This window comes from Cyclopterus lumpus, chromosome 13 (genome assembly GCF_009769545.1).
Source record: "Cyclopterus lumpus isolate fCycLum1 chromosome 13, fCycLum1.pri, whole genome shotgun sequence".
Classification (NCBI taxonomy): domain Eukaryota; kingdom Metazoa; phylum Chordata; class Actinopteri; order Perciformes; family Cyclopteridae; genus Cyclopterus; species Cyclopterus lumpus.
In genome coordinates, this window is record NC_046978.1 from 4,001,681 (window position 1) to 4,073,769 (window position 72,089).

A 72,089-nucleotide genomic window follows, 5' to 3' on the forward strand; every position below is an offset into this window, starting at 1 on the left:
ATATACTGCAGGACGTTTTGATTTCCCTGGATGTAAATACTTTTTTGATAAATGTATTTCATGTATTTATTTTGATTATATGTAGATTCTTTGATTTATATGTTGTAAAATATCTCTGACACATTAATATTCCACAAGTAGTCAGAGACTTGCACAGTGCTATAGCAGTTAAGACATTGAGCCTTTTGATTGAATTATGTGACCAAGCTAATTAAATGCATATTTTATCTCCAAATGACCCTATTATATTATCTGTAGGTACCCTTTGATTATAGCTGGTTCAATTAATTTGTGTATGTAAATACTGTGCTTCTAACCAGGCCAGCCATTACACAAGCTATCTAAAGCTACTGCATAACATTCTAAGTAGCTATTGATTTTCTGTTGGGACAATTGCTGATGTGATGTATTGTACGATTTACTTTTATTCTTGAGGCTTAGTTTACTAGATTAATGAATGTGTTGTAGCTCCTATGGTATAACTGCTATCTTTCACTGCTGGTGACACTTTGTTTCTTCGTGGCATGAAGTACAATGTAACTAATTGGATTTGTTTGTGTCGTGATAGGGCTGCACGGTGGTGTAGTGGCTAGCACTGTCGCCTCACAGCAAGAGGGCCGCGGGTTCGATTCCCAGTCGGAGCGGTCCTTCTGTGTGGAGTTTGCATGTTCTCCCCGTGGCAGCGTGGGTTCTCTCCGGGCTCTCCGGCTTCCTCCCACAGTCCAAAGACATGCTGCAGGTTAATTGATCTCTAAATTGCCCATAGGTGTGAATGTGAGAGTGAATGGTTGTATGTCCCTACATGTGCCCTCGATGGACTGGCGGCCTGTCCAGGGTGTCCCCTGCCTTCGCCCTATGTCAGCTGGGATAGGCTCCAGCACCCCCGCGACCCTAATGAGGATAAGCGGTATTGAAAATGGATGGATGGATGGATGTGTCGTGATATGCCAGAACATGACTAGTTTCCTATAAATAGGAAGGAAAAAACTGTATAGCTGAACTCACATGCACACTCAAATAGTGTTAAGCTTGCACTCTTAGAGATGGAGGACACATCATAATCAGTTAAATATGGGGATAAAGATAAACATTTTGAGACAGTTTCCACTGTCATGTCAGTCTCGGGAAGTCACAGAAATTGTTGGTACACAACTTATTGTGAAGTGGGAAAGAAGTGGAGGGAGGGTGTTTACGAAGCCAAATTAACTTTTACAACACCTTTAGTCTAACTCTTATTTATGAAATCTCATTGTTTTCTCATTGGTTATCCCTACCACTGACTCTTTTCACAGTTGCTACCAACTGGCTGACTGCGGCCTTCAACCTCGATTGGAAATGCATTTAGCTCAACTTTTCTCTCTTGTGTGCACCTTAATATGAATAATGGTCTTTTACTTGAAAATAGAAGTATGATGTTATAATAGAAACAGAAATGTTACCCGTTATACATTATTTGATTGTAATGATTAAAGATCCAAGTCAGAGATTCAGATCATGAATTAAATTCAAAGTCAATAATGATCATTAATTCCTCATGAGAGACATAACAACACTTGTGAAAAAACTGTTTTGTTCTCAGTAGAGGAATTACTATATACACAAACATTATTTGCCATATCATATTACTATATTGATGCACTTTGATATGTCATTTTGATTGGAGATTGTATAGGCAAATCAACATTGCTAAGAGTTTTGTGTGCATTTCTTTTACGATAATAAATGAGCTTGAATTTTCTCTAATCCAATGAAACATTTTCCCTCAACATTCGATCGCAGAGGCTCAATATAACTGTCACGCCATGAATGCATACATTATATTAAACCAGTATTAACGAGCTATCAATCTCAAACCTCCGAGTACGAAGAGTATTGATTTGTTGCCACTGAGGGAAAATAAAGGATCAGAGCAGCTGTTCTATTTGGGGACGGTGTTTATTTGCAGTGAATGATAATGGCCTGCTCATGGTTAAGTGTGAAATTTGACTGCAACAGCTGTGTCACCTATGAGAGGACGTGTGAATTGGATTGCTTCTTGTCGTCCAGTCTGGCCTGGCCTGCTCTACGCTTAATATGATTGACTGCTCCACTGTCTGTTGACTAATGTAATTGTCCGGAGCTATGTTGGTGAGGACGTGATCAGTGTAATTGGCAGTGGTTCCTCCTTGGTCACGGTAGGATCAAGTCACCTCCTGGGTGCAGACGGTCACAGCAGGCTCGAGGTGGAGCTGCTGGGTGAAGCGGCCAACCGCCAAGCTGAGAATGACCAGAACCACGTCCATCACGGACCGGTCTGAAAATCAAGCGGAGAAATCATCTGACATGACGAGGATATCGATTTGTCTATGCACTATCCTTGTGGAGAAAAACTGAAAATGATCCATCCACCTTGAATTAATTACAAATGTCTTTGATAGTTCTTCCTTCTGTTTTACGAGGATTTCCAATGTTGTAAAATCCGCCCTTTCAAAAACATTTTCAAAATTATTACACTTAGTTTGACATTTTTACCCAAAAGGAAAACGCATTCGAAAAAACTTAAAACTCTGGGTTCAAGACATTGTACTCTTTCTCAATAGAAATATAATTACCACCTCCTGTTTGTATGCTGTCATGTTGCAGTTAACATCCATGTCTGTTTAAAATATCGTGACGTCATCATTTTATGTTTTCGAAATTTTGTGAATTTTTTGAAGGTATTTGAAGAAATTTGTTTAATGTCCTGAGATATCGCGTAAACGAGAAAGGGACGGACATAAGGTCAAAGTGACCTTCACCTTTGACCTTTGACCACCTAAATCTAATTAGTTAATAATTTAGTGCGAGTGGATGTTTGTGCCAAATGTAAAGAAATTCTTGCATTCCTGAGATGTGACATTCACGAGAATGGAAGGAGGGACAACCTGATAATATAATGCCTCCATAACATAATGTCTCCATAACATAATGTCTCCATAACATGATGTCTCCATAACATGATGCCTCCATAACATAATGTCTCCATAACATAATGCCTCCATAACATAATGTCTCCATAACATAATGTCAACATAATGTCTCCATAACATAATGTCTCCATTACATAATACCTCCATAACATAATGTCTCCATAACATAATGTCAACATACTGTCTCCATAACATAATGCCTCCATAACATAATGTCTCCATAACATAATGCCTCCATAACATAATGTCTCCATAACATAATGTCAACATAATGTCTCCATAACATAATGTCTCCATTACATAATACCTCCATAACATAATGTCTCCATAACATAATGTATCCATAACATAATGTCTCCATAACATAATGCCAACATAATGTCTCCATAACATAATGTCAACATAACATAATGCCTCCATAACATAATACCTCCATAACATAATGCCTCCATAACATAATGTCAACATAATGTCTCCATAACATAATGTCAACATAACATAATGCCTCCATAACATAATGCCTCCATAACATAATGTCAACATAATGTCTCCATAACATACTGTCTCCATAACATAATACCTCCATAACATAATGCCTCCATAACATAATGTCAACATAATGTCTCCATAACATAATGTCAACATAACATAATACCTCCATAACATAATACCTCCATAACATAATGCCTCCATAACATAATGTCAACATAATGTCTCCATAACATAATGTCAACATAACATAATGTCTCCATAACATAATATCTCCATAACATAATGCCTCCATAACATAATACCTCCATAACATAATGTCTCCATAACATAATATCTCCATAACATAATGCCTCCATAACATAATACCTCCATAACATAATGTCTCCATAACATAATATCTCCATAACATAATGCCTCCATAACATAATACCTCCATAACATAATGTCTCCATAACATAATATCTCCATAACATAATGCCTCCATAACATAATACCTCCATAACATAATGCCTCCATAACATAATACCTCCATAACATAATGTCTCCATAACATAATATCTCCATAACATACTGTCTCAATAACATAATGCCTCCATAACATAATGCCTCCATAACATAATGCCTCCATAACATACTGTCTCCATAACATAATGCCTCCATAACATACTGTCTCCATAACATACTGTCTCCATAACATAATGTCTCCATAACATACTGTCTCCATAACATACTGTCTCAATAACATAATGCCTCCATAACATACTGTCTCCATAACATAATGTCTCCATAACATACTGTCTCCATAACATACTGTCTCAATAACATAATGCCTCCATAACATAATGCCTCCATAACATAATGCCTCCATAACATAATGCCTCCATAACATACTGTCTCAATAACATAATGCCTCCATAACATAATGCCTCCATAACATAATGCCTTCAGTCACGTCTGTCACCAGCACGGAGAAATAAAAATGTGTTTAAAAGGGAGAATTCTACCGTGCTGTGAGTCCTTGTGAAAAAAGAGTATCCACTTTTTTTGACTAAGCACCTGGACAGAAAAGTAGCTTTTTCATTGTAAAATCATGGAGATCCATGTATATTTGCACACAAAGAGCCTCCTTCCTGTATGTCTCATCTTCTCACATATTAAATCAATGGCACGGTCATTGCTCATTTCCTATCTGGCAGGTTACAGTTATCTCAGATTGTTTTTGTTTTAAGGCACAGCTAATAATAACCTATCTTCTCTGGGAAGGTAGAATTCTTCACCAAAGGATATGCGATTCTTGAGATTAGTAACAATAGCCTCTGGACCCTCACAGGGAAATGCACTTCTCTGCTGAAAGCACAGCAATACAAAAGAGAAATGTGTAACACGTGAGTATGAAAAATGATAGCTAACAGGTAATTCATTTATTTTGAAGAACGATGGTGTTCCTGTTTATCATCAAAAATAATGGCAGAAATAGTCATTTGAATAGTACAGGTCCACACCGATGAATGTCTAAAAAAGTGTTCCTGTGGTATTTGTTATATAGATAAAAGGGCAAGAGCAGAAACATTATTTCATATAGAGATCTGGAAATAGGATTTTAGCTAGTTCAAACATGGTAATAGATATATATTGTAACGCTTTTTTCAGTAAAAATATGCAGCCTGACATCAAGTGCCAAAAAAGAAACACCAATTTGAGGAATGAGTAAAAAAAATAATAATTAATGACACACGGGAAAAGAAGATTAAAGTTATACATGTGTTGCAGTCTTGTTGGAGCAATGCATCAAAAACACTGCAAACACCTCTTATAAATTCAAATTGACCATTATTCACACTGCAGAAAAGATCATTTTGCAATACTAGAAAACATGAGGAGACACTCGAAACAATCAGCATGAGAGCTGTAGAGCTCTCGAAAGGCAGACATCTAAATGAATCTCCAGAGTTTATCCTCTGTTTCACTTCTGCCCTCTAACACGGACTCGCCAGGTGATTTCCTTTTTCCCATTAACTCAGATACCTCGTTCGCAGTACAGCAGGTGACTGCAAGCTGTGACCTTATCTGACCCTCAGAGTGCATGACATGATGTTATAGGCAGCGTGTCTTTGGCTGTCAGCCTCCATCTCAATCAGTACATCTCACGTTTGTCACATGTAGAAATTGCTTCTACGGCAGGATATGTAAATCACGTTCTTTTTCACTTCTAATTCAGGGAACTTAATGTGTATTCAACCTTGTTTCCATTTCCTCTCGCTTTGCTCACCTTGGTCTCCCTCCCTGCTCCTCTCCCGGACCATTTGCATCAGCGTGTTCGCTCCTCGTCTGTCTCCTTGTTTTCACAGTGTCACACCCCACGTATCTAAATTTAAATCACTCTCAGCCGCTCATTCTCTCATCCTCTCGCATTCATTACACCGTGCACCACTGCAGCCTTACCCTTTCACAGTCAGAGCGGCTCCTCAAGCAGACACTGAGAGCACAGTGTAGTTACACTACTGAGTAATGAATCAGTTGGAAGAGACTGATGGTGAAGCTGGCACTGGGTAGCGAGGCACTGGGCAGCAGGATGATCCCCGCTGCCTCTGCTAACCTGAGGCACCAACACAAACACACAGTAGAACCTGAGTCCCTTTTGCAGACAAAGAAATAGTGAAATGTCGAAGCAAAATAGCAAAACATGTGAAGCTGCCACAAGCCAATACATCTGTATTGATCAATAACCATGAAAGTAGAAAAAAAAACAGCATGCCAGCTTTTTATTGAATAGAGATGAAAGCTTATGAGAAAAGAAATCATATTAGGTAAAGGTCAGCTTTCACTTAATGTCACTGTCGGATTAGTTTCATTACTCATGCTGCATAATGTGAATATGTTATGTATTTATATTCAACATTATTATCTACAATTTGTTCACCAGTATGCCGATGGCTAGTTTACTTTTATGATTTCGGGATGGCATAGAATGTTTTACTATGTTCTCCCCATTCCACCTCAGAAACATATTAAAAAGATGTGTCCCAGGTATTGACACTTTTTACCAAGTGTTCTGTTCAGCTACACAGTAAAAGCCTATTCAGTTTTGACATATTTTAGATGCATTTGCTGCCTCTGTAAGTGTACAGGAGCACACAGAATTTATATCTACATAAGTGATGCTGGCTAACAGAGATAACAACATCAACCTTCAGCAGTCTTCTGTTTACTGAGCAGAGAATATTCAGCTCTCAAAAATGAACTTGCAAGTCCCTGGTTTGAATTACGATGACACTTATTTTCTAGTAAACATGTTTGTAAGAAATGGCAGTCTTGACAGGTTCAGTAAAGACTATTACAAAGGATTGACAATGTGCATTGTTCATGGATGAATCACTATTATATGTTTATGAAAAAACTAAAATCTAGTTTTTACCATTTATTTTGAAAAGCAGCTATTTCTGCAACATAAGGCAGCATATGAAATAAAAACGGATGAAAGGCTGCCCATACATCAGGAAATAGAGTAAATTCCCCACTGTGAACATCCCGTGTGTACTGCCTCTGCTTGTCTATATTTACTTTGTATACATATATTTTTTCCATGTATTGTTTTTCCTGAAGTATTTTTTACCTTGAAATGAAAACAGATAAATAAACAGAAATAAATACATTCCCAGTCACCGTTTTTACAATTTTCAAATCGTTCCTGTGTATCTGGAGTAAAGGCAGCAGGTGGGTAAGGCCGGCCAGGCTGGATGGTTGGGGAAAGGACCTCAAGGTTCATCTGACTGCTGTTTGTTTTCATGTTGATAACTACTCTGAGGTTTGCCACGGCAGGCACAGCATCACCAGGCTCCAAAGCTCTCCCCAGGTTCAGTCTCATGTCTGCTGTGTAGTTCCCAGTGCCAGGTCATCTGAAACTTCTTGTCCACAATAGATTCAAACATTGCAATTTGCAAAAGGAAACTTTGTTATGTGCTGTTTGTCCATTCACCTGACTTTTAAACTAAAGAACCATATAGGCGCATTGCTAATCACTCACGTGATTAGAGACCTGAAACTTGCTTAATGCTGTGTCGTGTGTCAAAGTTGAAAACTCTCCTTCAACAAGATGCATTTTAAGGACGCTCTGACATCTAGCTGCCAAATAGCATCTTATTCAATCAAAAGAATACTCCACAGTCTACATCATATGCACAGTGGTGCTTTGAGCTAAATACAAATGTCAGCATGCTAACACGCTCACAGTGACGATGCCAACACACTGATGGTGTGCACGTGTAATGTTTACCATATTCTACATCTTAGTTTTGTGTGTTACCATGCTAACATTCGCTAAATAGCACTCCACGGCGGCACTTTTGGGGAAGCTGTGTCCCAGGAGATAGAAGGTTGGCTGTTCGATTGCCAGCTGCTCCTGTCTGCATGTTGAAGTGTCCTTGAGCCAAACACTGAACCTAAATTGACCTGTGGATGCTTTAAAGAAGCCCGCTGCTCTTAATGCTTAGGATTAAATAGGTGAATAAATAAATAATATACAAAATGAATGCATTTGTTGTGGCAGTTGACAGTTAATGGCAATTATTGTGTTAAAAAAAAGGGATGTAACTAAATAACTAAATAAAAAATGTAAATAAAATCAACTTTTCATCAACAATTTATAATTATTTTAGGAACCTTGCAGGAATGATATTTAACATTTAACATTAAACATTTTTAATAATCTCACGTAGCCCTGCAGTACTCCAAAGTACCCCAAGGGGTACTATTACCCAATATTGAGATCCACTGCCATAACTCGCGCTGGCAATGCTTTTAAGCAGCAACTTCCAAATATTGGATTTAGGAGTGACCATCAGGAAGCGTTTTGGGAACTGTGACTGCAAAAAACTGCATTACCATGTGACAATATTAATTTAGGAAACATATAAAGCAATTTGCTGTGATGGATTATCTACTTAATAACATAACTCATGCACAACCACGACCAGTAGGCCTATAGTTATTTGATTTGTTTAGCCATGATTAACAGATAATAGTAGAATGATAGGTTTACACAATGAGATTTCCCAGAGAGGTACAGATGAGGTGAGGTCCTTCTCCTGTCTTCGAGTCCTGGCAAGTCTGACTCTGGCTCTGGCAGTAATGGCCTGCTCCCAGACTTGTGTACTGCTGTTTCTCATTTAGCCACAGCACACGCTGACCTGGTGGCATTTCGTGCCTCAAATATCTCAGCTTTGGCTGCTCCTCTATTTAATTGTGTTTTTATCTTTTTTTCAGTGAGCAGTAGTCTTTACAGTGGCCTGCGTAGTAGTTGCTTCAGGTTCAGATAAAGTGACCTCTGTTGCAACAGCCTCCTTAGCTTTAGAGGTCTGTCTGTGAGAGTGCCTTTGTGTTGTTTTCTCTACAAACTGAGCCTGCTCAAATTCCCCATGTGTCTCCAAATGATCAGTTTCAACAAGTACTCTTGTTCTTGTTGAAGTTTCTTGAAATTGAAGTCTTGGCATTATTTGTTGTGGTGTCATCCACAGTGGCTTGGTCATGATCACATGTACCAGTGGCTGTTGAAAACGTTACATCGTCGAGGTTGGTGGGATGTGATGGAGCCTTTCCGGGTACAGGACCGTCAGTGCAACCGTCTTCTGGTTTTGTTTCAGGAGTGTGTGTTTCATCAAATCGATGTCCTCCTGTGTTTCCGGCCTATGTTTTATAAATTTTCCCTTGAGCGATATGATCAATCTCATCTGCTCCAATTGTTGTTGCATTTGTCTTGGCTGACTTAACGCAGCCAATTGTCCTACAGCTGGTTTTATTACTTATTATTTCTGTAAGCAAGATTCACTTGACTAATTGAGGTCTCATATTGGTCTGCTCTGTCAAGTGTTTGAACTGTTGGAGTCATCTCATGAAGCGGATGGATCCGTGAAGACTGGGCGGAGATGGGGAGGTGGAGGGGTGCCTAACAGCAGCATGAATGAACTGAAGGTAGAGAGACAGTCATATTTAAAACAGACAGCACCAAGATGATTGGCTAGTCGTGTCATTGTTTCTGTGTGCTTATTGGATAGAGGGGATCAGATGATCTGCGCAGCTGGTGTCATGATTGACGGTGCAGAACGATGACAGCAAGTAAACAATGAGTGAGCATGCGTGAGGAATGATTGGCAGACATGAGGAATAGATGGCGGGCTTGAGGGGTTTGGTCTTCCTGTCTGAACTTGCGCTAGAGCTAAATTTGTGTCATGTGCCTCTCCAGCACTGTGGGCAGATTTTAACAAACCTTCCTCTGCCCCGGGTCATTGATAGGTTGTGTTATTGTGATCATACCAAGTGCGGCACGCTGGTTTTGTTCGATCGCTTGTCCAAATAGTTCATGCTCAGACTGCTCTGTTTCTGTTGTGTTTCTTCTCTTCACAGCCGGGGGTTGTTTGCCAGTAGTGGCAGTTGCAGAAGGCTCTCTCACTGACAAAGGCTCAATATGACTATTGGACTGTTCCATACTCTCTGCTTGTGCAGCCTGAGATGACTTTTCAATAACAACTTACACACTCTCAGTAGTAGTCAGCGCCGATTGAGCTTTTGTGGAGACACTAGGGCCGTTGGCACTAGCAGATGGTGCCAGAGACATACAATCATTGGTTTTAGTGGTTGAATTCAGTAGTAACATTCATTATCGGTTCAGCAATCTGCTGTGTTGATATATTGGGCACCTTAAGGTCACTTCCAAAAATGAATGTGTGGAACAGGGGGAGCGCCACGCGGCGAGGACAGATCGTGTTGCTTTTCAGTTGTTGCTGCATGATGCTCCAAATCAGAAATAGCATTGTTAGTCACACCGCTAGATATCATTTGGGGCATTTTGTGCAGACTCTCTGACTCAACAAGCGCAGTGGTGCTAGTTTGATCATTTGTGTCAAGCACAGGTACAGCAAAATCATTTGTAACAGGCCCAAAATCCTAATTTAATGCCTTGTGGGTGGTCTGAATTGCAGACATGACGGGCTGAGCGCTTGTATCATTAGAAGCTCCTAACGGGGAGAGATGATTGTTCTCGAGGGTTGTCTTCACTGTGTTGTTTGCATCATAAGTGCCTTCTATGAACAGGTCGTCGTGGTTGTTCTCATTAGTTCCTCAGTCTGTAATAAAGACAAAGAATTCCTCATCGTTACTAGTATGGTGATTACTCCTGCCAAAGTTTTGTTCTATAAAACACTTGTTTTGTTCCGTTCATTTTTGCTCTCTGTCATTTGCTTTGTGACTACATGTGAATGTTTTACTCCCGAGGTCACCATCTTTTGCATGCTGTCCTCAGTTTGATCTGTCTCCTCAGCACGGCCACTTCCACTATTTGCATATTTAGCACTGGCGTTGGCCCTCAATATTATTATTTTTTTTTTTAGACTGATCTTGTTAGCACTATCAGGCCACGGGGGTCAGGTAAACTGTCATCTACAAACACCATGCGATTTGGCAGCGGTGACATACTGCTGAGAGGAAATTGATCGTTCTTTGCTTTGGGGCTCATCGATGTCATTAGGGTCTGCACAGATCTCTGCTCGTTATCATCAACAGGAGCTGAATGGGCTGTCTGCTCTGGCAGTTTAAATGAGCATGGCTGGCCTGAGGTCATGTCAAAGGAGGAGGAGGCGGGCTGACTTGTCTGAGGGGCAGGTTGCACTTGGTGAGACTGGATGCAGCTGTGGGTGGCCTGGTAATCATAGTCCATCTGTTGGGTCGGAGCCAGATTCACTGAAGTAGATGTATTTACTTTTTCAATCATGTAAGAAGTAAAAGGGTCCTTGTCACTGGAATCAATTATAGATGCTGGTATAATGTGGTCTGCTTGCTCTCTCTCATTCGTAGTCTGGAAAAATGAATTTGTCTTCGAAACCAACGTACTAAATTTATGCATATGATCTGAGATGCTGTAAATAATTGAAACACTGAGAGTATTAACTACAAAGTGTAGCTGTGCTCTGTGCCATTGGAGGGTTAGTGAGTGACAGCTTATTACTTGTACAGGGTGAGCTGATTTAGTTGCACTGCTGCGCAGGACATAAGTTGTCTTCCATGTATCTCGCTTGTATTTCCTTCAGATTGTGGACTTTGAGTGAATCTCTCCGAAAGATTGCAATGTTGGAGCCACATGGTTATAACAGCCTCTTCTGAGTAATTTTTGATTGAGTTTATACAAGTCTGCTCATTGTAACTCTCTGAAAATGAATTTCTTGATTGCGTTGTTAGAGTGAGCGTGGACATGTCATCTTCGAAGTCCTTTCTTGATTTGGAAAGAAACAACTTCCCAGGCTCAACTACTTTTCTTGTTAAGGTTGGAGTTTGTGGTTCTTCCATAACAGGTTCCTTCGCGGGCCCTGAAGATTCAACATAATACTGTTTAACAATGCTGTTTAAACGGTTACATGGTGCCATAATTCTTCAGTACAAAGTCAATATGGGTTCTCTCATTGTAAAGCTTAGTTTGGCTCAACACAGAGATTAAAGAATCAACTCTTGCTGTCAGAGAGTAAGGCTGAAGGATGCGATTGCGCTATGAGCTTCAATCAACCCCATATTGTCAGTTGGAGGTGATGCAGCGTTGTTGTGGGGAGCTTTAGTGATGTCTGACGAATTGCTGATGCCGAAAGGTTGGTTCTATACAAATACAAGTTTGCTGAGAGACTGTGGGATGCATTTTTTTTATGCTTACCGAAATATATCAGTTTTGACTGTGGGTGCCCATTGCTTATCTTCTTTCCAAGCGTCTCTTGTTTCCTCATAGTATACTTTGGTGAGCGATAAAGCGCTGTGGTTGCTGAAATCTGTCTCCCGGTGGGTAAAGTTTCACTATGATAGGTGCGCCCCATCTCAGCTAGAGGCCGTGTCTGAGACGCAACCGTTCCTGTATCTGAATGAAAAGATTCAAAATGCTTTGACTATGATTTACAGTTATATTTAGGGATAAAGGGGGAAATTTATCCTTGGTAACCAGTTTTTCCCTTACTCCAGAACCAAAATGCTTGGTAATGTTTAGCCACTGATGTCTTTGTTCAGCATTTATTGTTGTTCTCCCACTAACTGTTGATGTAAACTGGGTAATGAGGTTGTAAATTGACTGAAATCTAAAGCCAGCCCCTCTACACTAAGCCAGTCTGAGGAGCCATCCGGTGACCGAGCCACAGATTTCTCCATGGACAGCGCTCTTCGATCTTTTTGGCAGGTCAAACACAAGTTTGTCAGCGTGTTTCCATTCACTGAATCTTCTGCTGTATCACTTCGGAAGATGGATTGCACTGCACCGAACGGATACTCATTTCTTCCCAGGTTTGATATCCCCTTATCACCCTTCCCTTGAGATCGTGTGTTATCATTGTCATTACGCAGCACAGCCAGGTTATCAATTACATGAGGATGAGATGCAGATAGGATTGGAACTCCGTCAGCAGATGTGTGAGTAATAGAGTCGGTGTTTCTCTGACTCCTGTTATCAAGCAGTGTGAAGCCAAAGAGAGGCTTTCACTGCCTCTACAAACGAATAAGCCTCCGGCTCAGAGTTGCCATTCATCACTGATTCAAATGCAGTTTCAAATGGAAGAGAAAACAATCTTGTTATAATTAGAAATCATCGGGGTTTCTGATTCAGTGTGAATCCTCATAGCTGATTATCTCTTGTATAATTATCTCTTGTTGATTTGAGAAAGTTTTGCCCATTGCTGGAATCAATACCGCTCGTTAAGGCAATTATAACCGATGCTTTTGGGATTCGTGTTCTCTCATACAATGGTATTGGCCTGGTGTCAAACAAGACCAACTCGGCAGTCACTAACACTGCAGTGTGCTGTTCTGTATTCTCCGTAGGTATTGCTTCTGTGCCATGACCAATTGCATTTTCCTTTTTCAAAAGCAGACAGTTTTGTCTTTTGTTTGTTCTGTGTGGTAACCTTGGAAATATTCATTTTCTGCCCGGACTACAAAGAAAAAAACAATGTGTCACTCAAATGTCTTCCTCAGAAGTGTCCTTCTTAAAAGAAACAATTTTACACAGAACTAAATTGGGATTCAATAGTATTGTAGATCATTGCTGAACGTGTACAATATTTGAGTTCACACAAATAAATTGGATGTTAAAATGTAGCATTATTTAAGACATTAACATTTATTCACATTATACACCCAGGAATTTACAAGGGTTGAACATTATATTTGCTCCAACACATTAACAATACTTCATATACATTGATATTCAACTCATTTAAGAGTCCTTACACAAACTACTAACTCAAATTTGAAGAGATCGGATGTGTTTCTCACTGTTTTGATGATTGAAGGGAGCAGTCTTGCCTTCACTTAACGTGTGCTCACTCAGTGACTGTGGACACTTGGAAATAGTGTGAGCTTGAGCATCAGGATGCTCTCTAATTAGATGGTATTTTTAGATGTCTGCATCTGCATCAAGCATTAAAGCAACAGTACAAACAGTATTGTCTGCTGGTAGACAGAAGGAGTAACAATAAGATGAACAATAGTGGTTATTGGGATGAACAATAGGGTTTATTGGGTCTATCTGTAACACCTTGCATATCATGCATCCCCAAAATAAAGAAACAAAGAAAATTATAGCAGGGATTTTGCAAATATTTCCTGTAATGTCATTTACAGATTGAATGCGAGCCGTACGGATTGTTTAGATTCAGACCTCCACGGGGTACCTTTAATCATTTAAACCCTGTTGTGGCTGATGTAAAGTCGATGGAAAAAAGTTATTAATGTCGACACCCCTGAGTATGTGACTGATGGCTAATATATCAAATGTTTTTACTGTTTATTGTGGCACTAACGTTAGCCAGCTTTCTAATTAAATGACTTGGAGTATGTGATTTCACGTCTCATCATGTCTGTTATACATTTAGATGATGACAACACAAGATATTCGAAAACATAGAAGAAATTATTGAAGACAGTGTGGGAGGCAACCAATTACATAAACACTGCTGTGTGCTCTAAGTGTTTTCTGCAGGATGTACTGATATGACAAAGTGGTAGTAGTAATTCTTAAAGTTTTAAGTTTAAAAATGTCAAATGTTGCTGTATACTCATATTTTCATGCAAATGAAAATAAGAGAATTCAAAATGTTCCTCAGTATTTTGTGTCACTTTTAGTAGTTACATTACCAAACTAAATTAATACTGTACTCTACCTAAAAACAAATAAACACAAACAATGAACCTGTAAGAAGGACAAATCCTAGTGTGAAACTATAAAACCGTCTCATTGTCTTGTTTACAATCACTCATGTCGCAGTAAATAAGTGTTCTTTTTACTGTTTAATCCAGCTAGTAGAATATATCAGTCCTCTGCAGTTCATTTATACATGTACAGGTACTACGTAGTCACAGATCTGTCACAATTTACCTCTCAATTTAATGTATTAATGTATGGGATAACTACAATATTAATGAACTTTATCGAAATAGAGAAAGTCAGGAGATCTCGAAAAGTCAGTCGGATTCATCTTCTGAGGACCATGAATGTCTCACCAACATTGTGTGCCAATCCATCCTGTAGACGTTGAGAACATTTTACTGAATAAATGAAAACTGTGATGTGCTAATGGTACTAGATATAAAAGTCATGAGGATTCACCCGCTGGGCAAAAATAGATATTATATGGAAAATATTTATTTATTCATGGACAAAGTGGAGGAGTGACCAACAGAATGGAATTGCCTCTCCAACTTTAACACCTCGAAAAACTGTGTACTTGACTTTTTAAGATGTAATAACGTGTGGGGCTGTAACTGTCAAGTGTTGTCAAGATGTTTGATGCCATCCTTTTCCACAGAGCTATCTAATCACAGTGTTGTGAATAATTGCACACACTCACAAAACACACACAAATTCACCTACAACCCAAAGCAAAAATCATTGGAGTACAACTTGTCTCTCCTAGTTCAAATCTGCGTCACAGTGGGTGTGTAAACATTACAGAGTTATAGCTCTGACCTTCTCATAGTGGCTAGACCTAATATTCAAGTCGCGAGAGCAGCACTGCTGTGCAGTGATGTTGTAGCACAGCAAGAAATGTCCCACAGTAAATTCAGCCCTTTCTGTGAGTCTACAAGCAATCATATCTCAAAGACGTGCACAGCAGACCCCAGACTCAGTCTCACTGTAAACAGTCTTCAAAATGCATGGTGGTGGGTGTGGATAAGGGGCACAGTTTGGAAAACCGTGTCTCCCTGAAGAATCCCAACACAGATAACAAAGACGTTTTTTGTTAAATCAGTAAAGACAAAGAAAAGCACCTTTCCTGGAAAATAAAACCAAAAATAAACAAACCGACCACACAGCTAAAGAACAAAAAGATAAGAGCTTTAAACCAAAGGCTGATGCAAAGTAAAATTATCCTTTAAAGACACACAATTATATTAGGACTTGTGATTATGGTTCCATAGAGGTATAGCTGAGATCTGCCAGTAATACTAGCTGTTCGGTACTCCATAATTTGCATTTAACATACTTCATGGTAAATAAGCGCTAGACCTTCAAGATGGATGAACCCTATGTAAAGCCTTAAACCTTAAGCTTGTGTCTCACTTCAAATCCCATCAGTATGGTAATGCTGCCTGATCAATAGCCATTCTTCAGAAATTACATGTGTTACTGCACATGGACCTCCATCCACTAATAGTGATGGTAATCAACCACACACATTCACATTGCATGAAAAATAACAACGCACAATAAGGTTGCTAAAGTGTATAGCCTTGTTTATGAAGCAATTAGGAGCAGAATCGAATTCTAATAAAATAGATCTTTGGATATTCTCTAGACATAAAAATGATATATAGTGATTGGAATAGCAATTAAAAATACTTAGAGAGAAGAGAAAGAGGAATTATATGACTACAAAAAACGATGGTTTTCTTCATGTGGTTATATGTATAAACCCAAACAGACTACAGAGGAGAACAAGACTGATGACAAGCAAGGAGAGTAAAAATGTGCTATGGCGTCCATGTGGTGAGCTTCATACAGGAGTGCAGGATCTCAAAGCCATGAAGTTCTCGAAGTTTGTTCTTATGTCTGGAATTGAAGAAAGCAGTTTATTAAAAGAAAACACAGTGGCAGTGTGTTCAGTGGGGTGGCATTCAATTGAAAATCCTCAACACAGTCACCGCAGAGCTTTGTAGCCTGAAGGTACAGTAAAAGAAAATCCTAAAAACAAAGAGACATGTTTGTTGCTGCCTTCTTCCATTATTCAGGACAGTACAACACAACAATTATACTCACAAAATCAGAATGGTGCTGCACTATGGAAGATGGCCTAGAGCAGTAAAACATCATTGAGTAGAAATAAATGAACACTTGAATTTTACACTGGAGTGCAAATAAAACCCTTTCCCAATAAAAACAATACAAATAAATATTGAACTTAAGGTCAGTGGAGCTATTATAAACGTGTAGGTAATGTAGACGTGTAACTTTTGTGTATATATGTAGTTGTATTTAGCATAAGATGTTTAGTAGCGCTGGCCCAAATACCAAAAGGCCAAAGGGTATACAGTGTATTCAGAAAGCATTCAAACCCGTTCACTTCTTTCACAATTTGTTGATGTATGTTTCAGCCTTTGTAAAAATCACTCAAATTTATATTTTTTGAGTATTCAGACAAGAGACATACAATGAGAGTATAACTCATTTGCTGTGGTCAGTTAGTAAAAAATTAAATGTCACACAGAACTATCGACTATGAGATAATGTTAAGGCTAATACTTTGCATTAGTGTAGTTAGTCCCACATTAGTTAGAAAATGTATATATATTTTTGTATGTATATTTATACTGATTTTGTAATGCAAATACAAATATATTCAATATTTGAATATAGTTCAGGCCAGCCTGGGACAGAAGTCTGACACTTGCCGAATGCGTGACAAACTCTTTTAACCAGAGCCATAACATTGCATTATCTCATTTCAGTGTCTGCCAGTGCTCCTTCAGGCTAGTTTCTAGAATGTAATCAGCAGCATGTGGTTTAGAGAAAGAGGTGAGAGGGCACCTGGGCTCGGATCGACACAGCTTCCCCAGAGCAATCGCTGCATTTTGCTGCACAGATGTCCTCTTCGCGTCTCCTGCTGCATGGCGCAGCAGGAGCAGCACAATATCAGTGCCGAGCAGGGTGCTGCCAATTCCCTCCAATTCAAGGCAGTGGGCCAAGCACAGGGCTGCATTTCCTGACACCATCTCATCACGGCTGGAAGCCAGCAAATGACACAAAATAGACAGTTCTGTGTAGAATGAAAAATAAATAGCGAATAAGCAAGGAATAGCAATTTTAAATGTATCAACATACACATATGCAATGCCATGAAAATCAACAGATATACTGCACACACATATGCAAATGAATGTACACACGCACACACACTTTGTTTGCATATTAGGTCAACCCTAAAATATTATTCAGAAACTAATGAGCGAGTTTGTAAAAGTAATGCTAACATGTCAATCATGTCTCACTTTTATCAGACTTCACCAGCTCCTCCCGTGCCAATTGACTGGCAGCAGTGCACACTGTCAGAGTCTTAATGGCATACTTGGTAGCAGTCTGCCCGGTTCCCTGGGTAGGCAGACACAGAAATAGCATTGATGATTGGGAAATAGAATCATTCCACAAGTCAAATACAAATAATTGTTGATGTATTAAAAAATACTTGGTAATGTGTACAGTTAGTTATGCACCTTCAATATCAAGCGCATGGTCCGGATCGCACCCCCCTCAACAACATGCTGAACGGCCTCAGGGGACTGAGGGAGGACAGTGCTCAGCACACCTGTGGCTCTCTGGAGGACAAGACGAATGTTGGCATTAGAAGTGGAGATAACAGAAGAAAGAGAAAAGTAGAAGAAGAAAGAAAGATGGGGAAAAGGAGCAGATAAATAGACAGGATAGCAAGAGAAAACTGAAGAGGGAGAATGAAAGTTAGCAGAAAGAAACCTAAAACATTTCTACTGGACACAAAGAGAATTTGATGGTGTTGAAATAGAGTAGGAAAAGAGAAACCTAAGACGTGAAATCAGTAGGTGTTATGGAGTGTGTTTACAGCAAAAAAGGACAGAAAGTCAATTGTATGAAGGTGAGTGAGTTGCACCTAGTGAACCTTTCAAGGACAAGATGATAAAAAGATAAGACGAGAAGAATAACTACAACAAATAATTAAAGGTCACACATGGGTGCTTGCTTTGTCTTGCAGGAGGGAACTGTTGAGTCACAACATCTATTTACTGTGCTGTGTGAATGCACTACATCCTTAATTTTACGTTATACTAATATGTTAGTATGCGATTTTGAAAAAAGCACTCAAGAAAGCTCATTTACAAAAGTTCAAACAAGACATCGCAGCAGCAGTAATTGGGGCTTTAGTGCTTTGGTTTAAACGTTATGATGCTTTAAAGATGTAAGAGAAATAAAGACAGGACAAGAAAAGACAAGAGCAGAGAAAAACATTGAATCTTGGTTCAAGGATGTCGGCAGGTGACAATGAAGAAAAGGTTCCTGCCATGCAGTGAGAGAGCACTAAAACAAAATAAGGAGACAGATGGGTGGAAGTGTGGGACTCTGAGGGCATTGCATAGGCAGTGTGAAACTGCTGTAACAGCCATTATCACAGACAACAGCACCTGGAGCTGGAGTTTTAATCAACTGTAATGACGCATAGGATCCTTGGAACATTGTGCATTGTTGTTACCACCTTGTGTGGTACATTGCCAGTGAGGCTACAAGCAACAGAAAAAGCCTGTTACTCAAGAAAAATGTCTTTTATTGTTGATGAGTTAACTGAAATGATGGTTGTATGCCTTATAGTTTGTATGGAAATGTAAAAACCAACAAGAGAAAAATGCCATCAATCATCATCAAGTACTTATAATTTTCAAACCTTTCTTGGTCCAACACACAGTATTAAAGCCACAAATGAAAACCAAATGGGAGTTATGATACAGAGAAGCAACAACATACAGTGTATATTATGTGTTGGTGTTTTAAACCCTCTGGAATACTGAAGTGTAGTAAATAGTTTCACTCACAGTTATCACTCCTCCATCACTATCCCTCAGAAGACCCAGGCAGCAGTTGCAGAGTGAAACAGCATGCTCCTACGTGGCGAAACCAATTCTTACATTTATTTCACCTCTGAATAGATGGCATCACACCATGGGTCACACACGTGCTCCCTCTTCTTCCCTTGTACCATAGCGTTTTATATGTTTTACAATACAGAATATTTTAAAGTCTCATGTAGTGAATGTTCTGTCAAAACATTTCATTATACCAAGGTGCCCACCAAACTGAATGACAATTCAGCTCAACCTTATCTAAGACACAGTATCAGTTGGTACATTTCCCACTATTAACTAAGACAGAAGTTTATTTTGACATTCATAACATACCCATGCCTAACTGAAAGTAATTATCATACATCACCTTACTTACCTGAATGATTGGGGATGTGATAGCTGAAAGGTTGATGATCAAACCAAGCATTGGGTAAATTAGCTCCTTGTATTCACAAGCACTGCACTGCCTCTACAATGATAGCAAACAGATTATACACTGAATAAAATGCATGCATTGAGTTTAAAAAACAGCTTAACATTTTTAGAATATTTATATCTATACTATAATTATGTCATTCAGACTAAACTTTTGTGTTGTATTTCTTTAGGTGCTGATATCTGAACTGAACTCAATGAACAAATGATTGTATTTTTCTATGCAAAGAGACCAGTCTGTAATGATACTGACAATGGCGACCACAAAAGTCTTCCAACATTCTGGATCATGAGCCAAACTGTGGCAGATGACGTCATCTCGAGCCAGACAGCCAATCGCCGATATCAGCGATGCAAGGACATGCCGATTGGTCTTGCTGATATTTCTCTGACAAAAGGAAGAAAACAGGTGTGCACATTTGCTCACGAACACACACATACACACACTTATAGATATTCAGTGTGTAGTGTATATTAATATGAAACTTTGTATCTACATATCTTACCAGTAATTTTGTAAATGGCACAATGACGGAGTTTGTCAACACGTCCCTTAACTGAATGCAAAATCTGTAAGAAAATAGGAAAATGTTTCTACTGTACATGTAATATAGACATACTATGTATATGGGTATGTATGTATAAACATACACAATGGTTCAGCTATTAAACAGAAGTCCAACGCAAAACATCATGCTCATTGTTGTGTTCCAATATTGATACTTGGGTGAGGAAGAAGTAAGTTTAAATAATTTACAGCCCAGCATGAATCAAGTAGGTGGAATTCCACCAGATGTTCCTGCAACAACTACTGCGGTATTGAGAAGAGTGAATACAACCAGTGCTGTAAAGCGTCATCAAACAGACTTTTCAAAGTAAAAAAACAAGTCATAGGCTCAAAGTTGTCGTGGAATACATTTCTTCGCAGCGGCTGAGTGACAGCAAGGTACAGCAGTGTGTATACTATAGTTCTGTGAGCTGTTAAACACACACCGTCCAAAACAATAACAGTGTGCAAACTGATTTCCCTCCGACTGTCTCTGGCAGCAGAGGAGCGGCTGTCGGTCGCCGATGCAGTCAGCTGTGTCATCACTAGTGATCGCTAAGAGTGGTGAGTGTGGGGTCAATGGCAGTATAAAACCCCTAATCAAAGGTGTTTTTTTAAGAAAGTGTGAGTCACCGTGACCAAGAGAGGTTCTTAAGCATGCAGCCATAACTGGACACACAAAATATTATAATGTTTGCTGCAGCAGAATGCGAGATTAGCCGTGAACAGACACAGAGGTGCACACTCACTCAGTCACAGACGCAGAGACTCTCACATTTACACACACGACCAAACACATAACCTCTCTCCAGGCTTACACCTGGCAGAGATAAATATGCTGTACATTACAATAGTGTTATATAAAACCAAATGTACACATGTATATACATACTGTAAATGGTTTGGAAGATTTGAAATCAATATGGGACTTGGAACAGTTGTGTATTATTTTATACTCCAATATTATCCTTAAGCTGAGGGTCAACACTGAAGAGAAAACTCCTGTAGGATATAACACGTTTTTGTTGAGTAATTCTCTTTGAGCTATAGACAGGGGAAACTGATCTCCCCATTCTACTGCTTGACACATCGACTTATTTCCCGCTGTGTTGGAGAGCCCGAGTTGTCCTTTCATGTCTTGTTTTCAGGAGGAGCCAGAGATATAAATAAAGAGGTTGAAAACTGCCTTTTACCTTCAAGTGACATTAACACTTGGAGAGCACATGTTGGATTATTAAAGATGCCACACTTTCCATTTCCCCTACCGACATGATGGCGATGGATTTTAAAGTACTTTAAATATATATGGAAGTGATGTATACGTTGATAATAGATTGCCTGCCATAGAGTATCTGAAAATATGTATTTCCTTGTTCAGAGATAAACATGTATCATTTCCGCGGGTGTGAGGAGAGTAAGGTGTGTGTTTGTGTCTCAGTAATACTTGTTTTCTGCTGCAAAGTTCTGCAGAATGTCCACTGCTGTGTTCTGCTGCTGCTGCTCTGGCTTTGAGATGCACGCCATGAGGTTCTTCACTAACCTTTGGATCCAGATTAAGAATAGAGAGCGATAAAGAAAAAGAGAGGAAAAAAAGAAGAGAGAGAGAGGGATACAAAGAAAAATATATCAGTACAATAATAAGGACAAAGACAAGCGATACAATTGTTAATTCTTCCAAATTTTCTGAAAATTCAATTAGCTGCAGCTCAGATATTAACAGACCTTCATATGATAAGAAAGCACTTAGGCTACCCAGTGTAATTATTAAAACTATGTACTAAAGTGTGTTTTTACTCGATGTGATCGCTCTCATCAGTTGCACCTAATGACAACAAAAAGGAATATCTTACATTGGCACATTCAGGTTGTCGATGGCCAAATGTCTTCCATGTGGCATCCGTGAGTACACACATAGTAATGCCAGGCATTCTTTGTGCACTGCTACATGCTCTGATGTTATCAAGTGAACAATGGACTGTCTGTTGAGTGGGAATGTCATCAACATTTTCTGGTTTTCATCTGGAAGCAAAATGAGAACATGGTATCTACTCAGAATGAGCTCACTGGACACAGTTCCCTGTTATGTTCCCAAACAACAACAGCCTGGTCTGTACACAATGACGTGAATATTAGGTTGCTATACTTGTGTTGGTACTGAAGAAATGCTTTTTTATATATGGAATTCACACGCACGCACACAAACTGTGTAACATGAGCATAAAAGTTGGCACTAGCGCTTGATGTGAGAAAGCCCACATAGCATGTGTGATTCAAAGTCAAATTAAGCTTTGACAAAAGAAGCGGTGCAGTAAGGCCACAATGCATAATAATAGAGGATTATAGTAGTATCCCAATGTTTTCTTTCTTTTCTCTTTTTCTTTGTAACTCAATGAGAGCAATTTGCTCCAAATTAACAGCATACCGTTTCCACAACAAATAACCCTCCATAATTTTAGAGCAGACGCACACAACTCCTGGCTGTCTGGATCCTTTGTTTCCTGCAACAGACAACTACAGAGAAAATAAAATGCAGTGATATTAGCATAGTTCTCTTCTAATTAACATAATACAAATCAAATTGAAATAATGCTGTCAAAGAATAAAAATGTTACATATATGCAAGTATGCCAATACAAATGTATCTCAACACAACACAGAGGGTGAAATGAAAATGAAAACTACAACAACAGAAGTGAAGCTTTAGCGTAAGTTCAATCGGAAGACCACACTCTTGCAAGCCCGCGATTTATTCCTCACATGTCTGCCAATCCCTTCTCACACATGCTCACTCATTATTTACTTGCGTTCATTGTTTGAGGCTGTCAATCATGACACCAGCTGTTTAGATCAGCTGTTCTCCTCCATCCAATAAGCACAACAAAACAATGACATTGTTAGCCAATCATCTTGCTGCTGTCTCTTTTAAATAAGACTGTCTCTCTACCTTCAGTTCATTCATGCTGCTGTTAGGCACCCCTCCACCTCCCCATCTCCGCCCAGTCTCCACGGATCCATCAGCTTCATCCACTCATCATTCCATCAGCTCATCAGCCACCACCAGGTCTGGACTCCACGGGGGGATCTATCTCATTGCTGATCGGGGCAGTCGGCCCTCAATTACAAATCTCCCTGCAGAGTCCAAGCGCCAAAGACTCTGAGACTTTATCATTACATATCATCTGTTAACAATAAACAATTATCCTTTCTTCATCTGACTGGTCTCTCCTGAATGAACTATATATGTGACACAAGTCCAATATCTACTTTATGGTAACATATTTGTTAATTATACCAGACACAGGTAGCAATTAAACGCAATCCACAAGACCAAGATGCCCTTTAATTTTATTATGGCTATTAAGCAATCTTAGTGCACTAGCAAGGCTCTGTTTTTATATACCAAAGGGCACTCGACTATCGAAAGTTAACGAATGAAGACAATGTCTTTCAGTGAGCTATATAAAGAGTCCAATGTGCATGAAAGGGTTTTGTGAGCATATCATGAGTATGTATTGCATGATTTGTTATTCTAATATCTATAACATGTTAATTATGTTTTGGTTTTCAGAGTGTTGTTAGGCGGAGAGCAATGCTCTCTTTTTCGGGAACACCCTGATCACATTCACACCAACTACACATTCACGCCTGGTAACTGTTCACTAACCACACGCTGCAGCTCCAATGGAGCAGCTGGGGTTGAAGTCCTTACTCAAGGGCACCTCAGGGGTGGGAATGATGAATAATGGTCATTTCCTCACCCAGATTTATCCTAATGGTCCAGGGAATTGAACTAATGGCCATCCAGCTTCTCTAACCTATAGGCCACCACTGCCCACACGGTGCACCTTGAATTTAAACTTTTCATCGTTTTGGACCCTTTGCTATATTTTTCTTTAGCTCTTAATACAAATGTTGGCTTTTCTAATTTGTAGAAGGCAACAATGCAATAGACTTCTTTGGCTCACCATTTTTGCATTTGGCTCACAGCAGTATCCTTATTGGCTATTTTCATGAGGTTCAGACTGAACTTTTGTTGCACTCTGTGTTTTAAATTGAATAATGACCGTGCTAACAATGGACAACATGGAACGTGTTAGTTAGACAAGAGAATGTAATGATAACCTTACTGATCTGACATGAGAGAGTCAAACCTCTTTCAGGGACATAACACAGGAACCTTTCTCATCTCAGCACTTTCCTCTTTAGGCTATCGCACAAACAACCAGAGAGAGAGAGAGAGAGAGAGAGAGAGAGAGAGAGACGGACGGACGGAGAATGATCTCTCTAGTTTAGGCCATCATTGTGTTTGTCTTCCCCTTTCTTTGGGTCCATCTGTCAAAGCTCCACTGAGGGCTGACAGCTGCCTCTCCCGCTGGTCTCCTTACCTTCTCACCGTGTCATTGCTGCTGATGACACTAAAGCCATTGTTCAGTCGGAAAAGGGTCTGGGCTGTACCTGTTAAAAGAGAACAGTCAAGAAGGCAGAAAACTGCATATCATTTTTGTTTAGCTTGCATTGTTCACAGTCAAGGGCACGAGATTAAAGAATATATCAAATATGTTGAGAAAGGAAGGAACATTGAAGAATGGTGTACTTTCCACCTATAATGAGGTGGGTATAAAGGAAGTAGAGCAGGGCACTGAGGGAACACTTTTAGGAGACAGACAGTAATGTCAGCCCTTTTGAGATCCTTTCAGATGTGAGTTATGTAAATGTTGCCCTTTTCCATTGAATGGCACTGTGGGACAGGCATTATATCATTTAACTCTAAATGAAGAAAAAAGAGTGATTGGATAAGGAATGTTTACCATTCTTTAGTGGACAGCCAGTGCAAAGAATATGGATTATTACAAGTAGTAATACAAGTTAAAACACAATCACAGAGTTAGCAATGAATTAACAACAAAGTGGGTTGTAGGTATGGTTTACTGAGCTTCAAGCTTCCCTCGATCAATCCTATTAGTCTTGACTGTGTTCAAAGTACCTGAACGTATACAAGGACTGTATAAGAGCAGCAATGCGGTGCAGCATGTCAGAACTCTTTTTCTACAGCTTCTGAGCTGAAATATAACAAAATTAATTGGGCCATTGACCTTGACGTACTAGCTCAAGAGTAATATCAAGAGTTTCAAAGTAATTTCTTGGGTCAAAAACATTTCCAAAAATATCAGCAGCTGACGGAGGAGGGGTAAACAACCTGGTGGAGAGCAGCTGCAGCCCGTCTACAATTGCCCCTTTTCATACAGAAGAAGACTTGATAAACAAATATTGAGCAACATCTTGTGCACCACAAACACAAGATCACAATTCTGTCAGGGCACATTCCTGCTTATCCTGTTTGGTTTCATTCATCTGAATGCTCACTGTACTCATTCTAAGCTAAAGCTCGACATGATTTCCTTAATCATGTTGCAGTATGGGATTTCCTATATCTTGTTTTTTGTGCTACTTTGATGAACAGTTGTGGTGTGGACTAATACTCTTTTTCAACTAAGTTTAATACAGTATTTATTATTTATCAGGGAGGTTGCTAGAAAATGAAATATACAATATATAAGCTTTGATAACCCCTAGCATACTCCAGGGCCACTGTTCATCTATAGGCCCTCAGGCTAGCCTGTCATAAATCTACAAAGCCAACAGGCACTAGCTACACACTCTAAATTTGACAGGATTGAGTGCAGGTAATGCCACTGAAGTTCTGGAATGGACACCTGCTATCACAAGTGGTTCATTAAATTGCACCTAAGACAGCCCCAGAAGGCTGAATAGTGTTAGCTGTCACCCCATAAAAATCCCCCTCTTTATCTGCTCAAAAACACAAAATATAACAAACAATGCCTCCACAGCCCATCACGAAAACCTATTACAATGGCTTAAAGTTAATTATTCATAACAACATCACTTAACTGATGGAACAGCTAATGCTGCTGGCTCGAAACAGCCCACTCAGCAGTTCAGCAAGCAAATTACATCATCATGTACAGTATATGCCGTATAATTCTGCTAATGGTGATGATCAGTGACAGATCACGAATCAAATCACACCAACATTGGGGATTTCTCTCCTCTCCAGGTATTGACAAATAGACAACTTGTTTTTTGAGCTGATTATGGTATACAATCATTACTAATTTTGTTCAGTACAGCTATTTCTATGCAGCTGTTAGTGTCACATTGTCTATGTATACCTATCATCTGCACAGTTGCCAACCACACCAGGCAGCACTGAGTTGTTGCTCTTTTATTGTGGCTTTATATTCTATATTGAAAATTTGCTCACTGAGACAAGCAAATGGAGCATGAAGATTAATCAGTGACGGACAGCTTTAGGTCTCCCCTCTCTTCCACTGTCTTAAAACTAGACATGAAACAATCAATTTTGCAGCCCTGCTTGACCTGATATAATGCCCTAAAATGCTCGCTGTGAGTTCTTAAAGGAATACCGTACCCCCAAAATTACTATTTGTATAGTCATCATTACTTATCCTGTGGTACTACCTTTGTTGATTGAAAAAACGAAGAAAGGTCCTGATGAATTCAAGTAAATGGGGTAAACAGCAAAACTATATCAAACTCTCAAACAACTCGAGCAGTATACTCTCCACTAAACCTAACTATTTAAAACAGTTTAAGTTTGTGCAGGTAATTTACTCATCTGGATACGCATGGGAAGTGTGCCTGCCTATTTTTGTTTGGGAAGTAGTGAAAACTTTTTCTACAGGAATTCAAGATAACATGGGGTGAGTTATTGATATACAAATAGTAATTTTGGGGGTGAAGTATTCCTTTTTAGTACTGTCTGCATAACCTTCCGTAACATTTAAAGGCTAAATATTGTTCTGACCATTCTAGCCACTAAACTGAAAAAGTCCATTAAGCAGATCAGTGAAGCAGGTTAAAGTTAAAGATATTAAAGGAGAAAGAAAATTGTGCAACATTTCTCCCCAAAGAACACTCACAATCAGTAACTGCTTGTGCCAGGATCTCCAATCCTCCAGAGTAGTACAAAGGAATCTGGCCAGGCCTTGAAAACTTCTCCAGCAGCTGGGGCACTCTTGGTCCATTCCCCTCTCCCTTGTCAAACTCTTGTCTTGCATTCATCTCCTGATTCTCTCTTCCCTCTTCTAAATTAACCTGGTCCAGGTATTCTGCATGGAGAAAGCAAAGGCGATAAAATAAAGAAAGGATGCCAACTGCAATATGACAGAAGGTTTTTCCTTCGCAGTAACTGAAGTGTTCCTGTCACAGAAAAGAGAAGGCTGAAAGTGTCCTAATAGTGAAACAGCCATCCTGAGATGACCACCTTACTCGCCAGTTGCCATAAACATGCAGCACCTGAGTACCTTTAGGCATGCAGGTATTTTGCCCTATTACAAAAGTAATACAGGTGCATGATTGTCACAAAGTAAAAAAAAGGTAATGTTATGACCAAACATTTAGCCCAATATGTAGAGTGAATCATTTTCAAAAAATGTCTTTACCTTTCACCATCTTCTCCATTAGAGGGTCAATTTCCACAATCTTTTGAAAGCAGTTTCTGGACTGAAAAAGGGAAGAATTTAGTTAATCACTGGTTATATGATGTGCTTCACTTCTAAACCCGTGGAAATGGAAATTATTCTGGTCACTCCAAAAGACTTTACATCAGGTGTATTACACAAATATTTTCACCAGATAGAAATATTAAATGCAACCTTATGCTCCTGTGAATGGGTTGAAATACCAATACAAAAAAGGTGTTCCAGAAGATGTATGTGAGACTAGGACAGCTTGTATGCTTAATACCTATTGCAGGCATACAACTTTGATTATATTGCAATATTTTAAATATAGCAAGAAGAGATGCTGTCTGTACACAAGAGTGACGTGTAAAAAACAGGATTTATAAGATGTAATGACAGTATTCATTCTTACCTCCTTATATTTCTTTAACGCTCGATTTGCTTTCCCCATGTGTAGGTAAGCCTTTATGCACCTCTCATTACACTGAGAGAGAGAAAATAATCAACACTAGCAGAGTAATAAATGAATGTTCAATCTGAACTTCAAAGGCACCCTCCACTCCAGAAATATGTTTAAGTGATATGATTACAGAAAAACAACAGTTGCTTTGTAGACATACTTACATCCACAACTTGAGTAAGATGTTATTATTGTAAACTTGCATTTAGCTTGAGTGATGTAAATAAAACTCCAACAATCTACCAAATGTGAAGGAATTACTTAAAATTACTATTATAAAGACAATGTTCTCTCCAGAGAACATGTCTACACTGCAGATGACCTGTGTCCTGCATCCATCACCGTTTCAGTGCAGTGTAGGGCAGAGCATAGCCCACTGTTTACCCACTCAACCCATTGGCCTACTAAATATACCTCCTAGGAACTCCCAAGATTCACAAAGAACAGTGCCTCTTGTGAAATTATGACGAATGAGGCACCAGTTGACTGACCTTAGTTCCCAGCTAGGCCTTACCTTCAGGGCCAATTCACAGTCACTGATGGCCTCCTTGTATCTCCCCAGCTTGATGTAGGCCTAAGTAGATTTAGACATTAGACAGGCAATAACTGGGCATCAAAAACAGAAATAAAATAAAACTAGCCTTTCTTTTAATGTGATTAGTAGTGAGCATTGTTTGTTTATTAATATATCATAACGCGTACTTTCAAAATGCTTGGTCTTTGAATAATCATATTCAAATTTAAATAGCTGCCTTGAAACATTTGTCAAACCAAAGGTTTCTGCATTAAGTCACAGTTATAGGCACACAAAAGCAGATCTGTTTTGATTCCTTTTTTCTTTTGTCATGTTTGCTTTTAATCTGGGATGAATTTTGATTTTCTGTTAAAACATTTGAAAGATTAAGAACATAGTTGAAGATATTCACTTGTGCTCGGTTGGTGTACAATGGCTGCATGTCCCTCAGTTCTGCCAAGCCATCACTGTAATACTTCATTGCAGTTTCATAGTCTTTTTGGGCATACGCTTCATTTCCCTTGTCTTTGAATTCTGCAGTGACACAAACGGTACAAAATCTAAACGGATACATTGGTAGTCAAACAGAGCAAGTGCAGCAAATGATGAACCACCAACAGCATTTTTAAGGAACAGAGAATAACAAACCGGTTGCCTTTTTTGCTTTTTCATTCCTCCTTACTCTCCTGTCTTCAGCATCTCTCTCCATAATCTTCATGAAAGTCTCTGGTAAAAAAAACAACAAGAGATTTGTACACAAGAGACATATTGTGAAAAATGGTAATACAAGCTTTTAAGATCACTACAGTGACTTCTCATTTATTTAGTGTGCTAAATGCTCTTTAGGGCTATGGTGGCTAAACAGTCAGTACTACAAGTATCCTATCAAATAAGCATTGTAAGAGGCCTCCAGACAAACAAACCAACAAAAACACATCACTCACGTCCAATCATTAATTTCCTCTAAACCATAGCACTCCTTGCTATGACACACTGACAGTTTGGGGGAGTGAAACGTCTGACAACTCAATTGACAAAGATATCACAAAAGGTGGGGGCATCTGAACTGGTCTTAACAGGCGAGTGGCAGATAGCACAAAACAGTCACCCTTGAAAATAAAATTCCAGAGGGCCAGTGTCAGTGTTGCTGATGGCACACCTTGCCTCTACCTACTACAGCATATGGCGGGTCACAAACCTGCTAAACAGAGACAGTAGAATACCTACTTACTATATAATGACAACTAAAAGCAGAACAATTAGAAAAAAAACAGATAGAGGTTATATTTATTGCTGTAATTTGTTTGGCTCAGAAAAACATTTATTTATATATGCACAATGAGGACATGTATGTCTGCTTAAATAAGGTTTCAATTCAGTGCAAGGGACAACCAAATAACCTGCTCACCTGGACTGTCATTCTGCAGATCCTGTAAAACAGGAAAATAAGAATTAAAGAGAATGTTAACAGAAAACGACCAAACTACCTAGTCTCTACTACATTGCCTTGTGCCTTCTTACAAGACCAGAAATGACAAGGTTGCTGGTTGTGCACTGTGTGTTTGTGTGTTGTTTTGGGGGGACAGAAGATGACAACAGAGAGCGTGAGACAGACAGAAGTATAGACGGAGTGAGAAGGAGTGAGAAAGACGGAGAGCGAGGGAAGGAGTCCAACTGTACGTGACTTTGTGTGCATGTCTTTACCAAGGAAGGCTGAAGTGGGTCCGTGTTGATTGTAGTCTTGTTGACTTTTGTCCTACAGGGTTCATCCAAGGCAGCGATATAGCAATCGGCTGTCTTTATTGCTTTTTGCTGGACTTCGACATCAGAAGACTTTAGATCCTTCACTAACTCACCTGAAAGTAATGAATAATATGTTTTACTTTTTACAGGCTTAACTCACATATTCACACATAGTAATCACTTGTGTTGTGAAATGTCCAATTTAAATACTTTGATTATTAACATTGTTTATTTTGACCTGATTGAAGTTTCATACAATTTCCTATATTGTAACATTGCAACTCTGAATGGTTACAGAAAACATTACGGCGCTGACGTCATTAAGATATCTGTTATCGACAGCGTTCACTGGAAAGTGGTAACGTTAACGTTAATATTAACGTCAACATGTGGCCTAATAAAACAATAGACTGTCTGAACCACATCAGTCATTTCAGTGAGTTAACTGTTTCTAAATTAGCTAACGTTATACTGCATTATCTAACTCAATTATAAAGCTATCTGGCGTTAACTTCGTTTGTATAGCCTTACAGTTCGACGCTAGCTAACTAGCTAACTGTTAAGCTAGTTTTACGTGAATTTCTCCCCTTGATTCTGGCACAAAGTTTAACCGTTATATTACTCACTTATGTTGTCAACATTCTTCAAAAAACTCTCCATGTCTTCAAGTTTGTCCATCATGCTTGGCCCTTTCAAGTCAGATTTTATTATTTAGCGTTAATAAGATAATACGCTCTATTTAAAGCTACATTTACTTAAATAAATTTGGTCAGAAGTCTGAGCGTTGAGTTGTCATAGTGACGTGATGCATTCACGGCCGCTCGTAAATTTGTCTGCTAAATTTGAAAATGCACACTGTCGTTATGCAAACGTATACCGGCGTAGTGGATACTAAGGAAAGAAAAGCTGAAAGTAGTTTTTTGACTAACCCAGGTTGTCTACAAACGAACTAAATTAAACCTAATGTCGTTGTCGCTCATCAAAATGTGTCACTTACACATTATGTGTCACATAGTCTTAAGAATTAAAGCAGAAACCATCTGATCTTTATGGAAGCACATGAAGACAACACTTCTCATCCTGAATTTGGGTGATGACATTCCCTCAATCGAAATAAATTATATATTTTTGAAATAAATATAAATAGTTTTATGGCTGCAATTAGTCTTATATATTTTGTTCATGAGACTGAAAATGTCCCAGGGGCCTCCTCACCCTGCATAGATATTATGTGCTTCTATACTGTGCTGTGAGTCCAGTAGCCTACCGAGTGTTTCTCCTAAACACTTCAATGAACCGGCTTTTAAAGTGACCATCTTGCTATAAGCCTTCCAACACTCGAACTGTCGCCAGTAATAGATCTACACTGCCTCCTTGTGGTTAAAGCTAAATGGTCAATTAAAATGTAATGTTGCCAAAACTTTAAGAGCAAGAGATGACCTATCTACATACAAATATAAAAAATACACAGTGAGTAAATATATAATTGAATCCGCTAATTTGGGCCATTTCAACCACATCAAAAAAATATTGATACAAGCACAATGAGAAAATTAATATTATTTTTAAAAAACGGTATATTTAATAATCAGTTGTAAATTATTCGAAAATGCCTAAAAGTTACATACTATAGCTACAGGGTATGTGAAGTGACTGCTTAGCCAATTGAAATGGGGCATCTTTGTCTCCTTGTGGTGACCAACAATACATTTAATACATTTATTTATATAGCACCTTTAAAAACAGAGTTTACAAAGTGCTCTACATAACAAGTCCCCTTACATCCTAGCAGCAAAGTCTTTGAAGGCTGAGAAATGGAAAAATCTAGAGGGGCCCATCAGTGGAAGAACATTGATATTTTGTATTTTTGACTGTTTTGGACTGGCATAAACAAGAAAACAAGTTGATGATATGGTCCAAATGCCAAATTACTAATCTCAGGAATGTGTATTATTAGTAACAGATACCATCAAGTAAGCATCAAATGTTTGTATAATCTGTAAATCAAAATGTTGTATTTTAGTATTTCTATATGTGCTACACATTTTCAAATTGACATTTGTACTTCTTTTAATCATCATGCATAAACTCAACATAATTTGGGATATGAACCATATACATGATCCAAGAATGTCGTTATTAGAGGAAATCTCCTCAAGTAAAGTTGTGGTTAGCTGTTGGATGAAGAAACACACAGCGCAGAACAAGCATTTGGCAACATCATTTGGCACACCAGGAAGTGTCCGACAAAGAAATGGAAGCAATGACCTCATCCTTTAAAGACCAATAACCTCACAGATCCCAGTCAACAACAACCCCAGACAGTGAGGTTCTTTATCTTCATTTACACAAAGCCAATGAGGATAAAAACACACTGCACATCCTCACTTGCATACACTTCATCTTGTTTTTGAAATATGAAGTTGCAGGCAAAGAAAGATCACAGCCAAATACTTAAACAGACAGAGAGCACATTTATAATTGCTCTCAAAATAAAACAAGAGTATATGATTAAATGTCCAGCTGCTGCTTATGCATTAATGTGTCAGATTGTTCTTTCAACAATCTTTTTTATCTCATTTCATACGCAAAATACAGAAAGTCTAACAGAAATTGTTGAACAATGCAAATGAAGCATGATGATCCTTCATTTGTCAATTTAAGGACCGATAATTCAGAAGTTACTACAATGTATGAGTTATTATAATTAAACAACACGCAGTTTGTCCCATGGAGGCAGGAGGCCGGCCCACCAGGCACCAATGAGGCCAGGCCTTTGAGGCAGGAGGCACAGCGAAGGTCCAGGCCAGAGGCTGGATGCAGGAAGCAGGGGCAAGGACCCCAGATCCAGGACCCAGGACCAGCTTCAGACACAGCCAGGTCCAATGGACCCTAGGAGACATGAAGTCACAAAGACTCCGGGGAGAAAGTAGAGTTAGTAATGTACAATGAAGAGATGTAAATTCATCCATAAGGAGAGAGAGAAGAGGAGAGAGGAGCTCAGTGTATCCTAAAACATCCCCCAGCAGCCTATAAGCCTATAGCAGCATATCTAAAGGCTGGACCAGGGCAAACCTGATTCAGCCCTAACTATAAGCACTATCAAAGAGGAAAGTCTTAAGTCTATTCTTAAATGAGGTGACTGTGTCTGCCTCCCGGACTGAAAGTGGAAGCTGGTTCCATAAAAGAGGAGCTTGATAACTGAAATGTCTGGCTCTCATCCTACTTTTTAGGACTCTAGGAACCACAATATGATAAATGTTATTTCTAAAGAACTGAAGTCAGGCATCAAAGTCTAAGAAGGAAAACCAGGACCCCTCAGAATCAACTGCAAGATCTTGAACCAGGTCTTGATCTGTGCCTAACTCAAACTCCCAAAACATATGGCTCACTGTCATATGCGGTTCAGACATTACTTTGCACATCTGATGTACCAGCACTACAAGTGAGACATGATGAATGGCTAATGGTTCACAACCAATCAGCTGCTCTCTCAGGGGAGGGCTGATGTGGTGTCCTCCAGAAGTTACCCATTGTTGCACACCTGAATATGAATTTCGCAAGACAGACGATTTATCAAAATATCCTCAATTGCTGTTGAGAATCATGTGAATACGCTGATGATGAGGTTAGTGTTTAAATTCCACCGCAGGCTAACGTGCAGAAGGCACACCGACCCGATACCGTTTGTGGAGCGGACCAACCCGACTCCTTAGTTAATGTTCTTGGTGACTTTAATCAAAGGAAACCTCAGCCATGAACTCCCCAAATACAGACAGTGAATTAAATGCTTAACCAGAAAGAAGAACGCTTTAGACTACTGTTACACCACACTAAGCGGGGCCTATCACGCCGCCCCTCGTGCTGCACTGGGACACTCTGACCACATTGTGGTTCATCTGATTCCTGCATACAGGCAGAAAGTACAGCTCTGTAAGCCTGTTGTCAGGAAATGAAAGCAGTGGACTAGTGAAACTCTGGAAGACCTTCTGGCGTGCTTGGACTACACAGACTGGGATGTTTTCAGCACGGCTACCAACAGTCTGAATGAGTACACAGGCTGTGACTTCAGATATATACCATCATGCAGCAGGGTGAGTTATAACAACGACAAACCCTGGTTCTTGACCCAATCAATCCCCAATCGAAATAACCAGCACCATTTCAGATTATGCAATTTTCAATTTTTATTCTTCATTATATGATGATTGAAGGGCTACATTCTTAAATACAATATCCTTAATTTCTCTGTTATTCTGGTTAGATGATGATTAAAAAAAAACAAAAAAAACTGTGCAGTGTTTTAAGAAGGAAACATTTGTATTTGTCAAGCTTGATACCGTTCTTATATACAGTTTATGCTTGGTACAGAAGACAGCATTATTTGTAACGTTAAATAAGAATGAATGTTTCACAAATGCAAGCTTTTTTTTAAGTCTTATAGTGTCACATCTATGTGACATAACATATGATTTCATAACTAAGTAAAGTGTATCTATTGTATCAAACAGTTGTTATGCATCACAATTATGCCATTGAGCTTTCATACTGAAATAAAAACAGTCAGCAAAGTTAATGATGTACGAGGCTCCCTCACAGATGGAAAACTGTAATACGAGAGGTTTCCTGCCTCAGCCTGAATTATAACCATATGCCAGTAAAGCCAGAGTTTTATGAGACGCCCCAAAAGACCCCATCATCCCAGATGATTTTTTTCTCTGCTCTGGCTGCTCACATCTGTTGGTCTTACATTAAGCCACACCCATGACTGATAAAAGGCTGTGGGTTGCAACCATCAGCAGCCATTGGATCTAGACTTTGACCAACAAAGCTTACAGAGAGAAACTATGGAAGGAGGCCAGACCCATGCTGTTGCTCCATCCTACATTGCGTGGTCCATCTTTAATACGTTCTGCTGTTTTCTGCCTCTTGGGATTGCTGCTATTATCTTCTCCTGTCAGGTAGGTAACTTTTCCTGAACATTATAATTTTTTAGATATTTGCTGCTTTGTATTCTAAGAGGTCCTAAAATCAAAAACTACACACATTACTTTTAGTATTTTGGAACATTGTACATTTTTTAAATATATTTGTTTGTTTGGTTTTAACTGTTCTTGATGACCTAATTTCCTCAGTCTAACACATTTCTTTCTCGCAAACTAATTGTTGTACTTTTCTTTTACGTTTTTTAAAGGCGCAAAATGCTAATGCTCTCGGGAATTCCGCTGAAGCTGTGGATGCATCAAGGAAAGCCAAGATCCTTAATGTTCTTGCACTTGTTATTGGGATCATTTTTATCATCATATTCATCGCTCTCAAAGCCACTTACTTGTAGTGGTGACAATGCTGGTGGTGCCCGGGTTGGAATCTCAGAAAAGTTCTTGTTATTGTGAGCCTCCCCTCCTCCCTACAAAAGACCACTAAATAGAAACAGATGTGTTCATGTGTGTGCACACGAACAGGATGTACACGTGTGTTTGTGTTTCACCCATAAAACCTCCCAGGAATGCTACTTTTATACACGGCTTGTCGTGGCGAAAGCCAAAATAAACATGATTTGTATAAAGAGACTTTCTTGTTTTTTTTTTAATAAACGACTCTACATATGTTTACCAAATGTGGACTTTCTCTGTGGTTCATATGGGACACATTATTTAGCATTATGATTGTAACACTTTTAAAGTAAAGTATGAGTAATTGTAAATTCACTTCATGCTGGTATCAATATGCTAGAACAATAGGCAGTTATTGGGGGTGGATTGTGTGTCCTGCTCATGTGAAAAACAAGTCCTTATTACACAGAGAATTTAGCATGCTTATTTTGTGGATGAGAGGTATAGTTCCTGCAATCAAGCAAAGAGATCTTCCAAGAGATAACTGCTCAGCTGATTAATGTGGGTGGTGCAGCTGACGGAGAGAGGAACAAGAGGGGCGCTGTGGGATTTGTGGAGGGGTGGAGTGCGCTTCACAAAGTCTGTGCTGTCCTGGATAGTGTTCCCTATTCGACATTTGAATAGAGAACAAATTCCTGGTTTCATCCCCGCTACACATCTGCCCATCCTAAGGTCTTGTCAACTGTATTAAAAAAAACTATTTTCTTAGCCTCAGAGAGAAACTCTGTTTAGGTGAGCTTCTCCCATGCTGCTTGTAATAAAGAGTGTGGTAGTGGGCATGGTCTGTGCTCAACTGCAGGGGAGAGATCTGTGGGTGTGGTTCAGGGGAACAGTGCCAGGGTTAATTGGCACAGCTGTTGCTAGTTATCCCTCATTCCTTTAAGCAGTAGCAGGATGGAGCTCTGGTGGCCGGTGAGAGGTACCTAGACGACAGAGAGAGAAACACCAGCCTGGGTGAGGAACACTGGCCCCGAGGAGCCGGGTGGCAGGAGAGTGCGCACGGCAGTGTGAACCGTTTGGTTGTGTCAAACCTTAACTACCGAATACAAGTGTTGTGTGTTTGAGGAGGAGCCGCGAGTAGCACAGAGTTGGCTCCAAGAGTTTTGGCGTATTTCTTCTCTTTCAAATGGAAGAATTTCTCTCACACAGAGCTTTTCTCTCTCAAAAGTTCTTCAAGATGGGAGAGCAGGGACGTTTCTCTGTGCTTCCTCTGTAGTACCTCAACTTCCTGCACCCATAAAAACAAAAGGACACAGGAGACATGCAAGAGCTCTGGTTATTCTGCGACTCACAAATAGTATTCTGCCACTCTTGCACAGTACTAACAATAACTAAGGAGCAACAAAAAAGACATGTTTAGCAAATTAATGCAATTGGATGAAATATTCTGTTCTTACATCTTCAGACAGCAATCCTCTGCTTGGTTTGTGAAATCTGTAATGCAGGGAGTCCGCATGATCGTCGGAAGGAGTCCTCTTTAAAACGAATGAACGGGCCTCTTGGTGCGGCAACAATGCACACAGATTGTCTTCCTGTCCAGCCGAGGGCACACCCAGTCTTGCCTGAAACAGCTCCCCGAGACATTCCTGAAGTATCTATACAAATTAAACAAAACAAATAGAGGAAATTGTCACAAAAAGCATAAAACTAACAGCAAAACCATACAAACTTTATTTGAAAATAAATTTGAAATATAAAATGTAATTATTCATGCACCCTTTGAGTGTTAGTCTGTACCTTGAAGAAAAGCCTCTGAAAGGCCGGACTGGAGTCAGAGCTCATGTCTTTAATCTTGACATGGGACAGACAGTGGAGCAGCATCAGAGAGAAGCCTCCAACAGACTGAAGCCTCTGGCGACGGACAAAGAGTGTTTCCTCTGCTTCCTGTCAACAGAGCACTCATTGACAGTAACACATTACAGCTGGACAAGGACATACACATGCATTATTCAGGGATTTGAAAACAAAATGCACTGGGCCACATTGATTTCCTTGTACAATATGTTTCGCCTTTTGAAAGGAAATGAAAGAATTAGTTCTGTATTAAAGTTGTATGAATAACTGGAATAGTTAAATGATACAAATAGTCTTGATCCTCTCTCATCAATCATTATCACATTCAGTGGTGAAGGTGACTTACACACGAGTAAGTAAAAGCAAAGAAGTATTCACAATAAAATATACCTAATGTTACACATCTATGTGTGTGTCAAAGTTAAGCTAATTTTAACAATTTGACATACTAATGAGTAGATTTTTATCAGCTGATGTGTTTTGTATTGCATTTAAAATGTTAATTTGTCCAAGCATGCGAGTATCTGCATACCATACACAAGATCACAACAACTTTACAGAGTTATAGAGTATCACCAACATGCAGAGTGAAGGTATAGAGGTCCCCATTAACATTCGGAGTAGCATAGAACATAATGTTCTCTAAATTAACTTCAGTACAAGTGGCAATTCTGAAGTAAATCCTGGTGTTTGATGGTCTCAAATGAGGCAGCACTATTTTTTACAACATTTAAAGATTTGACATTTAACCCTAACTTTGACAGATTATTTGTACAAGCATTGTTAAATATCTGTTGACCGCATGCTAACAGTGGAAATGTTCTTGATAATTGAGAAACTGAACCTGTGGCCTCAGTGTGCGACATGGTTTGATGCTTGAGTTTACAGATAGCTTAAAACTAAGTGCTTTGCAGATACAGTATTATCACCCTGCACACAACCAAATAGAAGTACAGCCAGGCAGTCATCTTCAAATATTCTGTGATATTCTTGTAGTGTTTTAGTGGCATCACTTGTGACTTTATTAGTCAGTTCATTATCTTATTTATGCAAGTTATGTCACACAATATTCCCAAATTACAATTAACGGTACTAAAAAACCAAAGAAAAATCTCAAATTACACTCTCACAGAAAAAAAACCTCAAATTGACCTGATAGAAGAAAGAATTTCTGAAGGCGTTATTGAAGTAGTTGTTGTTTGGGAGACGAGCTGCCATCTGAAGTGAAATGGCTGGAATCTGTTGGAAAAGAGAACAATTTCAGACTTTTTTTATTACAACAATCTCACTGAAGCTCAGCCCATAAAAACAAAACGTGTCAAAGTGAATGACACCAAAAATAAAAATAAATACCAGTGAAAGTATTTCAAGTATTTATTTTAAGATTTAAGGGATGATATCAGCCTGAACTCTTAAGAAAGTTTAGTCCAATCTTTAAGTGTCATACAGAGATAGTTCGAGGGTTTCCTGCCTGAGTACTTCAGGCTGCACAGAGGCTCAGAACTAAAATTATAAAAGAAATAGCGTGGGGCCACTCAGAGCCTCTAAATTAATAAACAGTTAAACAGAAAAACTAAAAAAGAATAAGCAATGAGGTTGAAAATAACCAGCACCAACCAGTTTTAGATTATGCAATGTGTGCATCAGGAATAGTCCGTGCTGGTAGACCAAAAACTCTCTGGGGTTAAGGACTGACAGGTCCAACGGGATCAGCTCTCCCTCACACTCCCACTGAGCATCGAGGACGTCTACAAAACTCTTGGCTCTGTCTGGAGAAAACACAGAACAAGACTGGTGCCGAGAACTATACAAGCCATTACTGACTGTACAGTAATAGCTGTAATAGATACAAAATCTGTCAAATATGTTGTTTAGCATAAAACAACATATTTGGTGCTGAGCTGGCCTGCAGACCAGTGTCCTGGCATTGAGCTACATTGACAGGCTCCCTCAATGACTGTGTAGAGATTCCTTGAGAAACACAAACAAGCTCGCTGGAGAAACAGACAATTCATGGAGAGAAAAAACTGGAGATCATAATAATCATCTGATTCTTCACTGTTCTCTTACATCTTTGTACTATCTTTCATCTCCAGATACAATAAAGAAACCAAACAACATTGATTTTTTTCTCCGGCCAACATTGATGACAAGATTCATTTTTACTGACACAGTGGCTGTTTCCCTTCTCACTGCTTTACCCTGCTGCCTTTTGACAATGAATATACTTCACAATACTTCTACACATTCTCTGTACACACACTCTCTCTACACACCTATACAGACATGTTATCACTAGGCTTGAGTGGTTTGAGAAGCATATACCTTTCACCTCAGGCACGGAGGCGGTCCAGACTCTAGAGGCTATCTCCATCCCATACGCCTGCTTTGTTGACAAACCTGGAACCCACTCTTATTGTCAACGAATCCCAACAATAAATTGATCCCGCTTACAGTATTGTCTATTGAGTCAAAGCCTGATACATGGTTAATTATTCTGAGGCAGAGCCTCAATCCCACATACACTATACCCTGCTGCTGTACATCCTCACTCAAGCAAAAAAAAATCTTGAAATATAAATATATACTCGGAAAATAGTTGCCAACAATTGCACCATTTAATCCGGTTTTATCTGATGTTTGTTATACAGTCTGTGACTACAGGGCCCAGTGTTTTGGGGGGAAATGAATTAGCCTTTTTGAAAATTGTTACAGTATATTTGTGTGTGCATATAGATGGGACTTTCTGCATACATATACTCATAAATAAAAATAAAATCACCAACTGTGTACGACCTACCAGCGAGCTCTCCTGGAAGAAGCCCTGCCCCACAGGCCCCGCCCCTCAACTGTCGCTCCATCCCCTTCAACAACTGGAACAGAGGAGAGAGCTCCAGCAGCTTGGTCCATTCCTCTTCTAAGAATGAAAAGCAACATTGATGGATAACGTCAACGTGATACACCACATGTCGCACTTTCTAACTATATGTTATCTTATGGCATGATGTTACCTGGAATTGCGGGGACAGAGATACTAGGTGTAGGCTGAGCAGACTCTTTCATCTCTGTTAGGAAATCAAGAATAAAATGACTCATTATCATTCGGGGAATAGTTCAACATGTTGTGAAGTTTATAGCTTATCACAATGACTGGAAAAGGGGGAAACAGCTTGGCTGCCTCTGTTTGAAAACAACAACCACTTAATTGTAAAGATTACAAATCAACTTGATGTATCTATATAAATATGACACATAGTAGTTTTATGGGTGTTGTGTAGAAATATTTCACAGGCATTTTCCCTTTACTTTTACACTTCATTTGAATGAACAATCTAGATATAATGTGTGAATTTGTGAATGTGTGATTGTGTTGCCTTCGGACAGAGGGTTTCCCCTGTTTCCAGTCTTTATGCAAAGCAGTGCTCACACACAGCACTGAGGCACAGCACTGGACAACACAGGGTGACAGGGGTGTCACATTCAGTAATGCTGAATATCCATCCATCCATCCATCCATTTTCAATACCGCTTATCCTCATTAGGGTCGCGGGGGCGCTGGAGCCTATCCCAGCTGACATAGGGCGAAGGCAGGGGACACCCTGGACAGGCCGCCAGTCCATCGAGGGCACATGTAGGGACATACAACCATTCACTCTCACATTCACACCTATGGGACATTTAGAGATCAATTAACCTGCAGCATGTCTTTGGACTGTGGGAGGAAGCCGGAGAGCCCGGAGAGAACCCACGCTGCCACGGGGAGAACATGCAAACTCCACACAGAAGGACCGCTCCGACCGGGAATTGAACCCGCGGCCCTCTTGCTGTGAGGCGACAGTGCTAGCCACTACACCACCGTGCAGCCCAGTAATGCTGAATATAACAATAATAATATTAATCATCATTTGTTGTTTTATCTCACCCTGGGAGTGAATGCCATAGGATGCGGTGTGTCTCTGTGAGTTGTGTGTCGGCGCTGAGCTGGCCTGCAGACCAGTGTCCTGGCATTGAGCTACATTGACAGGCTCCCTCAATGACTGTGTAGAGATTCCTTGAGAAACACAAACAAGCTCGCTGGAGAAACAGACAATTCATGGAGAGAAAAAAACTGGAGATCATAATAATCATCTGATTCTTCACTGTTCTCTTACATCTTTGTACTATCTTTCATCTCCAGATACAATAAAGAAACCAAACAACATTGATTTTTTTCTCCGGCCAACATTGATGACAAGATTCATTTTTACTGACACAGTGGCTGTTTCCCTTCTCACTGCTTTACCCTGCTGCCTTTTGACAATGAATATACTTCACAATACTTCTACACATTCTCTGTACACACACTCTCTCTACACACCTATACAGACATGTTATCACTAGGCTTGAGTGGTTTGAGAAGCATATACCTTTCACCTCAGGCACGGAGGCGGTCCAGACTCTAGAGGCTATCTCCATCCCATACGCCTGCTTTGTTGACAAACCTGGAACCCACTCTTATTGTCAACGAATCCCAACAATAAATTGATCCCGCTTACAGTATTGTCTATTGAGTCAAAGCCTGATACATGGTTAATTATTCTGAGGCAGAGCCTCAATCCCACATACACTATACCCTGCTGCTGTACATCCTCACTCAAGCAAAAAAAAAATCTTGAAATATAAATATATACTCGGAAAATAATTGCCAACAATTGCACCATTTAATCCGGTTTTATCTGATGTTTGTTATACAGTCTGTGACTACAGGGAAATGAATTAGCCTTTTTGAAAATTGAACATTTAGGGCTTATGAAGTAAGTATTGGACCTGGTCCAAAGAACCAAATAAATAGAATGTGTGGGAAAATGTAGATAATGGCTTCTGGTCTTCAGGCTCACATAGTGTGCAAGAACCAAATCATGTGATAATGGACACCAGATAATGCCATTATTCAACGAGGGCTTGTTATTTCTCTGACTGCTGTCATGTATTTGTATCCTTATCATGGAGTAAATATCCATAGCTGGTACCAGAAATGTGCTGATTGGAGGTGTTGGGAGAGAAGCTGGCAGGCTGTTTGTCTTCCAGGAGCTGGTTCAGTCTCTCCAGCAGAGGCAAAGCAATCTGTTGAAGTAAACTCCTGACCTCCACAGTCAGTCTGTGTCCACTGCACTGGACCAGACCATATTCCTTATACCAAAAGTGCCCACACAGTACTGCCTAGACAAACAGTAAGAAGGATGTAGCTCAGAATAATATCAATAGATATAAACAACATAAATATTAAAACTACAATGTGCATTGGTTGTTCATCTCAGATTTAAATGAACAGAGTTAATAGTTTTCTTTCTATTCAGTGCTATGTGGGTGGTGTGTCTGTGTGTTTTGACCTGAGCAGTGTCGGCGTGGAGTTGAGAGAGCTGTCTGACAATATGCAGTGCAATAAGAGCAGCTTCCAACTCGGTCAGTCTGGAGCAACACTGCTCCCACAACTCTTTCTGTCTCAGCTCTCTGTCCTGGAGGATAAATAAACACAGGATTGAGGGAGAAGAAGCATGAAGTCATATTTACATATATATGACAATGTTACAGTGTGCATCTTGGCTGGCATCAAAGGGAAATCACTAGACATTTTAAAGCTCTCCATAGCATTGCGAGTCATATGTATTTGCCATTGGTGGCGTGAGAAAAAAGTAATCATCCGACCTAACTGAGTTAGTTCCCAGTTAAGCTACAGGGCCAAACAAAGAGCAGGAAACCGTTACTCTGACCATAGCATGGAGGGTTGAAGCCCAGTCTCCTCCCTCTGCTGTCCATTTGTCTTGGTCTTGTTGCAGCTGCTCCATACTCACATCCACCTTATCAAGGCCTGCCACAAGCTCTGAGAGCCACACACACTGCCGATCCCATTCTTGCTCGTCACCTAAACAAACAGACAGAGATGCACAAAGACATGCTTCCCACACCAATAAAATATTGAACATTCAAATGATGTTAATTGCTACACAACTGAAGAGTGCTATATGAGACGCTGGCATGCAGAATCTCTCTCAGCAACGACTGTAACCACGGGGCAGGTCATGAGTGTAATTTCCTTCATGCTCTTCATGCTGCCAGCTTGCCAGCCAATTTACCCAATGTGAGGATGTTTAATACATGCGAAGGCAAGATCAGAGCCAAGTGGGAGCGCTGAGCAGCTCTCCTTTGCGCCTCCGTCTGCGCTGAATCCTGCAGCTCCACGGCTGCTTCCTTTGCCTGTCTCCCTGTCCACTGGACCTGCAGCATGGTCCACAGATCAGGACGCATCAGGACACACAAAAAGACACAGTCAAGGGAAGGAACAAAAGTATGGGAGGCACTCACTTATACAAAGAGAGAAAGGGACTTTGCAGTTTGTCCTCATTATAACCACCGTGCGTACTTGCAGTACACAGGAAGATATGAAAACCTTATTCATTTCTAAACGTTTAAAAGGCTCAACCCTTTTGAATTTCATATCCTTTTCTCAGAGGCCAGGCTGTATAAGATATTTACAACCAAAACAGCAAACTGCACCGCTGACCTGATAAGACTTTGTTTCCGTAACTCTACAGAGACCCTGGAACAGAGCTGATTCCAGATCAGAGAGAACATCTTCCTCCCGTTGCCTCTGCTGCTGCCAGTAAGTGTTTCGCACACACACCTCCCTCTGCAGCGCCTCCACCTGGCATACAATAGCAACAACAAAAAGTAGCACATCAAGTTCACGAAATACCACTTAACTGAATTCAAAGGGCTGCAAAACGAAATGCTGGAGGATTAACATAACTTCACATCATTTAACATGAAGACGTAAATCACTTTTATTTATATATTTTCAGAAAATCCCCTCCTGCTGAATTCATTAGGCTGAAAACTTAACACCAGACAGAGAGTTGCATCACCATGTCCCCATGGTCAAATTAAAGGTTTCTTGTGTGTAATCCTTTATGGAAACATCTCTCTGAGTTACTTCCCAACCTGCACACTATCCGTTTGGTCGGCCGCCGTTAGCCAGTAGGAAGCTGTGACTGGGACAACGTGTTTTCTGGACACATCCAGCCTGGCTCCAACCACTGGGGTCAACACCCCTGTCACTGGGTCAACAGTCTGAGATGCGTAACAGATAGCCACTAGGCCTGTGAAGAGCAACACGGAAAACGGTACAGCTTGCTTTATTCTGTATTGTTTAATATAATGTAAAAGTAGATTAGATGAACTGTGTCAGGTGACCAGTGCAATTGTTTTCTTTCTTACAGTACCTTTTCCATCAGGGTCCTCCATGGTCCCTGCCAGCGGTATTATTCTCCCAGAGACAAGGTCTGTCTGACACCCCAGTACAGGCACACTCAGACCAGATCCCATGGGGTCCGGGTACTCCATCCCCAGCAGAGCTGGCACACACATATCTGAACCGAAGAGAGGCATCTCTCCTGGTTTGAACAGAGCATGAGAACTAGAGTTAGAGTGAGTGGAGGAAATGAAATATGAAATGGTGCTCAAATATTTATTTCCCAAAGTATTTCTGCCAGCCTTTATGGCCAACCACATCTCAGAAGTAGGTCAAAACGTTTCTAACCAGCGGAGCAAAGACTTACAGATTTTACATTTGATTGAGTTTACTTTAGTCTTTATTTGGCCAAAATGTATCAACCTTTATACAAAAGTAAATGCAAAAAAATAAATACATACAGAGTGAGGTACATGAAACATTAGTGTGACTGCAAGGTACATCTGACAAAACATATTAAACACTATCAGATTCCAAACTAAGAAACAGATGATCAGACAGATCACACACCAGACAGAGATCTGTCCAAAGCATCTGAAATTATGCAGAGAACACAATAAATCTGTCATTAAGGACAGATTGGAAACGGCCTCAAGCAGGTCAACAATAATTATGTACTGAGGCAATTTGACTATTGATGAGTGAGGAGCTAAGACAACTAACAAAATATATAAACACGGTGTCTATGGTGCAATTCATGTTTACATAATTTAATTCCTGTTACACGTATATTACACTTGCTACTTTTATGAGATAAAGCAGATCTTAGCATTGTGGGTAATGTGCTGAACTGTATGTTATGGCAGTGTGATTACTATGAATTTGTGACCTTAGTTAAAGTTTTTTTTTGCCTTTGCCTTTTTGACTTTGTGATGTACTACACCCTCTCGCTGTAATTTCCTCACCCAGAGTCCCGCCATCCTTCTGGAGATCTGCAGCCCATTCCAGCAGGAATCCCAACCTGGTCTGCAGCTGCAGCTGGCAGTGCAAGCTCCGCCCCCAGGCCTGCTGCAGCTCTTTGGCTGCAGCTACAAGATGATCTTGTCGACCGCTCCCTCTCTCGCTGCCCTGATGGCGCTGCAAAGTTTGGTCTGATCCCCACTCCTCAGTCAGTGGCTTCAGGAGCTCCAATACTGTGAACATCACTGCCAGAACCTAATGGAGAAACGTTTTACTTTCACTGTTTGGCTCAAATATCTCCTCATTTAATTAATGAGTTAATTTAATTAAAATGGTACAACACACATTCATATAATTTATTTATTTATTAAAACTATGCATTCCTACCTCCAGAAACAACTGCTACTCAGACTTTGTGGTGAAAGTATTTTTGCCAACGGCTGTTTTCAAAGTCAAAGGACATTTAAAACTCAACTTTTAGGCCAACGTATAAGAAGAAAAAAATTTAGTCAAACGCATGTCATCTAATCAAGCACCTGGCTGTCTAGAAGGCTCTGGTATCCGCCTGCATTAGGCAGCAGTTGCCCAGCCCGTATACTGGCACCTCCCACTCTCACCAGCAGCCCACTCAGAGGTTCAATAAAGGACTCAGCCAGCAGAACTCCACCCACCGGCAGCACGGCTCCTACACAGAACACAGTTAACTCACTGAAGGTGGGGTAACCTCGACACAGGCTGTTGTAAGGACTCACCAGTAGCACAAACCTGATGCTGGATCTAGACTGACCCCAACAGTGAGCACAACATTCCCTGTTCTGGAGTCTAGCATGGGATAGCCAGGCTGGATGGGCTGCAGCAGGCGGGTGAGGGGACAGATGTGCACCCCTCCCAGTGGGTAGACTAATCCTGTCTGGGGGTGGATGGTTACGGCCAGAATGGGCACTGGGACCCCTGTGTCAGGGTCCGCCATGGGAACTCCCAGCTGCAGCCTCTGGCCTGGTCTGAGGCCTCTGAGCCGAATGTTGGGCAGAGGCTGGTCTGAGTGGCAGGAGGTTGGGTAAGGAATGAAAGGAAGGAGGGGACTGTCCCACTTCCTGTTGTCTCCTGAGAGAAGCATAGGATAGTTTGTTCAAATGTCCACACACTATTGTGACAGGTGCAAAAGACCTCAGTGACCATCTACCATATGTTGTGGTCTTGTCCAACATTATTCCCTTCTGGTCACCCTCTTTTGATACAATGTTCAAGACTTATAACTGTGATAGTATGCGCTTTACTACAATTGTTATTTTAGGTATATTCTTTGTTCCAGATGACTCCAATGTCCTGCTCACTTAAGGAAGGTCATTACCTTTTCCTTTTCTATCGCTTAATTTTATTAAAAAAGAAGGATGTAGCCCTGCATCACAGAATCAATGGATCAAAGAGGTGATGTAGAATATCAAGCAGGAGAAAATAAGATGGATCCTCAAAAGCTCTATTAAGATATTTTACAAAACCCCATTTGTTTCTTTAAAATATTATTTACCTGTACATGAATTTGTTGTGAAAACTAGAGTAGAGCTTGCAGGGTCATAGGCCACGTTGCCAGCTATGGGCATAACTCTGCCGGTCTGTGGGTTGAGGAAGAAAGCCGGTGGCACTGCCACGGTGTGGCCACTGCTCAGCAGCATATGGCTGTGAGCATTTGGCCTGAAGAGGCCTGTGACCGAATCACAATGAAGTGCCCGGCAAGCGCACAGGGATCCATCAGGACCTGGAGTGAGGCAGGAAAAGAGCGATCGTCAAACTGTGTTGATTATGACAGTCACATGCGGTATGGACAGCTTTTTCATGCTGATTTATTTCTTACATGGGTAAGAAAACTTGAAAACAAGTATGTGTCTTTATCATTGATGCACACCTCTAACTTGTTGGAATATCAATGTTTAAAATGCTAATATTTCATTTTATGAGTATGTTTTTACTACTGTGAACACTTTATGTATGTCCCTCAACGGGTGTGAAGTGCGAAAGTGTTGGTGTATCTGTATGTTTCCCGAATATAATTGTGTGACTTTATTTTCTTGTTCACTTAAGCTATCTTGTTGTTGCAGTGTACATGTTTATGCAACAGATGGTGCTGTCTTTCTAAAATTCAAGGATATAGTTTTTTAAATATTTAAGTAATCTAACGCAGGAGAGTTGGATTCACCAAAGATGTGGTCCTTGGTCAGCACGGTTCCCGTGTCAGGGCAGAGCATCTTGGCCCCTGTATTCTCACCCAGAAACCCCCAGGCTCCCTGGCGCTGGCCCTCTGCTGACACCAGCTCTCCCATCTCCTCCACCAGGGATGTCAGCCTCTGGATCAAACTGAAGATGGCAAACAACGGAAGGAAGATTTCAAGGGATTTACACCATTGCGCTTGTTGTTTGTGTCACTTTGCAAAGGATAGCTGGAAGCTTTACTTTTGTTGGAGATTGTTGTTATAAAAATTGGAAAGTAGTCTGGTGCACTCTCTGAGCTGAGCTGTGAACACACTGTGAACCCTCTGCTGGGCCTGCTGCTCTTGCCTCAGGACCTGGAGAACAATACAATTAGTCAATTTAGTGATAATTGGTTAACAGAAAATAAATCAGCAACTATTTTAATAATCGGTTCATAATTTTAGTCCTGTTTCATTCAAAAATGCTAAACATTTTCTAAAGCCAGCTTCTGAATGCTATATGTCAAAGTAAGCTGAACATCTATGGGGTTTTAGGTTGATGCTCAAACAAAAGAAGTAGTTTGATTGCGTCAATCATTTTGGACATTCCAATGACCAATTAATCAATTAATACCAAAATATTCATTAGTTGCAGCCCAGAATAGATTTGTGTCTCTTTAAAACCTTCTCTTACTCTTTATATTTCACTGTTATAAGAATAATTAGTTCCCAGAAAGAACAAGCCACCTAATCTTAATAATGGGATATTAGATGATGTACAGATGTGAATGTCATGTAATGTAAACCTGCAGCTGGCTGTCAAACAGTGTCCTCAGCTGGGAGGCCAGAGTCTTCCGTCGCACCACCTCCTTCTCCACCTCCCTCCTTATCCTCTCATAACCCTCTCCCATTCTGTCCTCGGTGAACAAGCGAGGGTGGAGTAGCTGCAGTTTCCCAAGCACTCCCTGATACAGCTCCTTTACCTGGATACACAGAGACACAAATATGAAAACAAAGAGACTGCCGCACGAACGTCTTCATATCATAGTAATCAGATCACACTTCCGACTCCACCCCAATGCAACTAGCACGCACCCAACACTGGTAAGGCATGCATGTTAGTGGGAGGACATATGGGTGTGAGGTGTCCCATCTCCACTTACATCTTTATCACCTCAGCTGTCCTGAGGGCTGGAACAACAATCTCTGTCTCCCACACAACTTGTTGTGTGAAGTGATTGATTATATTGTCTGAAAGGAGGGTATATGAAGTAGACTAACAGTCAGGCTAGAAAATAAGATGTGTTTGACTAGAAGATCAATACCACTTTCACATCTGTACGGTAAAGATGAAGCTATAGGCAACAGTTTAGCTTAGTTTAGTTTAGTGAAACATTTGGAGACAAAGAGAAACAGCAATTCAGACTCAATCCAAAGGGAACAAAAACCGCCTCGCAGCACCTTTAAAGATCACCGTAAGAAAGTTACTGTGTTAAGCAATAACACCTCTTTAAACCACAAGTTGTTTTTACACGTGTGTGGATTAAACCAACTAGATATAACATGTTGATTAGTGAGCTTCACAAGCACTGGAAGGCAGATTTAGTTCAATTCCAACAGAGCAAGGCCAACTTTTTCTCTTTGTTTCTCTTTGTCTTAAAGCTAGCTGTTTAACAATTGCTGGCGGTAGCTTTAAATTGAGCCTGCAGACAGAGTGGTCTCAATCTTCTCCTCTAAAGCTCAGCAAGAAAGCAAATTAATCTATTTCAGTGAAGTGATGTAGGATGTTATCCATCCATTTAGACAGTGTCAACAAACACTATATATTATACATTGCAGCCTGGGTTGTCCTACCGCATTGTAATATAGGATATAATTGCATAATTCTATGTATTCCAAAGGGGAATACTTTCTGGTGTCCCAGGAAAGATAAGAAACCAGAGAAAAAGAGGGAGTATACTGAATGTCAATCATTTCTCAAACTGAATGTTTGTTTTTTTGCATGTAAACTAAGAGCTACAGGCCTCAGTGGTGAGCTGTCCCAGTCGTGTGGTGACAGACAGACTCTGTTTGAGCAGGAGGCTGTAGAAGGTGTTGCTGCTGAATGCCTCCAGATCCACCTGGCGTTCATAATCCCAGAACTCCTCCAAGGTTTCTGCACAGACTGTGAAGAAAGGGACAAAGGGAGAGATCATCCATCCATCCATCCATCCATCCATTTTCAATACCGCTTATCCTCATTAGGGTCGCGGGGGCGCTGGAGCCTATCCCAGCTGACATAGGGCGAAGGCAGGGGACACCCTGGACAGGCCGCCAGTCCATCGAGGGCACATGTAGGGACATACAACCATTCACTCTCACATTCACACCTATGGGCAATTTAGAGATCAATTAAGCTGCAGCATGTCTTTGGACTGTGGGAGGAAGCCGGAGAGCCCGGAGAGAACCCACGCTGCCACGAGGAGAACATGCAAACTCCACACAGAAGGACCGCTCCGACTGGGAATCGAACCCGCAGCCCTCTTGCTGTGAGGCGACAGTGCTAGCCACTACACCACCGTGCAGCCCCCAAAGGGAGAGATCAATAAAATATAAAAAACACATCTCTCAAAGTGAACCTTTAAGAGCGAGCACAATGTGCTGCCTGTTGAAGATCAATTAACGTGTGCCGCGACCATACATGCATGTTTTGGTACATCCTTTTTTGTAGTGTTAATTTCTGGGGCAAGGTTTTCTTTATGAATGCACATCAGAAGCTTTGATAAATCATTTCCCTCTTTACAAGCAAACTGTTTCCACTTGTTTCTTCCAAGGCCCTTTTTTGGCAAAAGTATTTAATAAAGAACTGCCATAAGATATTACATGTTCTTGTTTAATAATGGCATATGCCTTCTTAAGACAGTATTGAAAAGTCAAATGATAACTCTATGTTGCACGGTTAAATACTTTTATAGTGGCAAACATTATAGTCATTGGAGGGTCTTGTGACATTTGGAATGATTGTAATTTTTACTGTTTGTCACTGCACGTGAAATCAGGATTGTGACAAGAACCTTTTTAACAGTAATTGGTTGGGTGGTAACAATGCCCAGGGGTCACTGTCAGTGTTATAGGAAATCACGAGGGTCTTCAACTCTGTCAGTCTTGTACATGAATCTGTCTGTGTGTGTGTGTGTGTGTGTGTGTGTGTGTGTGTGTGTGTGTGTGTGTGTGTGTGTGTGTGTGTGTGTGTGTGTGTGTTATGTGTGCACACTGCAGGGGCATTCATTGACGTGTTGCATCATGTTTGAATGCAAGTTATGTAACATATTGGCCTTTAAGCTTTCAAATGAATGAGCTGAGAGGTCGTGTGTGCGTGTGTGAGTGTCTGTGTATGTGTGTGTGTGTGTGTGTGTTGTCACAGCCCCATTATCGTACCTGGATGAATGGAATTTTGTGTCATTCGAGCTTGATGGTTTCGGTGAATCTTCCTAAGTGAGATCACCCTTGAACCTTTTGACGAGTAGTCGTCCATGTGGTAGGCCATCTGCAACAAGCGATACCGCGCTCTGATTGGCTGCTTCTCAGGCCATCCATATTCACGAAACAGGATCTAAATATGGGATAGATGGATGAATGTGAATAAGTAATACTTTGAACGTGTGATGTGTGTGTGTTTGTGTGGACACTAACCAGCATTGTGACACATATACAGAGGATGACCACAGCTCCAAATAGCAGTCCTCCGGTCACCAGCCAATCTGGCCTCAGTAACAGGTTGCGTCTCCTACTAATTCCCACCCTGGTCACATGACGAGGGATGGTGGGGAAGAAGGGGCCAGGCTCATAACATTGGCCGCCAGCAGGCATCACCCGCACATACTGAGTAAGAAAAGTTAGAGAGCAGAAAGTGAGAGAGGATTTGACAGTTTTGTCATTATTCAGTCTTGTAAATTCACATTAATGTAAGTTTTTGCTTCTGTTAGACCTAAATCAAGGAATTTCTCTGTTTAGCGTTTAGTGTTTATTATGACTATAAGTGAACCGACTTAAGCAAGAGTGCAGATACTTGTTTATGTCGCGCTATCTAAGGACCAAGAACAGACCACGGTGTGCAAACTCAAAGATGTCTTGTGAACTGTTTGAACACTAGTGGTGCTGCAGAGCAATATTTTCATCAGCAGTTTCCTCTTCTGTTCGTTTGAAGTTGTCTAACATCAAATGCATGTGGACGCCTTTGCACGTCACATGAATTGATAAACACTCCTGTCACTTTCATCTCAATCTCTCTGAGAAAAAAATGGGTTGCAAAGCAAGCAGTTATATTATTTCAAATTCAGTTACCAAGTGTTTGTGCTGATGGCTGCTCAGTGTAAAAACATATACTCCAGGCTGGCTAAAGACCACCGCAAAGAAGCCGGGAGGAGTCCAAGACAGACTTAGCTCTTCTTTCAACCATCTGAATGCGCCCCAGTCGAAATCGCTGTTTGTGTTGTACAAGTTGTCACTGCAAGACATGAAGTGAGTAAAACACGCTGCAAAGATGTATATGAAATTGTTGTATGCCTAGCATTTAACCTACAGATCATACTGAGGAAAGCGACGTGTGTCCACAGTGAAGAGTACAACGTCTCCCAAATGGAGACATGTTGTGGGGTTCAGAACTCCTGTTACACTTGCATCTTTCACTTCTTCCTTGGTTTCAATCTTGTTTCCCTTCCTGCTGCTGGAATTTATTTCTATTCCTTCATGACTGAAATGTTCAACTTCGGTGACCTCCCACAGAACATCAGAATCTCTTCCTAAAAAGAACACACAGCACAGGACCTTCATCATTGATCATTCATTATTTAGTTATTTTAATAAGAAAAAAAAAAGAAACAAATTATTTTGACAAACCAGCTGAGTTCTGAGTGTCCCACTGTGTGGGGAAAGGAAAGAGTTTCTGAAGCTCCTTTGGGAGGCCATTGAGAAGGCCGAGGAAGCCTGCCTCTGCAATCAGACAATAAGGATTAAGATGTGTGAGACAAATGGAGAGAGAAGAAGAGGAGCCAGACAGAAAGACGCTTTGTGTGTCTTTACCTGTTGTCTGAACAATGTAGACAGCATGTGAGGAGTTGAGATGACTATTACACAGAGGAGTCGCTTGTTTAAAAAACATCTCCAGCACGCTGCCTGAGACGCTTGTCACCTGCAACACACACACACACACACACACACACACACACGCACACAATAACAGTGTTTACTAATTATAGGTAACTGCAACAAAAGAGACGCATGTCCTACTCCTTTTTTATACATTGTCTGGCCAGGTAATGTCACTTTAACTATTCTTTTTTTTTTCATTGACAATACTGAACACTTCTCGTTTTTTATTTGATATGTTGATTGAATTCAATATTAATATTTATTTTGTGCATGAATATGCTGCTGTTTGTGTTTCTATAAATTAGCAACTGCCTTTGCTAACCTGACTGTTATAGCTCCACACCAGCTCCATGTCTCCAATGGACTGGCACTTGAGCTTCAGCTCAGTAGCTGGCCTTCTCCTACAAAGGCCTCCACACGCAGCTCTTCCAGGAGGCTCTCTGCAGACACACAGACCCAGCTCCCCATCATAACCCCGGTAGTCCTCTGCAGATTGACACACCTGCAGGAAAGTAACGGGTGCAAAGCTAAAATCAGCAAAATGCTTTATTAGTCAACTATAATCCTTTTGGAAACAAAGCAAATATTAATTACTTGCTTGGACCAGCTTTTTTGAGAATCATATAAAACGTGGCGCCATTTTCAACTTATGGCCCGTTTTAGTGTGTAACTAGGTGTAAGGTCATTTGTACCAAATACTGCTACGGAGGGCGGTGACAAAAATAAACACTGCATGGGTAGTAGGCCTTGCTACCTGAGTTAGTGGTTAATGGTTAAATATTAGGTGGAACTAATACTCTGCTAGATAAACTATTGTCCGGTTCATGGAGGAAAGGGCAAAGACATCTAGGTTGTACTCATTAGCCTCGTCTATGAGTGTAGAGTTTGTTTTTTCAGTGTGTTCTGTCAACAGATCACAGTCTACAGTCTATCAAGATCATCAAGCCTCATTCAATCAGATCATCAGGAAGAGTTTCCTGTTGTTTTGTGAAAGAAATGCCAATTACCTTTGCTCTACTTTAGTGTGTAGGCCTACTTCTGTGTGTGATACAACTGCACAAATTCTGACCTGCTGTCTGCAGTGAAGTGACCACTGATATCTGTCTAGACAGTCTCCATATTGGGTGCGAGTTCTTCCGTCTCTGCAGACATCGTAGAGTTTGTGTACACACGCATCTCCTTCATTGGTAGGTTGGTAGCCGATGGTGCAGTGGCACCGCCCATCACTGGTCTGCAGAAAAGGCAGCAGAGTTCCAACATCGAAATTGTATAAAGCTGGATGCAGTTCACAGTGCGGTCCATTTGTTACCTCATTTTCAAATCTATTAATTAATGAATTCACTAACAAAGTATATCAAACCATAACTATCTGTCTTCCTTCCTTCTTTCCATCATTGATTGTCTCATGTGTTTCCTTCCATTCTTACGTCCTTCCTTGCATCCTCCTTCCTTAATCTCTTCATCTGTTTTTCCTTCCTTGCACCATTCATTAATTTATTCATTCCTCATTAGTTCTCACAAACATCCTTGAAATAAAATCTATCTCAATTAATTTAATGCTGATTAATGGTCTAATCACCAGTGCAAGCTGCAGCAAACTAGGAAACAAGACCCTACTGTGAAGGAATTTGATCTAGAGCTATTTCAGCTTCAAGCAACAGATTGTAGAGTCTAAAGTGTCCTCTCAGGGAGGAAACCACTCTCACATTAGTGATTAGAGGAGGAGATTAGAGGACAAGTAGTACCCAAGTGGGTGAAGTACGAGGCATTGGTGTTGATATTAAAATGGTCACAGAAACAAACTTTTAGAGAACACACATGTTGCAGGAATGACTTGGTTGATCTTATTGTGCTATCATGTGAAAACCCTTTTTCACCTGGAAACTCTGTCCCTCTCCCAGACAGACACACGTGTTGTGACCAGAGAGAGGCTGCTGAGCCTCAGGGCCACAGGGCAGGGAGGCAGACAGGCCTGGTCTAGGACAGAAGTGGTGAGGAGGACACTTCAGACAGCCGTCACTTGACAGAGCACCAGAAGTCGGCCCATAGGTTCCCCTAGGACAAGGGACTGGAATGAAGTTCCCCAAAGGGCAGTAGAAACCTATCATAAATAGATAAATAGATACACAAACAAAATACAAGTTGAAGAAGTACACAGGTGAAACTATTTGGTAACATTTTCAAATAAGCGACATTAAACAAATGCAGGAAAAAAACACATGTTTGTGTGATAGTATGCATCAAATGCCAGTACATTGTTTGCCCTCTTATCAAATCATCATCAAGATGCAGTCAGGACAGCGTACCTGGCTGGCAAGATGGCCTCTCCTGACTCAAGTTGATTCCATGGACCAGAGGAAGAAGCACAGAACTCAGCCACCACACACACCTGCAACTCTCGCATCTGCTTGTCCTTAGCATGGTTAACATGTCCACCTGCTGAAGTCAGAGGTGTGTGCACCAGTAATCCAGCTCTTCTCCAGACTCAGGGAGACATTTCTTCATCCAGGATCTGTAAAAAGTCTCTTCTTTCGATCATAGCAGATAAAGTAGTTATGAAGATGGTGTCCTTTAACAAGCCTCCCCTGTCTGCTGTAGTCCTGCACACATGACCTGATATGTCTGTTGGTAGACAGAGATGCGATGTAAGTAGAGGGCTGTCGGACTGCAGAACTTTCAATGGCCTGCTGAATAATTTATGAGTCCTGTGAGGTAAGGTGACAGTGACAGTGGAAAGTAACGGGAAAAGCACAGAGTATGGCCGCCTGGTGCTGCCGGGTCACATTACTGAATTTGTTCTTCTCAATCCAACCGTGAAACTGATTAAAGATTTGGCTTTATGAGATACATCAACGCAGCTTTGCTTTAGAGTCTTCTCAGCATCACAGCAGCTGCTGAATTCATATATCAGGCTCAGATATCTGCTCTGATATGACTTTACGCAAGCCACGTGCCACTTTAAACTTCTATTTACATAATAATAGGACTTCTTTCAGAGTATGTGCAGCCCACAACTGACAGGCCATTTATCACAATAAAAGTATTTTATATGTAAGCTGATAGTGTATATGCAGTACAATGTGCAAAATGCATAATGTATGTATTTATTTATGAAAGTGACTGCATATGCTACAGAAATGTTCATTCATTTGTATTAAAGAATGCACATTTGACTAAATGTAAATGGCAGGCTGTGCATAACTGTGTAATAACCAAGGTGAAATTGTTAACCTTTGCTCCATATTCAAATCAAGCGGGAGACTCATCCCTGTAGTTTATTGTGAAATAGCATGTATTATGCCCTGCAGTCATTGGAAATATCAAGAGTTATGCTAATATTTTCTACAATCATGAATTCTATTTTCATGTGTGTGGACAACACGGCTTTCTGTGGGCACATACAGTACGTTTACGCTATCTGTTCAACAATCAAAACCTCTTACTCACTCTGTTATTGTATTGAAATAAATGTTGTACTTTGGATACCTGGAATAAGCCACATATTTCACCACGGTAGCCATGGACTATGACCCCACAGTGACGTCTCATAACTTACCCAACTGAGCAGGATTCAACTTTCACCCACACATCCATGTCACATCACACTCACAACTACTCTACAACTAAAAGAGATCATGGACAGGATATTATTGGTAACGCCGTTTTATGCCATCTTACCAATGCAGACAACTGTAGACAAGTCGAACTGTAAATGAGCATGAAAACTCAATAATGCACTCAAAATTGTCTTGTAAATTGACTTATTTCTTGTTTTGCTATAAATTTTTTTTACAAAAACAGAACACAGAAAAACACAAAGTTGTGCATAATCAGCAGTGTTTATTTGTGCTGTTTTGAGCTGCTCCGTCCTGATTTGCAGCACAAACATTGATTTTCAAACTGTTGATTGTCAAGCATCCAGAACGAGCCTTCATAAGGCTTCAAGCTTGGAACATACAAAACTAAAAAACTCACTTCAAATCTTGGATAATGCTAGAAGAGCCACATCAGGCACTGTGGGTCAAACAAGTGACCCCAGTCTAAATACTGATATCATTCTGGTTACTTGCAAAGTGGGTCTTTGACGTAAAAAGCCTGAAATCCAGCCACATTTCTAGGCTGTGGACACACAAACTTGAACTTGTTGAACCACTTTTGGTCGCTCCAGTTTGGTTACTCCAATAAACTTCTACCTAATTTTTTTCTTCTACTTAGGGACACAGCCCTGTTGTTGAGTTGGCAGCAATCTTTCTATATCATTGTTATTACAGTATTCTTTCAATGCTTCTTATCTTGCTTCTCATCATATTACGTTTTCCCTTTGACACACTATCTTAGAGTGACACGTCCTTATTGACATGACATAATTACATGAAATCTAAGTTTTATGAGGGTTCAACAGTGGAGATTATTGGCATGGCATCATGTGTGTGTGTGTGTGTGTGTGTGTGTGTGTGTGTGTACATGTGTGTGTGTATGTGTGTTTAGCTCTGTGTGTGTGTATATGTGTTCTGTCATCCATGTGACCCTCCACGTGTTGCCTGTTGACACAGGCAGAATTTGGGCAGGCTCTCTGATAACAAGGACCTATAAGTCGGATGAGAGGACAAGTCACTCTACAGACCTCTGATTCTCAGGTAATGGCTAGCCACTTCTTCACATATTGATCTGTTATTGTCTTCTTTCTTAGACAGATAAGGGAATGTATGGAAAAGGAATTAAATAGAATGTAGTAATCCTAACATGTTCAGTATTCAGTCATCTATTTGTTCTAATGTGAAATACTTATGTAAGTCTTTTTTTCTGTCCCTACACAGAAAGTAAAACATGCATCTACAAGTTGTGATCTTCGCCCTGTCATTCTTGACAACTTCAGGTATACACTGCTTCTCAAATGCTGTTAAAGAGCCTTTATTTTGCATTTGTATATCTTTTTTTTTTTCATGTATGTTTTTTTTCTTTTTCTTCAGCATACCGACTCCACCGTGAAACCAGGGAGGCAACCTGGACTGATTTAAAGGCCAACCAGGCTCATGACAAGACAGAACCCACAAAGGATGTGAAGTAAGTAACTAAACTAAGTACTGTAAACAAGTTAGAGACCGGAAATAAATGTGCATCCATACAATCAAGTCAAGGTGAAATATTGAATATCTAATAGTGCTTTTGTGCCCCTTCGCTCAGTCAAATCTACAAGACCAACATTGACAGCAGTGACCTTTACAACCCAGATGACCGCAGCAAAAGCCCTGTGGCAGAAGAGATGCAACGCAAGCTCAACATGGAGTCGGAGCGTCTGCGTATCCGTCTGCGCCAAGAGCTGGCCGAGCTACAAGAGCGGTTGTCCTCATCTCCGGCCCACCTCAGCTCCACTCTGGCCAGCATGAGGGAGCGTTTGGCTCCCCTCACCCAGCAGCTCCAGAGCTCTCTCAGCATCAGCACAAAAGATTTGTGTAGCCAGCTGAGCCTCTATCTGCAGGGCCTGGAGACAGCAGAGGTCCAGGCAGAGGCCAATCCGGCTTTGAACCAGGGAGCCTTCTACTGGATGAGCCAAACCCTGGAGCACAGCAGCGCCAAAGTGGCCGTCCTCATTAGCGACTTCCATACTAAAACCCTTGGGGAGATCGAACATCTGAAAGAGATCAGTGCCAGTGGGCAAGAGGCAGCTCAGTCAGAGCACTGGCAGAAAATAATGTTCAGGTTGGGGCAAGAAGTGAGTACGCTGAGGATGGAGGCACAGAAGAGGACAGGCTCTCTCCAAGCAGAGCTTGCTGCTCTGCTAGAAACTGCCTGGCCTGGTAAGGCTGTAGTCACAGCCAGTACGGAGCGGTTCTGCCAAAATGCCGCCCTGCAGAGCCACGTTTTTCAGGGGCGAATGGAAAGGCTGTTTCAGGGGCTTGAAGAGGAGCTGGAGGTCCAGGGAGCCTCCAGTCTGTCTCCTGTTTCTTCTTCCTCCTTGCAGGAGGATTTCTCAGCAAAATTATCTGCTCTGATCCAAGATATTATGCACTCAGTGTAGTGAGAGAGACAACTGTAATTGTTTACACAAAACTACCAATTAACTGCTATTAAAGTGTATAATGTGACATTTATTCACGTCCATACATTTGGTTGGTTGGATGTTATTGTACCAGCAAAGTAAGAAGCCTGTAAATATTTAGTGTTTGCTTTTTTTTTTGTCATTCTACATGTGAATGTTTAAATGTCAGCAAATGTCAGTATATGTTTACTGTGCATGTAATATCAACCACAGAGTGCTGCACCAATAAGATTTCAGATTTTATTTTTAATATGTACAAAACAGATCTGACTTGTGCTCCAAAATATATATGTGTTTATATGTATATAACTGTTTTAAGCAAGGAGATTCTGTGCATGACACCTAACATTTGGTAAGACTGTCAGTTGGCAGACTTGCAAACCATTAAAAAAAGAAAATCTGTGATAACATATCGTATTAAAAGGACCGTTCTTAAAATGCTTACATCGTTAATGTTTCTTTTTTAGACATATAGTTCAGGTGTGGCTGCTCCTTCATATCCGATAAATGACTGACGAATGCAGATGCAGCAAGTATACACAGAAGAGTGTATATTCCATGATCACCTAACAAGAATATTTGAGTATTGCTGAGAAATCACAACCGTATCAGGTTTTATGTTCTCACAATAAACATACAATCACAATATGGTGTGAGGTGAAGATAATTTGTCAATTGATCTGTCAGTTAAAGGCATGGGGTAATCCTCCCGCCCAATAAAACTTCTTCAGGGCGAACCAGCCTCCCAGAACCAGCAGAGCAGCAGCAGCCGAGCCGAACAGCAACCCTACGACGAGGATGGCCACGTTCACATCTCCCCTCTCTGATGCCACGTCATTACCTGATGCACGCAGGGGGAGATATATTGAGATTGTTTTGTGTGTTATAGTCAAATGTATTTCTAATGATACATTTGATCAAAATATACTCACTGTAAGCAGCTGCATTTGACCCCTCTTTAGAAGGGGAAGATAAGAAGGAGAGTAAAGTCAAAGTAAACTTTTGTGATCATTGTTTAGCTATAGTAGTGTTTTTGCTAGGTCCTACCCTCTCCGGCAGCAGTGTAAAGAGGTCCAACTGAAACAGTGGCAGATTCGTTGCTTAATTCTCCGAAAGGAGTCAAAGATCGTTTTCTTCTGTTTTGACAGGCCTGAAAAACAACACACATTCAGTTGGGTTTAGTTTGATCGATGTCATATGGATGTAAAACTATGGGCTTCTCTACAAGTGGAAGAAAAAAACAAGTGATTTGTTTTATTTTTTGCTAAATAGAAAAATGCACCATCAACCACAACGTCCCTAATTCAGTTATCGAGGTCAGTTATCTAATAAGACCATTAAATGCCCAAACAATACTATATATCCACACATTTTAAGTAACGTTTTGAGTAGCAACTCTTTGAGTCTTTCAGTGTGACTTATTGTCTGCTCAACACTGTGGTGAAAATATGTTCTATTTCTATATTTTTAAAAGGGGAAGTTATACACTGTGTCATCATACAAATTTCCACACCGTGTAAATATTGGCATGGGGTACATTTGAAAGTTGCTTTTTTTTTTTTACTTCTCAACTTACAGACAGGATCTCTTGACATGTGCTGGGCTCACAGAGTCTCAGTATGCAGTGCAGATAGATGCTGGACATGGCCTGGTTGCGGTCCCGAACAAAGCGAAAGGCCTCAAAGTTAAACCAGGCGACCTTGGAAAGGCCGTTGCTTGTCACAGACGTCCTTTGGTCTATTGAACAGCTAGAGAGCAGAATGATTTAGATGTAGTTTATATTTTAAAAAGTGATGTGGAAGTTAAATTATTTCCCCCGTTTAAGAAGCTGTACTATTGAAATGTGCGTCCTTACCCTGTGAAGAAGTGGTGCTGCTCACTCTGTGACATGTTGTAAGCAGTGGGAGTGCCAAAGCAGTGATCCAGCAGGATGTTGAAACTGAAAAGAGGACAGTGGGACAATGATTTACTGTTTGCAACAAAAACACTCTGTGCTTTAATATCAATATTTTTTTTACGATAAACATCCACATACTAATTACTTACTTTCCTGTGAGGTTAACAGCCTTGACCTCCACATAGATCCTGGTGCGTAGCTCAAGTCCTGTAGAAGGTAACACTAACGGGTGCCCATAGTCAGAGTCCTGGAGAAATAAGAAATCAGAGTAAAATAAGCCACTAGAAACAGCTCTATAGTATAGTATAAGGTCTAAAGGTAACTGAATGCCAACTTACATTAAAAACACTCATTTTCAGTGTATCAATGAAGGTTCCATTATTATCGCTGGTCGCCACGGAAACTGAGGAGCTAAAGAATCGTGGAAAAGAGAATTACAGTATGTCATGTGTTGCCTCAGACAAAATGTAATAACGTACAGTGACATAAGGTAGTCACAATGGGCCCAGTGCATGCAAATGTGAAGCACGCACACACATCATGTATTGTCAAGTCCCATGATCAATTAGAGACTTGACCTTGAACATCAACATACATAATGTCCAACATATCTGTATATGACAAAAACACAGAATAATTTAAGAAATTGTTCATTTAATTAAATATTTGTATAGTTTACTCATGGTTTCTATAGTTCATGTAGAATAAGCGTATAGTTATATTATTGCCACTGACTATTTAACCCCAAAAAATGTAAATCATGACGGAGATAACATGTATAGGGCATATAGCAAATGGCACCGTTTCCCTAATTTCTCATTTTAAAGGAAGATTTAGTTACTCACGCCACAATCTGTGTGTTGTTGATCAGGTACTCCAGTGGGTAGCGGCAGGAGAAGTGATAGTAGAGGTCTGTGGAGTAGCTGATCAACCCCTGGTCAGATCTGGGTGTGTCAATGAACCCGGTGATGATAACTGACTGGATACTTGAGAAGCTGCTGAATGGACCTGTGAGATCCGGGGTCTCATCCACAATCTGAACAACACAACACAACACAACAATCATTGCATAGCCTTCCTCTATATTGCCATATAACCCTTAAAAGAAGTGTTCTTTATCTAAATCCCTGTGGCAGTAAAATCACTGGAACCATGGGTCCATCAGCTCAACATTATCCTACATCCTCTACGAGACACCTTCTGACCTGCAGAGACTGGCGGCAGGGGTTATCCTGACTGTGGTTAACAGGAAGCTGGTAAAGGATGATTGGAGGGTTCACACTGGTGTCGATAGAGCCGTGGCACTCCGTAGTATTGTGGTTCCCGTTCAGAGCCAGGTCCGTGGTGTTGAAGCCTGCCCACTGAGCCGTGCACAGGTTGATCTCCACGGTGATCGTACTGGCGCCACAGACAACGGTCAAGTCTGAATTGTCTATGAAAGAAGGAAAAGTGTGAAACTGTGAATATTTTGATACTGCAAGTTTTTTACCCTCACTAAAATGTGTTTTCAGTCGCTGCTGCAGAAACAGAGATGAGGAAAAGTCCATTTTGTTAAGCATTGTGAAATGTCTTTTTTTACAATTTGCATTTGTCACCAATTACCATCTGCTCTGATCATATAAAACAAAACCACCTTTGTGAAGGTAATAGTTAACCTACCTGGGATCCTCTCATACTCAGACGAGCAGTTGTAGAGGCACAGAGCTGGCTGCAGGAGCACCACCAGCAGGGAAAGACAAAGATACAGAGTCATGCTGTCTGGAGGATGCTCACTTCGATAGATAAATCCTGTCCTTATACGAAGAATAAAAAACAATATCAACAATAATGAAAACACCAGAAAGACATCAATTAACTATGTCAACTGAGTTAGAGCAGATGTGCAAAAAATATTATTTAAAAAAAAAGCCAGTACCAGTTTTATGTGACGATAATTTTCAGTACCAAAAAGTTGCAAATGTTTTGCTTTGCAGAAACTGTTCATGTTTATCCTTAAAATTATGCAAATCAATTCATTTTGGATATGGACCCATGAGACATTCTTACCGTTACTGGTGTCTTGTGTGACAGAACAAGTTGTGCAGTGTGGCTTTTATAGTATTTGACCGCCTCATGACACATAAAACCACAGAGGTGTGACTGTCAAGCCTTCCTTTCCACACTTTCTCCACGTTTCCACCGTGACTTCTCGTTCAGACGGCAGCAGCTCCTGGCAGGGTTCACTGTCAGATATAAACCCAGCAGATTAATCTGTCAGTGAGGTTCGACATTGAGTTGACATTGACATTGTTTCCGGTTTCTTTCCATCAAAAATGAAAAATGAAGATGAAAGTTAATTGGGTGATGGTTGTGTTACGTTGTGTTAAGGAAAAAAATACGTTTTGAAACTGCATTTTCACCATTTCAGGCAAATTTCCTCAAATCCTACAGATTTAATTAATTGTATATTATTATATAAATTCAGATTATACTGTATTGGGGGTCGGCTGTAGCTCATGGGGGAGGGCGGTTGTCCCATAATCACAAGGTACCCGGTTCGATCCCCGCTCTCCCCATAGTCACATGTTAAAGTGTCCTTGAGCAAGAAACTGAACTCCCCCAGTTGCTCTCCAAGGATGGGTCAAAAGCAGAGAAGAATTTCCCCACAGTGATCAATAAAAAGGTAAATTTCTTTCTTTCTTAAAATCGTATAATAATAAAGGATTCAATTTCTTGAGAATGAAACACCTTGAATGCTTGAAAGGTGATCACTCTTGCCACAAGCGATGACGTCCACAGCCACCCAGGATTAACCTTCCATCATTTCCCTTGCATGTCAAACCTCTCCTCTATTGTCTCTAGCCTTGCATTACAGGGAGTCTCTATAGCTACAGGCTACACCTGCTGCTGCTACACTTAGAAGCCCCATTGTTCCTCAGAAATATAGAATAAAAAGGAGTATCCGTGCTCTTGCTGAAGTGCCCATGGTGAGCGAAGACATTTGTTACACTATCCACAGATGCGTCACTCTACAATCTCTGCGTTCACCTCCTATAGGACACCTGTTTGGAAACAACTCGTCTGCCATTCTTCTGCATTCTCATCACATTCTCCATGTCAGTACCCTGTGATCGCTGTGGCTGCACGGTCGGAGATCATGTTTGGATGGAGATGTCTGCAAAACAATGTTCACTGTCGTTTGGTCTGCATAAACCATAAAGAACCCATCAATTAAATAATCATGTAAACTAATGACTGCATATCATTTAAAGCATAGTGCATGTCATCAGCCAATGAAAACCATGTATCTCAAATGTTCGGGATTTTGATTATTTGCTGGAAGCATTAAGTGCTTAGAAAATATTCCTACTTCTGATAAATTAAATGTATTTTTTTTTTTTTAACAACTACTGTTTCAGGTTTCTTTCCATCAAAACATAATAATGAAGATGAGAGTTAATTGTTTGCTGGTGGTGTTAAGGTTCAAAGTTGTTTTAAGGAAAAAAAATCATTTGGAAACCGCATTTCACCATTTCAACTTTCCTAAAATCCTGCAGATTGAATTAATTGTATATTCCTACTACTGATAAATTAAATGTATCTTTTTTTTAACACTAGACTGTCAAAGTGCTGAGATAATTGTTAGTGTGCATATCTTCTGGTTTTCACCAAAAAGCGATAATGGTTACAGACATATAATCACATGAGAAAACAATGAAAGCAAGGCCCAGGGCAGGATGCAGGATACACTGGGAAGCTTATGAGGACACAGTATACTGTACTCTGTGGGCATGTACACTAAAGACGGCCATTAGAGTAAACATTCAGAGTGTGAATGTAGCATCTCAACTAACTCATCCAAAATGTGTAATAAAACAATAATTAGCCCAACACATTTTCTCTTGAAGCATATGTAGTATAAATCAGTGAATGCCATTTCATGGTAGTAAAACAGCATTGTAAAGATATTCCACAACAAGTTAAAGTTCTGCATTTAAAATAGCTTCAAATAGTGTGGAGTAAAAGTATTAGAAGTATTATAGGCTAAATTTACTTAACATAATAAAACTTATACTCACAATGCAGAACAATGTCCCTTGACACTAATATATTTGTAGATACAGTATGGTAATATTATATGTGTAATACTAATGCATGCATACATAGTATTATGTCTAACTGTTGTACTTTCTTTATATAAGGTTGGGTATTTGAGTCCAGTGATTCTCATCCCCGGGGTCGAGCCCTGCCAAGAGTCACATGAAAAGTGAGATGATTAATGGGAGAGGAAAGAAGAAGAACAAGTTTCTGCTTCCCAGAATCATTATCATATTCTGGACTTTTCTCTTATCTTACTTTTTGTGATATTTCTTTGTGATTCTATAGTTATACAAATGAAACCACCTGAGAAGTTTGCAGTGGAAATATCTCTTTGGTGGAACAACTGTAAACAAGACATGGATCCACAACAAGACACACTTTGTTTGTTTAGTTTAGTTTAGTTTAGTTTTTATTAGTGGTAACAAGACAAAAAGAGTGGGGACCACCGGTTAAAACATAAATATTGTCTTGAATTTTTAAGGCCGAACATTTGTGTTTTACTTAAAAGTAACCAGTTACTAAAGCTGTCAGATAAATGTATTGCACTATATCATAGAAGAAACATGAAGCAAATATATTCAATACCACTACCCCACACGTATGAAAGTAAAGTACTTGAGTAAATGTACTTTCCTTTCTTGTCACGAGTGGTGTCATTGGACAACAACAGATTCATTTCCAAAGCAAATGGGAGTTGCTGCTCGGCCTCATTTCATCAGTAGTTTGGTGCCCTCTGCTGGCCAGAGGGCGTCAGAGCTCAAAGGCTTGTTGTTCTCTGCGTCTGATGGAATCGTGATTCACCACCGGGGAGGACAGCAGGAGACACACACACCTTCCTCCTCAATGAACAGACTGCAGAGTGACAGTATAAGTACTACAAGGGACAAGTACCCCTTCAATGCAAACACATCTACCTCTACTTCTTTAGCCTGAACAGGTTTGGGTCTCACAAGCATGAATTCAAACAGCAATGTGTGCTGCTGTCAACAACAACAACAACTGCCATTTAAACATAAGTGACACAGGCCACTATTTAACCTGTTAGCTTTTACATTTTACAGTGGACAATTCAGTCTGAGGAGTCTGCTGGATTCAACTGAGCTAAATTATGTATTTGTTAGGCTTAACCCAACTGCTCCAGACTTTCAAAATCATTAATTTTCTTTAAATGAAGCTGCAAGGCCTGGAAACCAAACCAAAGCAATGGACAGGAAGTAGGGTTTTCTAAAAAAGTCCTTTCCTCTTCCTCCTCTGCATGCTTTCCTGTTCCAATCTCTCCCTCTTCATCTCTTGCTATGTCCCTATTTCACATTCTGTGTTTTCTAAGTGAGTCCGTTTCCTTTTAAACATTTAAACTTGCTTTGTGTGTGTAAGCGTGTTTTACCCAACAAGCTGCCTCAGACATGTAGTGGATGAGCTGAATCACATGACATGAGACCAGCATGTTTACCAGACTTAGAAAAGAAAGGTTGAGTTCTACTTTTAACATGCACCATTTCAGATTTAGAAGTCTTGCTTGTTTTCTGTCTTCACGCTTTATTCCCGAGACAGCACTCAACCACTCTGTGTGTGCGTGTGTTTGCCTGTGTGTGTGTGTGTGTGGGTGTATGCGTGTGCGTGCGTGTGTTGTGGAAAAAGAATCCTCATTCTTTCTTTTAATGCAGGGACCTTGATGCGCAGTGTCAGCACAAAGAACCCCATTCATCCCATTATAATGTCATTACTATATGTGAAATGGGATTTGGCTAATTAAGTAAAAGACACAGACGCACAGATGGATACCTCGGTGGTTTGACTTTACATCGAGAGGCGAAAACAACAATAGCTAAGACTTGGACTGTTTTCTCCCCCTCAGCCAGGCGCCATATGCACGCCTCCAGACGACCCAGAGGACCGGACTGCCTCTCCTCGGAGTTTATCACAGGCGGTTGACAATCTCTAAAGTCTAGAACTCGTGTATAGGCCACTGGTTTTTAGGACTAAGTGTGCATCACAACCCGGTGAACATGTAGAAATGGATTTTATGAAGCTGTTTGGCACCGTTATCGCCGTTTTCTTCCACCCTGGATCCGCGTCTAAAATAAATGGTAAGAATTGACTTCGGATAAACAAAAACTCCCGAACTTTGTAAACTCTGACGAAACGATGTGATATTGTGTCTTTTTTTTTTATTCAACGGTAAGACTTCAACTTGTTTGTTTGTTCCCAGATATTTTCTGATTTTTTTTTTGTAAGTTTTGCATGCAGCGATAAACGAGGCGTTGCATTTGTTGAGACACTTTTTTATTGTCGTGTGAGTGGATCGAGGTCACGAGGTTGAAACCAGAACGCCCGTAATGTAAAGTAAAGAAGCATGACGCATACACTGTGTACTTATCTGTAATTAGAAACAGGCCGCAGTCACACAGCAGCACGTGACGTGGTGGGAAACCACCGTCAACACGGTGTTTGCGATTCAGCTCACTGCTTCCAACTTTAATGCTATAGTACAATATATATATATATATATATATATATATATATATATATATATATATATATATATATATGCTGCTCAGACAGGCTATAATCATACTATTGGCTTTACTAACTAGACCATCTTCACCATTATACAACAGACGCCCTAATCGTTAAACTGGCTCTATTGTTTAATATTATCTGTAAGGTACACAACATAGAAGCATCTAACAGAGATAAGATGTTTGCGATTGTTGTCATTGTATTTGTTTATTCTTTTATGCTTTTTACGGGGGACAAAAGGAAAATCGGTTCTCTCACATCATAAGCTTACGTCTTAACTCTAATATGATGTTGTGTTGATGAGCCACAAGCAATAAAAAAAAGTATTCGAACTACTGTATTAATGTGTTGCCTGTCTGCCTTTAAACTGGCATGCTTTTGGAGAAACACACTGTAAATGATGCAGGTACAGGTGCCTTTAAATAATCAATATGCATTGTGCGTGACCTCAGCAACCCACTGCATTTCAGGCACGTTCAGACTTGCATATCTATAAATCTGTCACGGTGCACCATATCATCAAAACTGTTTTGAATGGAACAAGAACAATCCCCAAAAAAACATATGTTTCACACTATAATTTATTTACCAATGGTTTACAATTGCAGGAACATGTGGGAAGGCTTTGGCAAAGAAATTCTGTCTTCTTATTTGTCTGTGATGCTTCAGGTTGTTTATAGTCTTTCTGCCACGGGTGCCATGGGAATTCTTCAGAAAAAGAAATCTTCACTTATCATCTTGTTTATTTCTCTGATGCTGACTGGTGTCCAGGCCAAAGGATCTGTCGTCGTGGGACAGAGCGCCCATGCTACAAGGTGTCCTACATCCAGGACAGCAGGCGGAGGCTGACCTTTGAGGATGCCAGGCAGGCCTGCAGGTTGGATGGAGGCGACTTGCTCAGTATTGAAACAGAAAGTGAGCAGCGGCTGATGGAGAGGTTCATACAACAGCTGCAGGCTGGAGATGGAGACTTCTGGATCGGGCTCCGCCGCACCCCACAGCTCTACAGGGCAGGGACCGCAAACCCAGGTTGCCCTTCGCAGTACTATTGGCTGGATGGAAGCAAGGCCAAGTTCAGGTCTTTCTTCTTATTATTATTGGATGTCATTGTTTACGTGTGGGAGTCATGGAATGTTTGAGAGGGAGAAATTCAGATATGAAATAAAACTCTACATGCAATGATGTAAATTGTCCAATATAAATGCAATACGAGTCTAAACTGGTGCCTCTTATTTGCTGTAGGAATTGGCATTGGGATGAACCATCGTGTGGTGTTGAAATGTGTGTGGTTCTGTACCACCAGCCCTCTGCACCACCCGACGAAGAAGGTCATTTCCTGTTCCAGTGGAACGATGACAACTGTAACTCCAAGAACAACTTTGTCTGCCAATACCGAGAAGGTAAGCCAATAGATCACAGACAATGGGTTTTTGTACCTGGCTGCGCAGTGCGGGGAATTATTAACAGTTGACACTTTTGGTTTAATTTGGTTTTTGAATCCACAAAGTCTGAATGTTGTTTTGCAAAAATCCACTAATAGGGCCATTGCTGTCAACCGCATGCAAGTAATGTACACTTTTAATGTTAGTTGCCTGGATTAATGTAATGCTCTGTTCTCTGGAAACCACAGCAGATATATCAGCCTATGCTTAAGGTGTACCAGATGTCTACATATTTACTTTAGGATTAGCCTATTGGTTTTAAGTCTTAAGTCCTTTAGGAACTTAAAAACAGGATCTGTGTGCCAGTTTGTGGACATTTATAAATAACAATCATGAGCATCACTTAGCATCACATCTGTATGTTTATCAGGGCTCATTTTATGATATATTTGTTTACATTCTATTTCTAATGATTCTTCCAGTTGTTTGTCTTGTATTTATATTTCAAATGGGAAGCGGATCTTGAATATTTGCTTAAATTAATCAATGCTACTTAAATTGAAGTAGCATTGATTACATCATTTTACAACAATCGAATGGCTGAATTGACTTACTTTTCTCTGTTTTTTGCAGAAAAACAACCAGTCTTTACTGAGAAAGGGAACAAAGCACATGCAGGTACAGCATGTACTTGACTACGCTGCACATACTGTCCTTGCATGATGTTTTGTAAGGGGTAGAAAACAAGCGACTATAGATGTATTTATACTTAGACCAGGAAAAGTCAGACTAAACCATCGCATCACTACATTGTAATCACATACTTTTAATTATAATTCCCTTATTGTCTAAATGACAACATCTATAGTATGTATGTATTAACGGGGACATATCATGCCCATATGCCCATTACAGGAATGTGTTCGTATGCTTTAATGTTTTTCTCACACTGTACTTGTATTTACTTGGATCTATAAGACCCCTCTCCCGAAAAAGCCCAATCTGCTCTGAATGGCTTGTGAGAAAAATATGGTTTCAAGCTTCTAATGAGCCTGCATGTGACACAAAAAAGGAAGTTACTAGATTGTTGAATCACATGTTTTCAAGTCAGCCTACAAAGAACTAGATTGTCTTATTTTAGATTTTGTGGGTTTGTAATTTTCTGTTTACATTAAGAATTGATAACTTCAGGAAGTAATAGTCAAAATCGTACATAAAGTGAATCAACACATTTTAAACGTGAACATCACATGTATTCACATACATTGGGAGCAACTTTAAATAGGCTACATGTGATTCGAGATGCATGTCATTAAATAATCTAACAACAAGTGACATTCGAACAATTACGCACAGAACATGACATTTGTAAATCATTATGCTCATATTTGTTTATTGTTTCTTTTAATCAGTTAGAAATCTGCAGTGGTTAGATACCACGTGTCAACGTTTTTCTTTTAATACTCAACTGATTATGTTTATTTGTTTTCTGATTGCTCTAGTTCCATCTCTAAGGCCACATGTGTTCTCAACTACAGAAAGTGATAAGAGGATAAAAACAGGACTACCTGAGTCATCAGGTAAGAAAAGAAAACATAGAGTTGAAGCCCTTTTTCAGGGGATCTTCTATAAACCAATGCTTTAATGACAGAATTGTGACGTGCCCTAACTATTCAATGATTAAGGTCTATATTCTCAAGTCAAATTAAGGGAAGTTATATGCCAGTAATATTCGGTCCTTTGCAGTATCTCTCTCAGACAACAACCCCTATGTTTCCTACATCCTTTATGCAACGATTCCGACTCTGCTGCTGATGCTGTTTGTAGCTGCTGGCTTCTTCTGCTACAAACAGCATGCTAAGAGGTAAACGAAAAACACGTTTCTGCATGCAAAAGGAATACAATTAGATTTTAAGAGATAATGTTCTTCGGCACATCAATGCAACTCTTCTCCAAAAGATGTACTCAATTTTAGCCAATGTGGGACATTTCATGTGCACACACTTCCTATTTGACTTATATTCTTCTTGTATCTTTGGTCTTAGAAAAGTTAGTGGTTCACAACATTTTGGAGAAATGTGTTTTCTTACTTTATGTTGCCTTTAAATAGGTAATTGTACTGATGAGCAGCATGTTTTGATGATTGCATTGAGCTCTTTACCATTATGTCTTTCATATTCAGGAGGAAAACAGAAACAGAAAGTTACCCCGGCGGATCAAAACCCTGGATGTCAAAGACAGCTTCATCTAATGCCGTACAAGGGCCTTACGCCTTTAGTGACATTACCAAACTGCCTCACACTGCTCTGGGCAGCAGCGTGTCGGCAGACATCATGACAAAGTACTCCTGTGCTCCTTCCCAGGACTCTCAGTGTGACGATTATGAGAATGTGTCACGCGTGGACAGGGAGACCGGCTTTGTGACCAATGACATCTATGAAACCTGCAGAGCTCAGAATCGACAGACTGGTTGGGTGGAAAATGAGATCTATGGATGACCTGATGATGCCGAACTGATCTCTGTGAGTGTCCGTCAGCCTCTTACCAGCTATCAAATGTGACGCAGCTACACAAAGGAACACAATGTTCTCCATCCCTTTTTTCCTTCACACCCTACTGGTTACTCTTGTTATACAGGATTACTTAACACATGGTTGTGTTGTGTGTTGTCTTGGACTAAGAACTATATCCCAATAACGTATCACCTGTGTATATCTTCAGTGTGGCATCCTGAGCA

At 40.3% G+C, this 72,089-nt stretch overlaps 4 protein-coding genes across 6 annotated transcripts in view; 2 read left to right on the plus strand and 2 right to left on the minus strand.

Moving 5' to 3' along the window:
- Positions 1 to 16,427: 16,427 nt before the first annotated feature.
- ttc12 (tetratricopeptide repeat domain 12) lies at positions 16,428 to 31,423 on the minus strand. Its single transcript, XM_034548956.1, has 21 exons — positions 31,369 to 31,423; positions 30,704 to 30,855; positions 30,408 to 30,429; positions 29,648 to 29,725; positions 29,412 to 29,533; positions 29,000 to 29,059; positions 28,438 to 28,509; positions 28,005 to 28,065; positions 27,483 to 27,671; positions 24,906 to 24,975; positions 22,943 to 23,031; positions 22,371 to 22,539; positions 21,965 to 22,060; positions 20,480 to 20,543; positions 20,227 to 20,361; positions 19,915 to 20,007; positions 19,509 to 19,577; positions 18,165 to 18,266; positions 17,943 to 18,042; positions 17,482 to 17,710; positions 16,428 to 16,506 (listed from the first exon to the last, which is right to left on the minus strand). Exons 1-21 carry the CDS (start codon positions 31,421 to 31,423, stop codon positions 16,428 to 16,430), a joined length of 2,106 nt encoding a protein of 701 aa, XP_034404847.1.
- Positions 31,424 to 58,260: 26,837 nt separating this feature from the next.
- Positions 58,261 to 59,452, plus strand: zgc:162608 (uncharacterized protein LOC100037332 homolog). Its single transcript, XM_034548786.1, has 3 exons — positions 58,261 to 58,309; positions 58,404 to 58,497; positions 58,618 to 59,452. The coding sequence occupies exons 1-3, from the start codon at positions 58,261 to 58,263 to the stop codon at positions 59,450 to 59,452; spliced, it is 978 nt and encodes a 325-aa protein (XP_034404677.1).
- Positions 59,453 to 59,814: 362 nt separating this feature from the next.
- LOC117741637 (zona pellucida-like domain-containing protein 1) lies at positions 59,815 to 63,123 on the minus strand. Its single transcript, XM_034548787.1, has 10 exons — positions 63,030 to 63,123; positions 62,576 to 62,802; positions 62,216 to 62,406; positions 61,709 to 61,781; positions 61,520 to 61,617; positions 61,329 to 61,412; positions 61,050 to 61,221; positions 60,521 to 60,623; positions 60,406 to 60,429; positions 59,815 to 60,314 (listed from the first exon to the last, which is right to left on the minus strand). The coding sequence occupies exons 1-10, from the start codon at positions 63,121 to 63,123 to the stop codon at positions 60,157 to 60,159; spliced, it is 1,224 nt and encodes a 407-aa protein (XP_034404678.1). The 3' UTR covers positions 59,815 to 60,156.
- Positions 63,124 to 66,708: 3,585 nt separating this feature from the next.
- laynb (layilin b) overlaps positions 66,709 to 72,089 on the plus strand; it is a 5,424-nt gene continuing 43 nt past the window's right edge. The window contains exons 1-8 of one of the 3 annotated variants that reach the window (XM_034549281.1): positions 66,709 to 66,776; positions 67,306 to 67,537; positions 68,742 to 69,048; positions 69,213 to 69,370; positions 69,986 to 70,030; positions 70,855 to 70,932; positions 71,099 to 71,216; positions 71,535 to 72,089. The exon at positions 71,535 to 72,089 is cut by the window's right edge and continues 43 nt beyond it. In XM_034549281.1, the coding sequence (XP_034405172.1) occupies positions 67,465 to 67,537; positions 68,742 to 69,048; positions 69,213 to 69,370; positions 69,986 to 70,030; positions 70,855 to 70,932; positions 71,099 to 71,216; positions 71,535 to 71,850 (1,095 nt within the window). In that variant the 5' untranslated portion in view covers positions 66,709 to 66,776; positions 67,306 to 67,464 and the 3' untranslated portion in view covers positions 71,851 to 72,089. Of the gene's footprint in view, positions 66,777 to 67,108; positions 67,538 to 68,741; positions 69,049 to 69,212; positions 69,371 to 69,985; positions 70,031 to 70,854; positions 70,933 to 71,098; positions 71,217 to 71,534 lie in introns of those variants that run through there. The other 2 variants (XM_034549280.1, XM_034549282.1) reach the window with 2 other exon arrangements.

What these genes read in the sequence shown, in the direction of transcription:
- ttc12 (XM_034548956.1), bottom strand. Translation starts at nt 31,423, where the DNA reads ATGATGGACAAACTTGAAGACATGGAGAGTTTTTTGAAGAATGTTGAC. An exon ending in CGTTAAAGAAATATAAGGAG is followed by an intron (nt 28,066 to 28,437) that starts GTAAGAATGAAT and finishes TCCCTTTTTCAG; the next exon opens with TCCAGAAACTGCTTTCAAAA. An exon ending in CTGTGTCGATCCGAGCCCAG is followed by an intron (nt 16,507 to 17,481) that starts GTGCCCTCTCAC and finishes CTTCAATTCCAG; the next exon opens with ACATAAGAACAAACTTCGAG.
- zgc:162608 (XM_034548786.1), top strand. Translation starts at nt 58,261, where the DNA reads ATGCATCTACAAGTTGTGATCTTCGCCCTGTCATTCTTGACAACTTCA. An exon ending in GTCATTCTTGACAACTTCAG is followed by an intron (nt 58,310 to 58,403) that starts GTATACACTGCT and finishes CTTTTTCTTCAG; the next exon opens with CATACCGACTCCACCGTGAA. An exon ending in GAACCCACAAAGGATGTGAA is followed by an intron (nt 58,498 to 58,617) that starts GTAAGTAACTAA and finishes CCCTTCGCTCAG; the next exon opens with TCAAATCTACAAGACCAACA.
- LOC117741637 (XM_034548787.1), bottom strand. Translation starts at nt 63,123, where the DNA reads ATGACTCTGTATCTTTGTCTTTCCCTGCTGGTGGTGCTCCTGCAGCCA. An exon ending in CAGCACCACTTCTTCACAGG is followed by an intron (nt 61,222 to 61,328) that starts GTAAGGACGCAC and finishes TCTGCTCTCTAG; the next exon opens with CTGTTCAATAGACCAAAGGA. An exon ending in CATGTCAAGAGATCCTGTCT is followed by an intron (nt 60,624 to 61,049) that starts GTAAGTTGAGAA and finishes GTTGTTTTTCAG; the next exon opens with GCCTGTCAAAACAGAAGAAA.